This window comes from Conger conger, chromosome 18, assembly GCF_963514075.1.
Source record: "Conger conger chromosome 18, fConCon1.1, whole genome shotgun sequence".
Taxonomy (NCBI): domain Eukaryota; kingdom Metazoa; phylum Chordata; class Actinopteri; order Anguilliformes; family Congridae; genus Conger; species Conger conger.
This window is the reverse complement of record NC_083777.1, coordinates 22791034-22863122: the sequence shown is the minus strand read 5'-3', so window position 1 is coordinate 22863122 and position 72089 is coordinate 22791034. Positions and strand designations below refer to the sequence as shown.

At 44.5% G+C, this 72089-nt stretch overlaps 2 protein-coding genes across 2 annotated transcripts in view; both read right to left on the bottom strand.

The window, feature by feature from the left end:
* Window positions 1–5047, bottom strand: part of ldb3a (LIM domain binding 3a) — a 53115-nt gene extending 48068 nt beyond the window's left edge. The window contains exon 1 of the mRNA XM_061228769.1: window positions 4622–5047. Coding sequence (XP_061084753.1) covers window positions 4622–4717 — 96 coding nt within the window. The 5' untranslated portion in view covers window positions 4718–5047. The remainder of the gene's footprint in view (window positions 1–4621) is intronic.
* Window positions 5048–24994: 19947 nt separating this feature from the next.
* Window positions 24995–57009, bottom strand: opn4a (opsin 4a (melanopsin)). Its single transcript, XM_061228768.1, has 11 exons — window positions 56887–57009; window positions 43186–43328; window positions 40988–41121; window positions 38171–38374; window positions 33563–33734; window positions 32047–32205; window positions 31592–31699; window positions 30170–30359; window positions 28572–28736; window positions 26810–26878; window positions 24995–25183 (listed from the first exon to the last, which is right to left on the bottom strand). Exons 2-11 carry the CDS (start codon window positions 43320–43322, stop codon window positions 24995–24997), a joined length of 1527 nt encoding a protein of 508 aa, XP_061084752.1. The 5' UTR covers window positions 43323–43328; window positions 56887–57009.
* Between the last annotated feature and the right edge of the window lie 15080 nt (window positions 57010–72089).

Sequence of the window (72089 nt, the reverse complement as noted above, 5' to 3'; positions counted from 1 at the left end):
AGCAGAAAGCAGGGAGCTGATGCATCGGAGCAGGAGAGGCTACGCCAGCTCTAAAAAACACCCCCTCGCACGTACGCGGCGGGGGTTAGCATTAGCAGCGCGCTGCAGCGCTGTGGGCCCAGAGAGCGGATCGAACGGTTGGCACGTGTCACTGGGGAGCAGGTCAGGCCCCCTGCCGTGAATCCAATCCCATTCCGCCGAAGATAAATTCACCAGCGTGAAGTTCGCCGCTCAGCCCGAACTCCCCCAAAGGGTGGGCGAAAGCCTGCTGAGATATGAACCGTGGCCCCCTGGTGGGGCCCCCCAGGGAGAACCCTAACGCCCCCGCCCCACCCCACCCCCCCCTCCCTCGGTGGGGCCCCGCACTGGCCTGCGGAGCGCTGGCATTCTCGCCACGAGCGCGACATTACAGTAATGCACGATTCATCCCGCCGTGCCACGCGGGCGAGAAGGCGAAGAGGAACTGGCGCTCCGTCGTGCGTGAGAGCCAGACGCGCGTGCCTCACAGGGCACTCCGGAGCTGGAGCGGAGCTCAGAGAATCCACACCGCGGCCGGGCAGCCTGCGCCGAAATCAGGGCGTCGGTAAGGCCAGCCTTTGACTCATCGGATAGGTAGGCCTCCTTCCAATGGGAGATCCACATTTAACCCCCCTGGCCCTGCCCAGACCACAGGGCCTCATCATATCACGAGAATGTCTTCTACAGTTTAGAGCAGATCCCATTTTAGCAAAGCCTCAAATTTGATACTGCCATAATTCATGGGGTGTTTTTTGGGGGTGGGGGGGTGTCACATAATTTGCATGTATACTCTATGAAACATAATTAAACTTGTAATCCCTGAACAATAGCTGATTCTTGATGCCCATTTAAGTACTTAGAAATTAAACAGCCTTTAAGTCCGCCTTGGGAGTCGCACGCTGCATACACAGGGCTTGACCTGCATTGAGGCATTCACAATTCCCCCCTTAGTGGTGGAAGATTTCTCTGTTACAGCTTTGCTCTCATCTGATAAAAAAATATGCATGAACTTCAGAAGCTCTCTTCTTAAGTGCGGAGATGAAACCATGGACTAGCACAATGAAAATCTGCAACTGCACGTACAGTTCTACTACCTGTAGGATGTCATCAGGCTAACCACAGACCTACAGGACAACAATACAAAAAACATACACAATACAGGAAAAAGCCTTATATCGCCATCAGCCTCTGCTACCACCACCACGGTAGATGACTTTCTGGTTTGTATATTTCATGTGTCACCTGCTCCTGTTTTATCTTCTAGAGACTTACTTCTACAGACTTCCAAAACAGGCTCAAGTGCCTTCCTGCTCAGAGCAAATGCCTGCAGGCTCCTTTTACCCACAATCCCTCACAAAGGAGGAGAGCACTAGGCTCCAGCGTTCAAACAGATTCTGTACGAAGTAGGTAACATGACGAAACTATGAGTTCAAATCAAAGACTTTTTATGAACATCACAAGTCGCATGCAGTTCATCACAAGTCGCATGCAAAATATCAAAAGGAAAAGAAGATATGGCTTCACTTTATTGAGAAACAGCGACAGAAACTACTATCATTTATTTCCATATGTATAGTGAAAAACTGTAATGAAACCATACTCCAAATAACAGAATCAAAAGAAATGACACAAAAGCGTAATATATCTTCTTAGATTCGGGACAAATGTACAGTATGTACAGTTGAGAATGCAGATATTTGTCACAATAATCTGCATTATTCAACGGAAATTTAGAAAAAGTGGACCGAGAACTGAGGGCTCAGTCTTTTCTGCACAGTGTTTGCCTTCATCCCCTATGGTCAAGACAAAGGAGGTGAATCCCTAACAAACACTTCTTCCTATAGGCTACAGAGCTAAAGTTATTGTAGCACTAACTCCATTGTAGCCTGTAGCCCTAACCCTACTTTAGCCTGTAGTGCTAACACTACTATAACCTGTAAGCCCCATTCACATATGCATACATGCATGCGCACACACACACACACACACACACAACACACACACACGCACACACGCACACACGCACACACGCACACACACACACACACACAACACACACACACACGCACACACGCACACACGCACACACACACAACACACGCACACGCACACACGCACACACGCACACACACGCACGCACACACGCACACACACACACACGCACACACACGCACGCACACACGCACGCACGCACGCACGCACGCACGCACACACACACACTGCCATCACCCCAGGTAGCCCAGCTATCCTCTTTGGCCTCTGGCACACCTCAGGGGAAAGCTGATACCAAAGAACAACACAAGCAAAAGCCCGTATTTTGGGTATTTTTAGAAAAGAGCAGGCCGGCTCAGGGCTCCCCCAGCACAGGAGGTAAAGGTCTCACCTGTCGGGGCTCTGATTGACGAGACCCCCTGCTCTGGGGGGGGGGACAGAGGGCACAGGCACCCCTCCAACACAGACCTCCCTCTGGCCTCCGCTCACTGTACCAGAAAACTCCCTCGATCCCCCTGACCTGCGCCATTTCCGAAAACCTTAACAAGTACACAATCCGACAAGTGTCTCTGCAGGTGCTGAATCGATGATAAATCATATGAAAAAAGATCATGTCCGCAGACTGCTCGCAAAAAAAGGAAAATACATGACAAGAAACAGGACAACATTTTGATCCAGTGGGGATCTTCGTCAGGTGAAAATATGATTTTCTTTGGGGAGCATTAAGCAGTATGCAGACACTATCTTTCTCAACCAACCATGTCCTCCAAGCTTTATAGTGATATAAAACTGCACTAGAGGCTGGTGTTTGAGGTCCTATGAATGACTACATTGACACACCCTAGACCCTGAATGAGAACAGAAGGCATCTTTACTGCCTACGGATGCAAGTCCTACGTCCGATTCAGAGGGGACAGAAACCAAACATCTCATTCCCGCTTGTGGACAGGACACCTGGCATCCGGAGATTGACATCGGCGCTAGGCTAGGCGGGCAGAGTCCGGTGTCTGTCCAGGACAAGGGGAAGGCATTGTTCCTGCCCGTAAGAAATGGCAGAGTACTGGAGCATTGTTGTCTCGCTGGCCGGTGGAATGGGTCCAACGGTCACCACCGACACCTCGCATTTCTTTCCCCCTCCATTTTTAAAAAATGCCTGGAGTTCTTCCCGCGCCAGGGGGAAGGACTCTCGTCACCGTGGCTACGAATAGCCGGGGGGCCCGCTGACAGGGACACCTGTCCATCCGTGTCCGTGGAGACGCACTGGGGTGCTCCACCAAACCGGGGGGTCTGTCGCTCCGCTCCCTAGCCCTCGTTCTGCGAAACGGGGATCCCTCCCTGATCTAAATCTGCGACTGGCTTCCCACCCCATCCTCAACCTGAGTCATGCGGTCTCACAAAGCATTTTCACCACAGTAACGCATACACTTTCTTTCCTTTTGATTCATTTGTTTTGAGAAAAATTTAAAAGCCTCACTTGATAAAAAGTCTTCTCTTGACTTTGGCCAAGCCATCAGTAGAATAACTGTTTACAGGCTGTTCTCATGATCTCAGATATCAGCCCTATTAACTTTAAAAATTGAAAGTGTTTTGATAAGTATTTTCACACTACAGAGACAAGTACTTTCACAGCCTCAGTAATTGCATATTCTTCAGAAACGAATAAGTGAATGAAGCAAAAGCCCCAGGCAGCTGATAATTAATTAATTCAGTAAGGGAAGATTACTCTTTTTTACTGTGTTTCTTGCCTAAAAATCTAATTAAAATCTTTTCAGTCTTTTCAGTTTCACCCCTGCTCAATGTTGGCGACAGAGAGAAGTCAGTGAGGTACATGCCTTGAACCTTTTCAACCAATCAGAATGCCACATGCTACACAATGCAAACCATGTCCTGCATTCAGCAAAAATGAGATCTATTCTGTAATTTAAAAAAACAGCTCAGACAGCTCCCACTGTCTTACTGGCTAGAATAAAATCACCTTGCATTTAAAATGATTAGTGAGGCCATGGATCGAATCTTTTTAGTTCAAATAACACAATCCATCCAAAATAAAGGCAGAGAATTAACCCAAATATAACATTATGTGGAAATCAATCATTTTAAATATTGGAACCTATAGACCAATACATATAGCCTCGCCTGGATAATCCATAATTAATAACGTAATGCATGAGATGAGTTGAACCCTTACCAACCTTACTGTATGTTGGCCTACATTTTTACATTAAGCCATGCTGAGCAATGCAATGTCAGGCTCTAAATATAGAAACAGATACTGTAGGCATATGAATTAACACACGTATTACTTATTAAATGGGCAGGTACTGGGATTTTACACCAACAGTGTGTATCCATTCAATCCTACGCACAACAACAACACCAACTATAAAGTAAATGGCTAAGATTTCCGGGACAATGTTTTCAATGGGGAGAGGAGTTTGTGTTGGTATTCGCACAGAGTGGGGCTATTCTGCACCAGGGACCTACGTTCAGGAGGAGCTGTGAACCACAAGCCAACAACCCCGCGTTCTGACCCCGACTGTGGATCGATGGCTCAGTAGCGGACCTGTCACGGAGCAGGGGCAGGTGAGGGGGCGATCAGGTGAGCACTTACCCTGGAGATGGTGAGGGGCATGTTGAAATCCTTTCCCCCTTGCAGCCGGAAACCCCAGGGGGCAGGTCCGGCCAGGTTAATGTTGTAACTGCCCATTTTCAAAAAAAGCTCCTTAATTTCGCTTCCTTTTCACTGATTTTCCTCCCGGTCGTTGGACAAAAAAGAGGGGGGGTGGGGCAGGCAGGCAGGCACGGAGCAGCCACTGAAGAAAAAAGAGGGGGGAGGGAATCAGGTAAACACCAAAAAAAAATATCAACAGGCAAAATAAAGTTCTCAAAACGAGAGGAAAGCAACAACAGCAGCAAAAAAAAAAACTAAAAAAAGCAAACGATAAAAACCCAAAAGAGAAGCGAACGGTAAAAGAAGTTGGCCCCCACCCCTTCTCAAATGGACAGAATGAGAGACAGATGGAGAAGAAGAGAAGAAGAGCGGTCTTGCCTGCTCACAGGGGCTGGAGTGACAGCCTAAGAATAGTAGCGGTCTACAGAAAGCGATAGCGCTCAGCCACTGGGGGGGTCCTTATAAGGCCTGTAAGGGGACACCTAGAATGCCAAGCCTCCATGATTCACACAGCTGATATAGCCTCTTCTTAGGCCAACAGATTTTTCTGGGTTCCCCCAGGCTCGTTCTATCCCCATCACTGTACCCCCCAACACTGGTTTGGGGAGATGGGGGGCGGGGGGTCAAGGAAACATCTGCTCAACACAAACGATGGAGAAATGAGCCATTTTATTAACAAGACGGTTTCGGATGCATGGCTGCACAGCAGTTGGCTGGGCAGCGCAGTGCTAAATTGAACAGCCAATCAGGTTGCTTTATCTGGACTGCCTGCACTAGCGATGACAACTCAATTAAAAGAGAGGCTTGTACGAAAATGTATGCGACAACGAGCGAAATATCAACAAGGCTTTTAAATATGACGTGCACAGCCCCACACTTAAACATGGTTATGCGCGCGCACACACACACATACACACCCCATTGGCCGTTGAAAAAGCTAAACAGCAGCGAGAATTTCTAGGTTAGGCGCCTACCCAGTGAGACAAGATGAAAGAAAGGCCACTTGAGCTCCGTTTTTGCACCTTCTCCGACACTGACATCGATATTCACGCGGGGCGCTTCTTGGACAGCGTCATAAAACGCAAATTAACTGGCCACCTGACGCGACGCATCACTCCCGGGCCAAAAACAGGGTCACATGATCCCACACCGTCACGCCCACGGCCTCCTAAAACCCTGGGTGTCGCGTAGCCGGGCGTGCGTTTCACTCAAAGGGCCGAACAACGCAAGACACAGTTACGGACACAATGCGGTTCTTTGCAAGGCAATTCACCTCACAATTCAATGATGAGCAGGCCCAGACAGCATGAGCTAGCTTGCAGTGTTTCTGAGACCAAAAGCGTTTTTTTTTTTTTTTTTTTTTTGTGTATAGTTTTTTTTTTTTTTTACCAGATACATTGGTCCCGTCTACTGTCTCATCAAAACCCTTTAGAAGTTCAGGTCCCATGAGTGCCCCAGGGTTTGAAGTTAAGCAGAGACCGCCTTCGTGTGAATGTTCTAGAAATACTCGCTTGTGACCCACCTGACAGGACAGGCCCCCCCGGTGAGATAATCCAGGCCCCACCGCCACTACACCGCTATCAGGAGTCTGTGACAAAGGGCAGCACACTCTCCTCAGGGAACAAGTGGACAGCTCCAAAACTGGGAGACGCTGAACCAGGGATAGCGCGCTCTAAGTATAGCCCCTTCGGTCAGGGGAACAGCACGACGAGACCCACGGTGTGCACGGGAAGGGCGCTGTGGCCGACAGGAGCTTCAGAGGGAAATGGAAACTCAAACTTTAAGCAGAATGGAAAGGCTGCAAGTGAGTTTTTTCTTACTTGAAAAATAATAAAGGGCGCTGCCATTGAGAAAACACTGCCTGGTTATGAAGGAATGAGACGGCGTCTTTTTTTCCAACATCTGACTTCCTGACACATTGAGTGTGACAGATCAGCACAAACACAGAAAGCAGGAGTTCTCTAAAATCCTGTTCAGAATTCCCCCAGGTCACAGTGACTTGGAACATTTTTGGGCTGAGGAAAATATAGGAGAGCTAACCGGAATGAAATTTTTTTAAGGAGTTTAACAAAAACTCTACAGTAATTCCATAAAAGCCACATTGGCACAGTTACCAGTGTAAGAGTGAAGAAAGCAGCAGATGCTCAGGCATAGCTTCTTGTCCTCAACAGTGGAGTCAAGCCTAAGTTTGATGGCTCTGGCATTCAATTCAATTCAATTCAATTCAATTCAATTCAATTCAATTCAATTCAACTCAACTCAACTCAACTCAACTCAACTCAACTTTATTAGTATAGCACTTTTCACAGCAGACTGTCCCAAAGACACATTACATATTAACACAAGGGAAGAAAAAATATCAACGCTAAGTCCCCAAATAGCATTCGAGGTAAATGACTGCCTAGTGGGAGAAAAACCCTCAAACAGTGGTGATTAAAAAAACTCCCCGAAGGGAAGAAACAGTTGAGGTATTAAACTAGCAGGTAATCTAGAGAGTCTACACGGATGGATGTGGAGCGCGCAGTTCAGAGGGGAGGGGTATGAACGGAGGGATATGAATGGGGGATGTTTCGATGCGTGCGCACGAACCAGGAGAGGAGCAGGGCTGCAGCGGGCCACATACTCCAAAATGGCATTGACTGCAGGCTGATGAAAGCTGCGTGGGTGATGGAGGGTGTCCGCACGTCTCCCTGTAACCGTACACCCTGAATGGACCTCACAGGGCCACACTGCCTCCACGCTCACTGCGCTAATGGGTAATCTCAGCCACAGAGGACTGGGCCCGGCCGGGCCCCGGACCCCCCTTCACCCGTCTCGCCCATGACAGGGACGGGTGCCAAGCCGCCATTTCAAACACCTGAGACTCAACGCCCGAAGTCGAGCTCTGGCCGCACGCAATTCAGAGAATGACACGAGAGCGTCGCGTGTGTGAGGTGTTCTTTCCCCATAGCTCTAAACTCACCGAGCACTTTATTAGGAACACCTACTTATTCACGCGATTGTCTAATCGGTTAATTGTGTGGCAGCAGTGCAATGCATAAAATTATGCAGATACAGGTCAGGAGCTTCACACAATGCTCACATCAACCATGAGAATGGGAAAAAATGTGATCTAAGTGATTTTGACTATGGAATGATTATTGGCGCCAGATAGGGAGGTTTGAGTATCTCAGAAACTGCAGATCTCCTGGGAGTTTCACGCATAACAGCAGCAGAAGACCAATAGGTCTAAAAAATAAGTCAAATAAATACCTAATAAAGTGACTATTCTGACTAGCGTCCCATCAATCCCTGCACAGCGCTGCCAAAGATGACAATAAACCCGCGGCACATTTCAAAGCTCTCCTGTGTGGACACACGAGTGCGTCTGAAAAGGCCCCATCGCTCAGTCCAGGGCAGACAGACACCACCTGCTGCCCTGCGGTTCAGTCCGTTCTGAGCCCTAGTGTCCATAGATTGAAGGGGCTACAGAAAAGATGTTGCTTTGCCTAACTGTATATTGTATTCACCAATGGCAAGGCAGGCTGCTGACTGGAATCCATCAGGGCAAAATATTTGGTGTCTCGAGCTCGTGAAAATAAATGATCCCATTCCTAGCGGTACCACACTGTGTCTTCACTCTCTACATGTTGACTGTAATTTCTTCCTGCATTTGGTGCTGCTCAAGAAAATGATTTGCGGCACCGACAAACAACAAAAACACTTCAATTCCGTTCCCTCATAGACTGCATACAGAGTACTACTGTCTGTGTGTGAGGACTACCCTACAATCAAAAAATAGAAAACCAGCACTCTCAAATGTATTTTATGTTATTGGCAGCTTGCAAAATAAGTATGGATATTTGAGCTCCTGTATGCAGCCTGCATCAGGATGACTTATTTTGCATGATTTAAATTTCAAATATGCTGTATTTTAGAGGGGTGGTTTTCTATTTTTGGATTGTGTATTTCTGAACCCAGCACCAAGCAATGTTTTTGGAGTTGTGAGTTCAGCGTGCCATGTCCCAATTAACAGGACCCTAACCCTACATTCACCCCACTAAGTATTTCTCATGTAAGACTACTGATATGTTTATTCGATATGTTGGAGATGAAGGGTGTATAATCCGGTTTAATGATCTGTTATACATGCTGGCAGTCTACGAGCTAGCTAAAGTACTTGTGACCTAAACTAGTGTGCTAGCTAGTTAACAAGAATCTATCATCCCAGTTTCCACTAATGTTGACTATCGTTAGTTAGGGTGACAGCCATGCACATTTGTAGCATAGTGGTTAAGGTAGATGACTGGGACCCGTAAGTTTTGTCTCCTCCTTAGTCTAATCAACTGTACGTTGCTCTGGACAAGAGTGTCTGCCAAATGCCATTACTGTAATGTAATGTACTCTTACAGGTTTGAAAGCTTTAAAATACTGTACAAACAGCTGTCCTGAGGGGTTGACAGGTATGCTACACGTAAGGTTTTGACTAGCCCAGGCCCGAGTGTTATTATAACAAACCGGGAGAGCATTCGAAAGCCACTAATGCTACAGTAGTCCACAGACATTTCTGTCTAATCCACTTCAACAAGGCCAAAAACAAGAGTGTTTTTCAGGCAGCTCAAACGGGCGCCTGAACAAACAGAGAAATAAGCACTGACGCTCCCACTACAGCCAAGCTAGGTGTCATCGGGACAGAAATAAGCGGTACGATGTCCACTGAGGTCAGCTTTTCCAGGGAGGAGTTTTTTCCATGGGGAAACAATGGGCAAGGAAACAGTTGGTAGTCTGGTCTTCCTAAATCGTTGGAAGTAAGACTAGCATGAGGAAGACTTGTGCGAAATGTGGGCCTAAATCAACTCCAACAGGGACAAGCCACAAACCATCTGACAGAGCGCTGGTGGCTTCCCATAGCTCGACCACAAACTGAGTCTATGATGCTGAAGCAGTCAAAGTGAAAGGCTCTCCTTTGGCAGTAGATACCAGCAATGCCCATGGACCATTAATCTGGCCTACCCTGCATGAAGCTTAAAAGCCAGCGAACCTCAGAGGTTGTCTCCATATCATATGCTAATTGTGGGACTCCGGCAGCCCCGAGTGTTGGAAAAGTTGCCTGTACACCCAGATAGCAACCGTGTGATGGCCCAGTGCTGGCCCACACTCGCCATTTCAATGGGCCCGCATATCGCCATGGAATGACGGATATGAACCCCGGATCCAAACGCTGTGATAAACCTTAATTAATGGCTGTTACAGTTGGGCCACTTCTGGCCCAAAATTGAAATACCGCGCAAACCTTAGCCTACATGTGGTTGGTTGCATTTGGCCCGCAATGCACATACAGTACCATGGCCATAGCTGATGCTTAAGTGCCTAAACTCAAACATATCTTTGTATTTCATTAATGGCATATGGCAGACGCTCTTATCCAGAGTGACGTACAGTTGATTAGACTAAGCAGGAGACAATGTTCTCCTGGAGCAATGCAGGGTTAAGGGCCTTGCTCAAGGGCCCAACGGCTGTGCGGATCTTATTGTGGCTACACCGGGGATCGAACCATCAACCTTGCGTGTCCCAGTCATGTACCTTACCCTCTACACTACAGGCCACCCTTAATATCTGGCCCAGAATCATCTGCTATCTGGGTGCTACACCACCAAGCTTCTCACAGATCTCAGCTGCAACAGGTCTGAGTACGATGAACACAAAACGACACAACTCTGCTTCCACAAAGAGCAGCGATGTCTGTGATTTCCACCCAAGGAGAGACAATCAGTCACAAGGGCTAAATCACATGGCTGTAACACCTGGCCAGAGCCAATCACACAGCACCAGTCTGTCTGCGGATCCCTGTGTTTGGGATAAGTGCAATGCAATCATGGCACGTCAAATAGAGACGTGCCATAGGAGTCATTCTATTAGGACCCTGTCTGGACAGTGGGGTTCCTGCTGTGTAGCTTCCCTCAATGTCCCCCTTGATTTTTCTCCTGATACATTTTTCTTAAAATATTTGTTTTTATCCAGTTTCCTTTGCTTGCTTGCTAATTTGTTATTTTCCTCATTCTTATATATCTTATATGTATATATTATATATTTTTTCTCAATTATTATTCTAATAATTTTATAAATATGGGAAATAAAAAAATTAATTGAAAGAATTGCTCCCTTGCTGTCAGTTCTGGCATCCTTGTGTCCATGTGTTTTGAGTCACTTCAGAGTCAATCTAAAACTCACCCACTAAACAGTGCAAATTTTATCTATTTAATCTGTCCGGAGGAGCTTACCAGCATGTCCAACTATACAGCAGCAAAGTCAAATAAACACACATTGGCACACATCTGCAGTATCACTTAATAACATGAATAACTACTATCCTGATTGGCAGCCCATATTACATTTTCACATATTGGCAAAAATCAAAACAGAGGGGTAGACATATTGGCAAGCCAACATTTAATGCATGCAGATCAGGCAAGAAATTATGGAGAACGAGCAGGGATAATAATGGGGGATTGCGCACGTGCATTTTCTGCCTAAGATGAATGAAAGTGACTTTCTGCTAACCACAGGTTTGGATTTCATTCAAATATTTTAATGAAATCACAGATCGTCCAGAGCAACTAGAAACGCATAACTTTTCACATTATGAACTTCATATAATAACGTATATTTCTCGATTTAGTTTTCACCTTCTGTCTTTAGCAATTTTTTTACATTTCAATTGCAAATACAGTGCACATTAAATACTATTATAAAGCAGCAGCAATGTGAAGATTATTAATGATATTATTAGTAGCAATATTATTTAATATGTCAATCGTAATTATTTCCGATGAGTTGCATTGTGTACCTGATATAATAAACGAGCCGGTTTAATATTGTTTGTGCATTTTTCTGATGGGACAGAAACGTCCGTGTTGCTCCCTTTCCACGCACGACTCAAATACACAAACAGTGGCAGCGACTGTCCTGTTGATTTCCCGGGACTCTTTCAACTGAAAGTTGATGGTCACAGCATAGTAAAGTAAAGCACGCGAACAGCTGACCCTGCCGAAATAAGCCGCACGCGAACGTGCTCACCAAAGCAAAATGCCAACTGGTACTTTATAATATAAAAACAGGAAGTATACATTATCCGGCCGGCACATGCAGGATTATAACAGGTGTTTTCTTTTTTCTTGTTTATGGTTGCGTCGTGGGAACCGTTTGTTAACGTTGCAGAACATAAAGACCATGCAAAAGTCTGTTGCATCCATTGGCAATACCAAAGGCTAGTTGCACGGCACTACAACTACTAAAAAAGTAAAAGGCGCTCTCAATGGATTCATTCAGTGTGTTATTCAGAGCGGGCGCCGACCCGTTCTGACAGCTGTACTACCTGCTCCGGGTATTTGCAGATCTCCTCCGTCCCTCCCGTGTGGCGCGATGTCATCCAGGCGGCCTCTATCCGATCCCCTGGACCCCGGGTTACGTCAGCTCACGGACGAAGAGGGGGAGGGGGTCGGGTCGGCGGGGGATTTTCATTAAAGTGGAATTATTAAAGGGGCAGTCGTGTTTTATATTAAGATAAAAAAAAGTCCCCCGTTTTTGTATTGTCCAGGTTTGCGACAGAAATAGATTTATCAAAAAAACTACTTAAGCGCTTCAGTTGTAATCCAATTATATTGAACTGCTCAACAAGTTCGAAGTCAGTGCAATGGTATTTGCGGTTTAACAGGCTACACCAGGGGACATTGGGGCACTGGGCCTAGACTCGTTTCTTCATGTTTACAGCGGCTCAGCTTGGCGTGATGGCACCACACACAGAAACATTTTTGTTACTTCACACGGAGATATTGTGCATTTTGTAGCCACAAGTATGCCTATACCTTTCTCATTAAAATTAATGTGCTGAAGAACATATTTCTGCTTTTGGTAGTATCAGAAGCCTTGAAAATCAATAGTTTTTCACTGCACTAAAGGTGTGAGCAGCTGCACAATCCATGGAAGTAATCATTTTTATTTAATAAAACCCAAGTCAAAAAAAGAAAACCTATAACATTTATTCCTTCTGCTGTGGATATACCCGAGGCTATTGAGAGTGCTTTTAATTTTAAAGGCAAGGCCAAGAGATGGGAGAACTGCCAGGGTCATATACACTCAGTGAACACTTTATTAGGTATTTATTAGACTTTTATTTTTAGACTTATTAAGTCTTCAGCTGCTGTGGCCTATCTACTTAGAGGTTTGATGTGTTCTTAGAGGTTTGATGTGTGTTCTCTCGCAACATCTCCTGAACTGAAGGGCATTGGCTGGCTGGCTGGCATGTTAGGATGATTTCAATGGCCATGACTGACATGGGCCATAAAAAAAGCGAATTGTGCGGTACGGTTTTGGTGGCCTGGGGTGGCAGGGCCCTATGTGCCAATTTTACGCCCGAAATCCCTTGCTGCACCCAAGCTTAGGAGCAGGAGCGCGTCAAATACCAGCAGAAATAGCAGCCCTCCAGGATTTGAGTTTGAGATCCTTGCTGTGCACAGTAAAATGTACAGTGTTAATTCAGCTGTAACAGTGTTTAAATGACTCCACAATGGATCAAATGTCCTCTGTTAGAGCTGATCTAACACCAACTGTTCTTCTGTGTACCCACTCCTTATGTCTGTGTGTCTAGATCTCTCCTTGTGTCCAAAAGCCAAATGTTCTCAGTTCAATTCTGTCTGCGCGAGTTGCTCTAATGGGTTAGGAAAATTGGGTTCGGAAAATGAGGTTAAGGAACCGTAGATTCCGGCTTAGATAACTGGGCTTGAACCAATAGGTTGCAGGTTCTATTCCCAGGGGCGGCCTGTAGCGTAGTGGTTAAGGTAAATGACTGGGACACGCAAGGTCGGTGGTTCTAATCCTGGTGTAGCCACAATAAAAAAAAAAAATCTGCACAGCCGTTGGGCCCTTGAGCAAGGCCCTTAACCCTGCATTGCTCCAGGGGAGGATTGTCTCCTGCTTAGTCTAATCAACTGTATGTCGCTCTGGATAAGAGCGTCTGCCAAATGCCAATAATGTAATGTAATGTAAAGGTAAGAAGCTACTGTGGTACCCTTGAGTGAGGTATTTAACTTTCATTGCTTTAGTATACAGTATATGAATGGATATACTGTGAATGCTAAGCTATACTATATGCTATGCTAAACTATGCTATGCTATGCTATGCTATGCTATGCTATGCTATGCTAAACTATGCTATGCTATGCCATGCTATGCTATGCTATGCTATAAAAGCTGTGTAAGTTGCTCAGGATAAGTGCATCTAATAATAAAAAAAGGCCGGAAAATGATGTGTTCAGGGGTGGATTCAGTCCCTGGGATCAGACTACATTGACAAACAAAGGTTTGTGTTTGCAGTCTCAAAATAATTGTGCTTCTTAAATGACTTTTTTTAAATTTTGTATTCTGTATTGTTTGACAGAAAAGCAATCATGCTGTCCAGGAAGCTCGGCGGGATTATATATATAAAAAAGGAAAAATCAAACACAGTTAATTTGTCAATCATAAAAAAAAAAGATCAGAGAAAATATAGAAGAAAATTGGCAACAAACCCTGCTATTACTTGAGCTCTTGGAGCAATCAAAAAAATTCCCCTGTCTCTCTCTGCTCTGTATTGTTTTTGATTTTCATATACCCGCTCACAGATGGTGGAATGCCTGAGGCACAAACTAGAGATTAATGCAGCCTTTTGCACCACCACAAATACTGACACCAACTTCATCAGTCAGATCACAATCTATTATTCTACATTGGCTGACGCCTTTATTGTTTGCCACAATGTATATAATTCCGGCTCCTCCGGGCCAGACTGTAGATAGCAAGATTGGAACTCAGCTGGAGAAACAGAATCTGATTGAGCTGCCAACGTAAATCTCTTTAACTTTTTCTAAAGCATTAGAAAGAAATATGGCTGAAAGTGCTTTTATAGTGTCCTCCTTGATGCTACACCTGTTCACTAAACTGTGCATTCCTGGCTCCACCTCTGCCTGTCCACTTCTCCCAGCAAGCGTACCTCAAGGCTCAATCTTTGGGCAGTTAAACTTCTCGCTCTGCACCAGAGGACTGTGGCCACAACTCATCTGGACCCTCAACTGATCCAATTCTGACATATGATGCATGACACACGGTAACTCCCTTCCCAGAAAAACTTTAATTTAAAATGAACCAGAACATTCAGTCTGGATTAAAATATAGCGCAAAATACAGAGAAAACAAGTTCACTCAAACTCACTTTGTAGATAAATGTCCAGAATGAACCAGAACATTGCACAGGTACAACAAATCCTCTGGTGCTTCTTGAAAACAAGGGAACCAACATATACTCAAACTGTCCATATTTTAAAGTAATTACATGTTCTATGCATTAGAAAATGAGATAACCCCTCCACCTCACCCCAGAGAGACAAGCACTGTATCTGTACTTGAGCATACACAAGGGTTCATCCCACCCACTCTCCACAGTCTGCTCAGGATTTGTTCCACTCCTGCAATTCTGTGCCTGCCCCTCTCTTAATCACAGACAATATCTGAATTAGCCACACTTATATGTAACTTGGTTCAGCTCCCTTATCGCTTCCTGTAGTCTGTAGCTCATACCCAACACTTCCCCTCTAATGCTCTGACAGGTTTACCGAGATCTGCTCATATTTCACCTAGAGCCCCCTAGTGGTGGAATGAGGTATGCCCGGTCAAAGGATGATCAGTCATTACCTAATATCTGAAGACAAGATTATTTGCTTGTCAGTATCAATACTCAACAGCGAGTAAAATTATTATGAAATTGTTGTGACTCATTCAACCTCACAGCTGGAAATGGATCTAATTCAAGAGCTTAGGCACCAATCACAGAAAACAATGTGACGTGGCACAGATTTATAAATATCATTATTAATATTAAATTTTATCATGTACACAGGAAACAAGATGATTGATGAAAACACAGCCTTAGGAATATTACTTTTTGAGATATGCTGCAATTTTTTCTCCTCATCATTTTAAGAACAAGAATTGGCAGACTACTTTAAATATTCCAAAAAAAAAAAAGGATCAGGAACATAAGGAAACATTCAAATGAATACAAACAAGATTAAAGATGAAGCTACAAAAAACTAAAAATAAAAAATCACCCAGTTTGAAATGTAAGCCAATGCTCAGGAAGAGGAGGGTTTTCAGCTGACATTTAGAATGAATCTGCAGAGACAGACAGGCACATCGACAGTCTGGAAGCGTAAACACCATCGTGAGCCTCTTCTGCTCTTCTAAAGTGAACTTTGGGGCACCCAGAACTTTAGGGTCACCCAGAAGCCTCGTTTTCAGTACAGTTTGGCTCCATATATAGCTGAATTAACGCTCAGCATTAGCATTAAGAATGAACATTTGGACAGTGCAATAATTAAGCCTTCATCACCTATGAAACTAATTGAACATTTCCCTTTTTTCCTGTGGTTTATTTCCCTTATAAATAACCATGCTTACTGTTACTTTTACATTTGAATTACCATTGGGAGTGTTCTGTTGGCCTGAGTGCCGAGTGAATGCTCTAGGGCATGATGGTTTCCCAAAGAAGTGCAGGTTGGGGGGGATCAGAGGTTTTGTGTGCTGACTGGTGGCACTCTAAAACAGAAGGTGAAAATGCAGACAGAGCAGACCATCCTGTCCTTAAAATACACCCAAAATACAGGAGTGAAACCTGATAGACGCCTTAATGAGATTCTCAGGTACAGTAAAGCTAAATCAAAATAAAATGCAAATATATTGTGTTGTATTTTTTATTTTTTATTTTTATTTTATTTACTGTTTTTCTGTGCATTAACCTGTAACAATTGAGGAGATGGCAGGAGCTCGCTTCATGAATTGCATGCCCCAGGAACTATACATGAAAGCCCTTATAGGCTGGAATCTCATTTAGAATACCCGCCAGCATTCAAAAACATACGGTGTATGACCAGGGAATCTTGGTGGTCGGGTAAGTCTGACTGCCTCCAGGGCAGTTCAGGTTGCAGCCGAAAGGACCATGCACTATGTCATACCCATTTCACATTTCATAAACAATTGTTCATAAAATAATTGTCCATCTCGTCCGTGAGCATGAAATCTGTTTCACAGTCATTTCCATTTCATCCGTGCCTAGCTATGACAGATTAGACGCACATTCTCTTCCATGCGGATGTTTCCGATGACTAGGACTACAAGGTTGGTAATGGAGGAATGGGCAGCCACCTCTTAGTTTTGCTTCTGGAGATTTCTGAGGATGGATTGTAGTGCGCAAGGCCAAAACACAGGCGATGGGGACTCTCTTGCGATTCCTGTATGTGAGGTTGACTCACCATACAGTATATGCTGGAATATTCGGTCTACCTGGATCTTCCATTTCTTACCTCAGGGCAGGGTCATCCACAAATGCAACCAGCCCAAAATGGTGAGCTCACCAGGGCAGTATGAAAGGCATACAAAACTCTCTGTGCTGCTACTCAAAGAGCAACATAAGCAAGGTATTTTTGATCAAAGCCCCTTTTGTTTTGTTTTGAGTAAGTGTGGAGTGGGTTGTGCTTCCCACACTCTGAGGGTGGAACAGACGATAAGCCTCCAAACGTCACACAGATGTGTGAGCATGGCAGACCAGACCTCATACACCCACACACCAAGGCCCTCAGCATAAATCCACCTCCACTGTGACACAATCAGTGATCATCAATGCCCTGTTCCCACAGAACATAAATGTATTTTAGAACAAACGGTATATATTATGTGGTTGCATTTATTTTTCCCCGCTAAAGCTGGCTTTTAAATTTGAGAAGGTATGAGGTACAAATCTGACTGATTGTGTGTGTCGAGTGAGTGTGTGTGTCCTTCAGTGTGTGGGCTACAAATAGTTTCTGATTTGTATTGAGCTGAAAAAAAACACATTCAATCTACTGTACAGTGCTCACTCAAGAACATAGTTTTCACTATGGCACTATCCCTCCACATAAATACTCATATTCAAAGAGTTGATTGACACAGTATTATATCATAATAGTACATTATAAGCAGAGGTCATCAGGAGAAGTGTTATGTAAATTGTGGAACTGACTCTTTGTCCTCCACGTGGTGTTTAATATGTGTTGCGGTGTCTTTGCCAATATTTTGTCGTCAAACTTTATAGTCAGATTTTAGACCCGAGCTGTTTTGCTCCCTAAAATGAAGCCTGCAGCTAATAGTACATATAAAAACAAAACCAGGTTTATATGAGAGCATTGGGACTATAAAGCCGGTCTATGTTAGTAAACAGCAACCAGGGCCGGCGGGAATATGCGAGTTTATTCAGCTTACCTTTTGGCTGTGCCACGGTCAGGAGGGACGCGTTGTCCTGGGCTCTGGAGAAGGAGAGGCCCAGTGGTCTGTAAACTTGGGCCAAGTATCATTGACCCAGGCACAGGAATGACATTATAATGTCAATTTCACCCTCCATTTTGGTCTGCCTTAGAGCTGACGGCTGCATGGGGTCTTATAACCCTGACGCTACGGGCAGGGTTTGTCCTGAGTAAGGTAACTGTCATTGTCTGGAAGCAGCTTGGAACCCATACCCCATGTTCTTCTGGGTACTGTGTGGTCGCTGCTGATTGGCCTGGGTTGACTGATATCAGTCAAATTCATTAAAAGTTTAATTGATGCATACATTGTTACAGCATCTGTTAAAAGGCAGACATCCTAATTACGGTCCAAACAACAGGAGAGGAAAAAAGCTGCTCGGTAGGCAACATGTAATTAACTTCACAATGTGTTGCCATGTCATTTATCACCATCCAAATGACAAGCTTGCTTTCCACTTTGTTATTTGGATTTGCCCTGACTTCATTGCATTGAATTTCCTCTGCACATCAGCGACCTGGGACATTCTCCTGCACTTTTCTGGTAATTCACAGGAAAACGTGCCGACTTCTGCCCACTCCCAGGTATCAGGGAGCAGGTGCCAAAGAGGTGGGTTGCCTGCAAACATATTAGTGATCGCACTAAGAGCAGTGTGCAATGGGAACAGCAGAGGGCACCAGAACCAGTTCTGCTTCAGTCAGTGATCTCTTTGGGCACCTGCCACAGGCTTTGGCCACTGAATGAAAATGTCTGTCTGTATCATGGATTAAAATATAGCGCAAAATACAGAGAAAGCAAGTTCTCTCAAACTCACTCACTGTAGATAAATGTCCAGACTGAAAGCTGTAATGGGACTTCAGACAGGGTATGCAGTCAGTGCGGATGATCGAATGGCATTAGAGGAGTGCTGATGGGTGGCTCTGAGGACTCACAGGGGGGAAAAGCAGTGCATTAAATACTGCATACAATCAGCAGAAACCAGTGGGAAAGAAGTGTTTCATGGAGGGAGTTTCATGTATCAGTGATGTTCTGCGTTTCAGAGCTCCCCTTTGGCCACTTTGCATACTCACAGTTACTCACAGTTTCTTTTTGTTAAAGAAACTTCAGCCCACAGAAATACTATGTGGGATGTATTATTGTGCCACAGCGCTTCCATCTTTAAACTTAGCGTGAAACACAACTTAGCGGTAAACATAAATGCCTTCGTAGCTTATGAAGGGGGTCCTCTGGATGTCTTTGAATCTGGGTGGGGATCAGGAAAGGTTGAATACCCCTGGCATAGACAAACTACGTAGTTTCATCCAGTCCTTTACATTCCAGAAGCGTTTAAAGCAGTGGACGCCATGGCAACAACCATCTTCACTGCCCTACAGGTGACTTTAGCTCAGTCGTCTGAGAGTCATTTCAGGAGGACACAAGCCCTCAACACTCATCTCCAACAAGCTCTCACTGGAGAGGGTAAGGAAGAACACCATAACAAATATGTAGAGTAACATAACAGCATTAGCTTTATTTAGAAAAATAAATAAAAACAAGACAATTAGACATTTGTACAATGCAATAATGTACAATAAACATTGTTTTTCCTATGTTCCATACATTTATGTTTACATATACATGCTAGCTGCCTCCCCCCTAGGAGATGTTTCCTTTGCTTTAAGATTCCCATCAAACAAATTCTCTAAATATTCCATTTAAATTCCAGAACTGTACAGTACATTATAAGAGTAAGAACAGCTAGACAATTGGTTGAGCATATCAAACGAGTTTTGACATATCTGAATTCATTCAAAAACATTTCATAAACATTATTTTACCATTTTGAAAGCATAAGAAAATAGACTTGCAACAGAATGGTAAACAGATGGAATCTTGTTTAAGTTTGTTTCATGATTTAATATTAAATGTTTGTCAATAACTATTTAAACGGGTCCTCTCCTGATATTGTCTTGTGACAGAGGTAAGAAACTGACTAAAACAGATACTGTTCACGGAAGGGGGTATGGTAGAAAGTTGGGTTGACCTGATGTCACATCGTACCCCAAAGTCAATACTGAGAAGGATTCGGGAGGATGAGAGAGACACAGAAAAAAGGCCCAGGAGAACATGAACAACAGAAACAGTGCACTTGAGTTTGCTGAAGTGGTGACATTTAGGTATGGCTAGCAAAATACACACTTCCAGTTTTCCTTGATACAGTCACTCCAAACTGTTCAGAAGGTTTCAGGAGAACAAAATTTTCAAAAATGTGTTTCCAAGGGAAGAAGAGTGAAAGTTCTGCCCCCCACAGTGTAGGACAGAAAATAAATGTAGTAAACTGCTCAAACATTCTCCTGCTGCAAATGGGGCACCCGAGTTCTTTATGAATACCAAAGTGGGAGCTTTAACGTGATGTTTTCTGAAAGCCAACTTCTCTCACTTTCATGTAGTTTTGCAAGAACTGGGAGGAACTCCAGTGCAGTTTGTGGGTTAATGAAGAGAGCCACATTCAATCATCATTTTACACCGGAGTAATTACTCAGAACTCCCTTCTATCCGTAATTCCCAGGGTAAGGTAAAATAATTTTCTTACTTACAGTTAGACTGCCGTGTAGGCCTAAGGGACATTTTGGGGATTTAGAAACAGGCCTGATTCCAGGATGCATCACGCAGCAGAGCCCACTGCACCTATCCACACCACACCACAATTTATGTGGTGTGGATAGGTGCAACTAATGCCCCACAAAGTTAACACCATCATTCAAAAGCAATAAAAACCTACAAACAGGATTACAGATCCATGAACGTTTGTTCCTTTGCTTAATGCTGATCCACACAACGACTCATTGTTGTCACTCCTAAGAGATTGTCCAAAAGACTGACTTATTGCACAGAACATGGGGCCCCGGCCTCAGGAGAAATAAAAGCCCCATATACCCCCTCCCCACGCACACCACAGCCCCACCTGCCCCGCCCTGCCCTGCCCTGCCCTCCACCAGGGTACCAGCTGTACTCTTCAGCAGACATGCAGTGGTTTAAAGGATAACATACAAAACACAGGCTATGAAAGCCCCCATCGCACCATTGCGCACCATCTAAGCATGCACGTCATGTCATTTAGCATCGCCAAACCTCTCTTTTAGCCACTGGCACCTGCCAACCTGTGTGTGTGTGTGTGGGGGGGGAGCGCGGAATTCCCCCACACACATCAGCACAGTGGCTGATCAGCCCTGCCTCATTACATAAAAGTGGTCTTTGGGGCACTGCCGACTGAGTTCTTCCGTGGGGAACCCCGTGGGTTGATGGGGCCTGTTATTTCACCTTCAGTAAGTTTTCCTCGTGGCTATGATTCTTAGTTAACTCACAGGCCAGAGGGAGAGGGGGTCAGCTGTTAGCCAGAGAACTATAAACATTCTGATCTGAGAAAGCATTAAATTTAAATAATCTGAAACTCATTTGAGATGGAAAAAGCTTTGGCTCGACACTGTGTCTTTGGTATAAAATAGAAGGTATGGTCCTTTAAATGCTAGAGAAATATGTTGTCAATCAAAGGTAGACATTTATTCTCAGAGAAAAAAAGAATGGTATTCAGTCACCTTGGCACCAAGCTGTGACTGTTTCTTTTTCAATCTAGCAAGCCTGACTTAGAAAGCTCACATTCACATACACATACACCTACATGCACACACACACACACGCATGCACGCACACAAGTATCCTAAGAGAGAGAGAGAGAGAGCTATAATATCAACTCATGCGTTATGCCTCTGTGAAGACCGTCTATGGCCAGATCAGGTAATATTTTAAACCTGGCTGGGGCAAAAGCAAGGATTTTGCAGTCATCTGTCTGTGTGATGGGACTCAGAGTTGGCAGGATACTAACGAATATGTCCTGCCAGGACCAAGCACTTCTGACCAATCCTTCTGGGATACTAAAGTGTCACAACACTCCCCATCGTATGTCCTGTCAATGCTTAAGGAACACCTTGATAACAAAGGAACATTTAAATCGCTGATTGATGTTGCATGTACCTTTTTTACAGCTGTAATTTGTCGTGATAATAAAGGGAAGGTTTCAAGAAGACATTTATATAAGACTTGAGTTTGCCTTCTCAAGAGCTGGGCCAATAAAAGTCATGGAGGATTTTCCATGTAAAACGACTGATCACGCATTCAGTAAGAAATCACAATTCTATTCATAAGCCTTAATAAAAAAAAAAAAGTATTCATCATATTAAGACCCATTACTGTAAAAAGACCTATTACACACAATCTAATGTGATTCCCCTCAAAGCAGTCATATACAGGTTATCTACAAACACATGCTTTTAGTACAAACATGTTACAGAGAACATTTTGGATTCTACATTCTATATCAATGTACAATTAACAAATCACATGTCACTCACAGTAATTTAAAAAATCATATAGAAAACAGAAAACCATATGGAAAACACGATTTAGAAGACCAAAAACATACAAAAGGTGGTAAAAATTGCATTTTTAAATATCTTTATACGTTTGAAATCAGGATAATTCTACAACTTAGCTTAAACAAAACACGTCATTCATTGATGACGCCCGCTTGCATGTTAAATATTTTTTTCAACTTGAACACACAACTTATTACAAATGTGATTTATGGGTATACAAATCTACTGATACATTTAAATAACAAAAATACTGCAAATAGACACCAGGCGTAGATTGCCAACAAAGGAAAACAATCAAAATCTAAAGATATAATGTGATGAATAAAACTTTTCAGACCAAAAAACAACAAAAGAAAACAAAACAGACCAAAAAACAACTCAACAGCTAAAACGCATGTAATTATACCAATACATAACAATAGTCAAAATATCTCAAATGCTTTCATAAAGACACCATCAAGGCTGGTTCTAAGCGTAGGCCATATTGGCGTCTGCTTTGGGTGCCATCTGTAGGGGGGGTTATAAACATCTAGGGGTGGCAAAAAAAATTAAAATTACATTTTTCTTGACAAAAAATTAAAAGAAATGGGAAAATGGAATGCATTGCATAAATCCTAGACTGTGAGAACCACCCTGATCTTCAAACGCTATCCTCTCCCACGTTGAAGACAATAGCGATAATAATATTGCTCTGGAGCTAAACAGTGGGACCAGTGGGACCGCAGTTCAGTTTTTTTTTTTTATTCACTAAAAGGGAGATTGCAATAACATCTCAACAACTTTTGAATGTGAGCCCGAGAAAGTAGATCCGGGGTCAAAGGGCATGGCGTCTTGCGTCCCACAGGCTGCAGTTCAGGCCAGCGCGGCTTGCTAAGTACCCTGAGGCGGGGAGTTGAACTGAAACTGAGTATTTGGTTTGCGATTAAGGCTAATCTCGATGGCGCCGGTGCCATTCAAAACCACGGAAATTTTCAGAAGCAGTGGTGGCGTTCTGCTTGCGTCTCTGCCGAAAACAACCGCCAGCCCCGCCCCGCTTTAAACGGCCTTCATGAGGTTCAGCCTGAAACCAGTGTAAACGGAGTGAAACTGACCCAGCATCGTTGGGCAGGCTGGATGTTGTTGCTCTAGAAGTGCCTTCCAACAGGGCAGGCCATCCATCCTGCATTTAGAGCCTAGAGTTCACAGACTACAGCTTGCACTCTCAGAAATGAAGCTGTGAAAAAGTACCTGAAAAGGTACAATGCTCGTCACTGGAGTGGTACCCTATGGGGACCACTGTATCCTATTCCCTAGTCACGGGTATAATAATTTGTAAAAGGTACAATTTAGCGCGCAGAGAACATTATTGTACCTTTCAGGATACATTTGGGAAACTGAAAGTACAAAGAACAAAAATGGACCTCCACTGTACCTTTACTTCTGAGAGTGTAGTCTGTGAAAGGGCCATTACCTGACATTATATGACATTATGCTACAATAAAATCACTTAGGAGACAGTCTTGAGGGATGCAGAGAAGTGGAGAACACCAGTAACTCTCAGGAATAGACAAAATGTAGTATCACCAAAAAGGCACAGAGGCCCATAAACAAACAATGTATTTTATAATGTTAACCTAACAAACAACAACAAAAGTACCAGGAGACCTTACATAGCTATAACTACAGTATAGCATTATTTAAAAAAAAAAAAAAAATCCAAAGAAAGAGAGAGAAAAAGAAAGGTTATTGAGAGGGCAGCAGCCTAGGTGCAATATGAAGAGATACTGCAGGTCTTCAGTGTGCACTGGAATATGAGCAGGGTTTCGACTGTTCTGACTGCAGTGGGGATATGAGCAGGGTTTCAGCTGTTCTGACTGCAGTGGGGATATGAGCAGACAGGAGAATAGCACCTCTAAGCCTAAGCACAGTCTGTGCACCATAACAGCAAAGACTGGGGAATTTAAATTGATACTCATTCATTCATTCATTCATTCATTATCCTAACCCACTTATCCTGAACAGGGTTGCAGGGGGGCTGGAGCCTATCCCAGCATATATAGGGCGAAAGGCAGGAATACACCCTGGACAGGTCGCCAGTCCATCGCAGGGCACACACACCATTCACTCACACACTCATACCTACAGGCAATTTAGACTCTCCAATCAGCCTAACCTGCATATCTTTGGACTGTGGGAGGAAACCGGAGTACCCGGAGGAAACCCACGCAGACACGGGGAGAACATGCAAACTCCACACAGAGAGGCCCCGGCCAACGGGGATTTGAACTCAGGACCTCCTTGTTGTGAGGCGGCAGTGCTACCCACTGCACCATCCGTGCCGCCTTAAATTGATACTACCCCAGTGAATTGATACTACCCAACGGAGTCGTTGAGATCGTGCCCTGAAACGATTTAATTTTCTATATAATTATTACATGAATTATATATAAAAACATATTTTATTGGTTAAATTTAGAGATAAAGAAAAAGAGAAAGAGAGAAAGAAATTCAGAGGGAGAGAGAAAGAGGGATCAGATATTGCCCTGTGGCACTGTGATTTCGGGGGTAGCACTGACCCCTACTGGACAGAGTAATCTCCGGTCACAGGCCCCACCCCGAGGCCACCGTTGGCGTTTCGGGTGCGGGAGGAGCGGACGCTCGATCGGAGGAAGGGTAAGATGGCGGGGCTGGACTCCGAGGTGATGACGATGCTCGGGATCCGCCCAGCGGCCGTCCTTAGCCCCGCCCCCTCGGTGACATCAGCGGCCTGTCGAAACCAAGGTGGCAGGAAGACAGGAAATCGCAGTGAGTGCCCGCCCATAACCACCGACACACAGGGGCAGCGGAGGTTCAATGCTCGATTGCGCTCTCTGTGCTCAATGTCCATCACACTACAATTCGACAGGAAGTGTTTTCAAAGAGAAAAACTCTTCAGGTCAATGCGTGGTATGAGTGCTATCAGCACACTTTACTGCACACACTTTTCCATGACAATTCACAGCAAAATCTTCAGTGATTTAGTTATACAAGTCCACACAGATCAAAAATGCACTCCGTAAATATAAATGTACCCGGTCAGTTTGGTTTACACAGAGTAGTTTCCCGTGTATATAACAGTCAATTTCCATGACTACTGTTCATTACTCCAGACAAAATGATGATTGGCGTATGTCACAATGCAAGTCAAAAGAAAGAACATTTGGAATCTGGGGGATTTATGAAGCATGGCTTCATGAACCCTGGAATGTTCTCACACTGTTGCGGCAATGTCGTGGCAAAGTTATACAGTTGACAAAACATTCCAGTAACATTGAGAGAACATTTTGTTTGGTACGACCCAGTTAAAACCATCCGCAGCACTATGATCGACTCAGACGTGTCAGTAATGGATGAGGCCAGTCATGCAGAATGCAAGGGCAAGACACCAGCATGCATCTATTGAGTTTACTCATATAAATTAATATCAATATTATATAAATAATCGAGAAAGAGCCAGCAAAGGAAACCGCACCCAACTAGGGTAACACAAACACTTCACTGTGGAAAATGAACAGAAGAGTTCGGGAGCCGTGATGGAGACGGATGACTGGACTGGCGAGATAAGGGGGGGGGGGGCACTGGAAGCGTACGGAAGACACAGAGACCAGGATAGCGGAACATCAATTTCCAACAAGAAAGTATAAATTGCACTGCGATCGGTTCTCTGGTCTACAAAGGCCTGTCTCATTACTGCCAGTACAATACATCAGGGTCGGCGCTAAGCTGTGAACAAGAGAGATTACTTCCTGCTCCAGTCATTTTGAACTTCCTGCGTCACAAAGGAAAACTGGGACAGTCTGGCAAGAAGCCTGTCTTCAGCCATCTCAGTCGGTGCCATCTCAGTCAGTTGTTTGCCAAGCGAATTACTTAGCTTTGGTGCAACACAAAGTCGTATATTTGACTGCTTGTCAGCTATTTAATGCACTTTCCGCCACTGTCACTTGTCTTAGCTGATAATTAATGAGATCAAAGAGCTAAATAAAAGTGAAATTAAATTGCTTCTCCTGTACAATGGAGAGTTTTGTGTCCGTTGATGGCAAGTATATGTATTTAATTATTCAAATCTCTGAAAGAATATCTAAAATATTAGAAAAACAGGAAATAACCCGAGGAGAGCTCGGACCGGTTCTGGTTCTGAAAACGGACGTGCTGAGCTCTCGTTTACACGACCGGGGCCAGGTCAGTCTGTTCTGGGGATTAGCGTGTCACCCCAGATTCAGCCAGACCGGCTCAGACTGGATCAATCCGGAACACATCAGCGTTATTGCACATCGCTTAGCGTGCGAGAGGCCAGACCAACCGACACTCAATCACGGAGCCGGGCCGGATGACCCAATGAGGTTTCAGTACTTACAGACGGAGGCAAGCCGCGGTCCGATTGGCCCGCTTCAGCCATGGAGATGTCGTCTGCATCAACGGATGTCTGGATGGGGGAGAGGTAAGCAGTCACTCATATGGAGCTGTGTGATCCGTCAACCGTTTTCAGTGACAAATTATGTTTACATTGTACAGAATTCAAGGTGTTATTTTTGACTTTTTGTCTTGTCAAATGACAACCTGTTCTAAGCTCTGTTGCATTAAATACAATGAGCTAAATACCTTTTCGAACCCTTCGATGCCTGGTGTAAAATCTAGCCATGACCAGCTAGAATTAACAGCTACCAGCTGTTTCGAAACATAGCTTGAGTTGTTTTTCTTTTTTTGAGCTGCGGCAGCCAAGCTTAACCACGGAAAAATGTCTTACCACTGGTGATTAGACAGCATCTGGTCCCTACAGGACTGAAATAAACTGTGAACTTATCATTGAGAATTCAAAAGGAGGGTAAGGCATGGCATTAACTCATAACTCTTAATTACCACCCAATAACAAGTGTTTCTGCGGGCTTTTGCCCCAAAGATGCCAACAGTTAAGGATGAAGAATTACAATATCAGGAACAGCAGTGCAATGGCACGGACCTGCATTGATTCAGCGTAGTCCTCTATAGACTGGGCCTACATAATGGCCTGGAACCTATCCTCCAGCAGCTCTGTTCCATCATCACAGGGTGTGTGCCAGGTCACCATTTACAACTAATCCTCCCAGTTTATAAACCTATTCAGAATGACGAATGGATTGTGTCCGCATTGAGCTTGACTGAGACAGGAGCAAACGTCTATCGACCACCACCAGCCACTTAAGGGACACAGGATCAACCAGAGGTCAGGTCAAAACACGCTCATTTTGATAGGACAACGTCTAAGGTATGCGTCAAAATGGCCGCCTAATTAACAGTAATGCTGCCGTTCACACAGAAGGGTCAGAGAGGAATGATCATCCAACGATCGGTTTAACACAAGAAGAGTGGAGTTGTGATCCAATCTGTTTCTTTCGTTTCTGTCCATAGATTTATTATAAGAACCATGTTTTACGATGTCAATTTCTCAGGGAGAGTTTGACATCTGCTCAGGCCAGGAGAAGCAATGAATAACGGTTTGTGTTTACGGCAGGGGAGTGGCAGCTTGCTGTCAGTGATGGCGGATCATTAGAGATCACTCAAACGATAGAGCTGCTCGCTGTGGCATGGCGAGACATTCGTGGAGATTAAATCTGTCATCAGTCATCCCTGGAAAAAAACTGCACTCGGAAATGGGGCCATACATTTTCACCAGAATTAACATGAGATATTTCAGATATTTAACACAAGAACAAGATGCAATCAGGATGCAATCCTTTTCCATATAAAAATACAATGCATATAACATACAATATTTGAATGTCATACATATTACATATATACATTGAAGACATAATCTAGTCTCATGCGGTCAAATAGCTTTTTGTTTTGTTTTGAAAGAGTAATGGTTTATTAATCTCAAAATGGGTGTAAAAAAGAAAAAAAAAGAGGCTTATGTATGGATTCGTATATTATTTACTTGGCTCTAAGGGGTAGTGTTACAGTTTTTTTTCCTCCCTGGAGCTACCATATGTTATCAGATTTAAATAGTTTTTTCTTAGTTTAAGTAACTGATATCAGATGGGAGCGTCACCTAAGATTGCAGCTCGTGTGGCCGTCTCATTTCACACACGCGTGTTTTCGTGAGGCCACCCCGGGACAGGCGGAGGAGGGATTCTCACCTTCTCGAAGATGCCCGAGTCGTGGCTCCTCAGCTTGGACTTCAGAGAGCTGGTCGGCTTGAAGTCGGGCATCTCGGCCGTGTCCCTGCCGATCTCGCAGGACACCTGCCGGCTGGCGGGCCGCGAGCCCAGGCTGGAGAGGTCCGCCTCGGTGTCCGTCCAGCCCTGAGACGGGACAGGGCCACGCGGGTCACACACTGCTGCCGATACGCAGGAATACGCTCCGGTGACGGGAGCTTCACCTTACGGTACAACTAGATAGCACACTCTCAGTAATGAAGTGACAAATGTACCCTGAAAGTACAGCAATGCTCGCTTGGGATACAAATGAGTATGTTTTCCAAGCAAAAAAATTATTATATATCGCTGGCTAGAGGTACAATTTTATGCACCTATAAGGTACCGCCCCAGCAACATGTATTTGTACCTTTTTAGGCAGAACAAGCAGTAACAAGCTGGTGTGCAGGTCTACCGAATAAAGCACTACCTAACTAAAGTACATTAAAACAAATATAATAAGAGTATTAAGCAAAGGTTATGGCAGCTAATTTATCACTTTGCGATAAATCACATTTTCTTGTGAGGGATTTCAGTTCATTTACATGACTATTGCTATATCTCTCTATGCCTACCTGTATGAAACTGCACAGCTGTTTATGAATGCTTTATAAAGATGTAACAGCATGTTTATTAAGGTGTTATTCACACTCTCTGCCTAATGAGTAAAATAATGATAAAATAATGATATATTACAGTATATAAGCAAGAAGATATAAACTAATGATACGACAACATTGGCAACACTTTACAAAACGGTTCCATGAATTGGCATTAACTAATGTAGTTGTTAACTAGCTACTACTGAGAGGTTAATCTGGACAGCTCTGTTAATGTATTTGTACATCATTAATTCATGTTAACAACTACATTAGTTATTGCCAATTCATGTTTGAGTGATAAAGTCAGTTCATGTATTTGTTAATGTTTAACTTATTATAAGTTCCTCCTATGGTTTGCTAATGTATAAATACATTCCATTACATGAATGGCATTTGGCAGATGCTCTTAAATACCATTTAATGAATAGGTTAGTTGGTTCTTAACAAATGCAAAAGCATTTCATGCTTAATTAATGTATTTGTCTGTCATTACAATACCAACTACATTAGTTAACGCACTGTGACCACCAGGGGGCCCCCGAATCGTTCCAACATTATTTAGGGGGTGGGCGCCTGAATTCCATTCTGTTGGGGGCCCCGCAGAGGCGAGGACCAGCAGGGCAGACAGCAGCACACACAGAGATTTGCACTCTGACGCAGACGACGCACAATGCGTAATGTGGGCGGCCTGCAGCGTAGTGGTTATGGTAAAGGACTGGGACACGCAAGGTCAGTGGTTCTAATCCCGGTACATCCACAATAAGATCCGCACAGCCGTTGGGCCCTTGAGCAAGGCCCTTAACCCTGCATTGCTCCTGCATTGTCTCCTGCAACTGTACGTCGCTCTGGATAAGAGCGTCTGCCAAAATGCCAATAATGTGATGTAATGATGCGGGCTCAGAGAGGGACCGGGCGAGGGCGGCGGCTGGTCTCACGTACAGACTCGCTGTCGGAGGCGGAGGAGAGCCGGCACTTTCCGCCAGCGCGCGGGAAGTGGCCGCTGATGTCGGAGGTCTGGCTGGTGACGGTGGAGCGGCGGGTGGAGGTGAAGCTGCTGGAGGACTGCAGGTCCTTGGGGTGCACGCACAGCAGCACCCGCAGGCACGGGATGTACTTGGCTATCGCCAACCTGAGGGCCCCCCCGACATCACAATCACTTACTCTGCAGTGCTGTGTGTGTGTGCAGCACTGCACATGCACAACACATAATGCTACTACTGGAATGAAGAAGAAGAACATTAAGAAGAAGTAGAAGAAGAAGTATAATACGAAGAAGACCAGTAAGCAAAATATACTCTTTTTATGGGTAAAAGTGCTCTAGAAGAAGAAGAATATTTAAACACACTGTAATATCTATATATTATTAGTATAATTACTTGTGTTACCTGTAACAGAGACCAATAAGAAAAAGTCAAAGTTATGGGTAAAACTGCTCTATCAGTGTTGACTTTACACTCACGATTTTGTGGTGCGATAACAGAAAATAACATACCAGAAATAAAAATAAAACTCCACATCACATTCTCATCACTAACACCTCATCCATCCATTTTCTGCAAATCTCTTCAAGTGAGTTTAAAATGACATTGAATTCATTCTTTGGGGGCAGTCACTGACCCTATAGCACTAGAAATTACTACCGCTGCTTTGAGTCTTTACTGATGGTTTTACGTGATTAACTACAGAGATGGCAGCACATTAGTAAAATTACCATACAATTTGTCTGGGATTAGTGGCGTGGTACAGAAATAGAGAGGTTAAATAGGCCGGGGTGCGAGGCGCGACCCCCGTTCAGAAATGAGTCAGTGTTCTGGAGGGACGTCATTTTGTCAGAGAGCGACACCCACACAGCGAAATGACTCAGTGAGAACACCCCATTGTCGCAAGGTGTTTTGCAGGTAATTGTGTGCTTTCAGCCGTAGAATGTAAAGACCTAAAAGGTATTACATTCAAGAGGCTCTTGCGGTTCAGCCACGGGGAAGCAGTTGCCTCCATTTTGTGAGTGAGAGGAGCTGGGCGAACACCAGAGACTGTCACTGCGGGGTGAAACGTTGAGTGTTCAACGTTTCAGTTATCGAAACTGAAAGTTACAGACAGGCTTATTTGCTAGACGCTTTTAGCCAGTAGGACAATGAATAACAATGTACAGTACATTCCAGAGCGTACTGTACTGTATAGAAAGTGTTACATAAACATTTATCAATGTGAATGTGAATGTGAATAATCCGTAAATAGATGCAGTGCCACATTGGTATTGTGGGGGTCATGGTAATGTCACTCGCCCATTAGCACCTCATATTGGTATAACACAACATACTGTGTGCATATATTCAGTCATTGAAATAGGCATTGGTACAGTACCTGTATTTCGGGTGTGTGATGGCGTAGATGATCGGATTGTGAATAGCTGAGGCTTTGGCAATCACAGCCGGCACAGAGTTCATGTAGGGGGTGAGAAAATCAGCATATCTGAGGGAGAGAGGGAGAAAGGGAGAGGGGGGGAGAGAAAGAGAGGGGGGCAGGGAGAGAAAGAGAGTGAGGGAGGTAGAGAGAGGGGGGGAGAGGGAGGGAGGTGAAGGAGGGAGAGGATACTTATATTATATTAAATGCACATTTACTTAAAATGGTCTTCATTAGGTCAAACTCATGTACATTAAAAAGTTGGCGGGGGTCCTGTCACACACCAAGTTATAGGAAACACTGTTTTTAAGACTTTGACACAGCGGCTTATGTGGCCACTGTGGCTTATGAACAGACTGTTTTGGTGGCTTCTGGACAGGTGCCATGGGGGCATCAGGACGAACAGCGGCCCTCACCCTGCGAAGGAGGTCAGGGCCACAGCGGAGTACGGGGACCAGGAGAGCACGTAGAGGAGGATGACGATGAGCGCGATCTTCGCCATCTTCCAGTCGTTCTTTAAACGGTTGAGTCTCTTCGAGTCCCTGCTGCCGTTTCCACTGATCTTACACACAGCCCTGAAGGACACACACACACACACACATATCACACACACACACACACACACACACACATCACATCACATACACACACACACAAACACAAACAGAAGACCACACAAACAGACATGAAGACAGGCAGACAGAAAAAAAAAGACTTTGCAGAAATGCAACATAAGAAACAAAAGGACCGTCGCGCAGTTCAGGGTCAGCCACACACAGCAGCTCTGTTAGCTCAAATCAATCTGCCGTTTTGAGTGGCCCACCACGGTGCATACATACAGTACAGTACACAGTGTAATCCTCGGCCGTCAGAAAATATGTTCTGTCAAAACCATCGATTAGAAAGACAAGGACGGAACCAGCACAAAGCCTAGCCGGAGAAAATAGCTCCCATTCTTTAGCGGTTTCCGGATCGATCCCCTCTTTAATGGCATGTTTTGTGTCTGTCGTACCTCATTGTCCGCAAAGCATCCACATTTATCCCCAGAATAGAGGGATTCCAAAGCAGCAGGAGAGCGATGTAACCGGGGCTTATCTCCAAGCCCAAGGGTGGGGTTTTCAAGGGGGGGTGGAGGTTTTGGGGAGTGCCTGCTCTGTGGGGCAATTAATTCTGTGAGACAGAGCAGTCCTCCTCAATGTCCTCAACACTTCCCATTCAGTAATTCTCCAGCTGAATCTAGACAGCCAGCCAGAGGTCACGCGATTTGGGGGGAAACCGCAAGTTCCCTGGTGACTGTAAGTCACTCACAAAGCTACATTTCTCACTGGCTGCGTCTCACATGGCAAAAATGCTGGCAGGAATGCATCGAGTGCAGTCCCATTCCAGGGCCAGCAAAAAGTGATGCATAAGGTGCCTTCATTTGGTTGATATTGAAGGCAGCAAGCATGCATCCTTCTCTGTGAAGGATACCCGCACAAGTCTTTGCAATTACCTCAGGCTTCTTACTTCCATGAAAATAAGTGTTGCTGAAAACGGAGGCAGTGTTTGTATGGAAACGTATGACAGAGTGAATATGCATGCATTTAATGTGCGGCCTGTAGCGGTTTGTAGCGTAGTGGTTAGGGTAAATGACTGGGACACGCAAGGTCGGGGGTTCGAATCCCAGTGTAGCCACAATAAGATCCGCACAGCTGTTGGGCCCTTGAGCAAGGCCCTTAACCCTGCATTGCTCCAGGGGAGGATTGTTTCCTGCTTAATCTAATCAACTGTACGTCGCTCCGGATAAGACCAAATGTCAATAATATAATGTAATGTAATGTAATGTTTTTAAGCGTTAGTGAACGTCCCATTAACTAGCCAGCTATGCATATGTATGCGCACACACACACACACACACACTCACACTCACATGTCCCTCAGCGGCGGACTCACTTGTTGGTTTGGCGGATGGCGCGGAAGATGAAGAAGTAGCAGTACATGATGACGGAGAGGGGGATGAAGAAGACGAAGGTGAAGAGCAGCATGGTGTAGGCGCGCACCGAGGGGGTGAACGTCACGTAGTCCCAGGTGCAGGATGTCAGCAGGCCCTCGGGGACGTAGGCACCTGAGCAGGGATGGAACGAGACGTACGGTCAGAGGAATTACTGTTAAGATAACTGACTTAGAGTCTAAATTGCCCGTAGGTATGAGTGTGTGAGTGAATGGTGTGTGTGCCCTCCGATGGACTGGCGACCTGTCCAGGGTGTATTCCTACCTTTCGCCCAATGTATGCTGGGATAGGCTCCAGCCCCCCTGCGACCCTGTTCAGGATAAGCGGGTTCAGATAATGGATGGATGGATGGATGGATAACTGACTTACTTCTAGTACCTGTTTCTACTATCTGTTCTGGTTATACGGGGCAGCAAGGTCGGTGGTTCTAATCCCGGTATAGCCACAATGAGATCCGCACAGCTGTTGGGCTCTTGTGCAAGGCCCCTAATCCCACATTGCTCCAGGGGGATGGGTAGATGGGTAGTATTGTCCCCTGCTTAGTCTAATCAACTGTAAGTCCCTTTGGATAAAAGCATCAGCTAAATAACATGTAGTGTAGTGTAGTGTAATTTTATATGGGGTTTGGATTTTGATTCTGCTAGGGGGGTTCCGTTTCCTGTGTGGACTGTGGGGGTGTGACAGTTCAGAGTTTCTACTTCCTGTTCTGGCTGCAGTGGGTTTCCACTTCCTGCATTAGGTGGAGGTATTGCTACTTCCTATACCTGTGTAATCCAGGGGATCTGTCACTCAAACCACTTGTACGTAGGGATCACGCAGGTCCCCAGCCGAATGGCTGTCTGAATGTTCAGATCCTCCTGTGTGCTAGTCAGACAGGGCGACGGCGAGGCATTATTAGCTGCCAGGGAAATCAGATAATCAGGTTTAAAGTGTCTCAGAGGGTAAGAGCTGACTTGTAGGACTGAAGATGGGGTTTGATTTTTAATTTATTTTTAAGCAATGAAAGAGTCTGTGCCAGGTCACAGGCACTTGAAGCACAACTCTGTAGGATTGGTTTGGTCATCCTGATAGATGAGGCTGGTGTGGCTTTGAGCAGAGGCAGAGCAAACATGCCATCAAATGTAATGAATTAAACAGAGGATCTGATGCCCTCAGTGGGCTCCAGAGGTCACTCACACTGGTCATAGCCCATGCACAGTGCACCCTCTTGTTGTGAAATGGGATTTAGAGGAGAAACAGGGAAGCTATATAACAGCATAACAGCATATGCAATTCATCACCAAAGAAATCACCTGTCATGTCCTGTGCACAATAAATGGCAAATGGTTGGCATTTATATAGCGCCTTGATCCAAAGCTCTGTACAATTGATGCTTCTCATTCACCCATTCATACACACACTCACACACTGACGGCGATTGGCTGCCATGCAAGGCGCCGACCAGCTCGTCAGGAGCATTTGGGGGTTAGGTGTCTTGCTCAGGGACACTTCGACACAGCCCGGGTGGGGGATCGAACCGGCAACCCTCCGACTGCCAGACAACTGTTCTTACTGCCTGAGCAGTACGCCACGTTACGTCATACCAGTATAAATACAATACATTAATGGCATTTTGGCAGATGCTCTTATCCAGAGTGGGGTTAAGGGCCTTGCTCAAGAGCGCCACGGCTGTGTGGATCTTATTGTGGCTACACCGGGGATCGAACCACCGACCTCGCGGGCCCCAGTCATGTACCTTAACCATTTATCCATTTATATCCATTCTCATTTTGGAAGTTTACTTGACTTTCTTATGGCTTCATAATTCAGATTGTGTGCAGGGCTGGATATTTACTGAGCTAGTGCAGGTTGCTGGTCTGTGTGCGGCAGGTTTGGGGCGGAGGGGGCACCTTCACACGTTCTAGGCCCGGCCTGCACGCCCGTCTGGGGCGTGTAACTCCCGTGTTTTTGGCGGTCTCAGTACTGACTGAACAGACCTGCTGTGTGAAAGCCGGTCTGGTGCCAGTGAATCCTCTCAGCCAGTGCAGCCCCTGGTGCTCCCACAACACGTTAATTACATTCTGCCTGACAGCGGGGCAGCAGGGTCAAACGTACAACACGCATTTAAGATTTTTGAATCATTTCTTTTTGCTTTGCGTGCTGCATGAAAAATGAAATAAATAAATGAATCGTGAAAATGAAAGGACTGTATTAAATAGATCACCCGTGAATGTCATCAAAAGAGGCAGAAATAAGCCAGCGCACCAGCGTTGGCCGTGTTAATGTGCTGAACACAGCAGGCCTGCCTGCAGACTGTGTGATGTGGAGCAGCCCTGCTGGGCTCTCACACAGCCCCCTGCACGGCTCCCGGTCCCCAGAGCCTCTGTCCTTTCTCATCAGGACCACACCACTTCACTCATCCCCCTGCCTCTACCCATCCCCCCGTCTCTACCCATCTCCCTGTCTCTACCCATCCCCCTGTCTCTACCCATCTCCCTGTCTCTACCCATCCCCCTGTCTCTACTCATCCACCCATCCCCCTGCCTGTACCCATCCCCCTGCCTGTACCCATCCCCCTGCCTGTACCCATCTCCCTGTCTCTACCCATCCCCCTGTCTCTACCCATCCCCCTGTCTCTACCCATCTCCCTGTCTCCACCCATCTCCCTGTCTCTACTCATCCCCCTGTCTCTACCCACCCCCCTGTCTCTACCCTTCCCCTGTCTCCACCCATCTCCCTGTCTGTACCCATCTCCCTGTCTCTACCCATCCCCCTGTCTCTACCCATCCCCCCGTCTCTACCCTTCCCCCCGTCTCTACCCTTACCCTGTCTCCACCCATCTCCCTGTCTGTACCCATCTCCCTGTCTCTACCCATCCCCCTGTCTCTACTCATCCCCCTGTCTCTACCCATCTCCCTGTCTCTACCCATCCGCCTGTCTCCACCCATCTCCCTGTCTCTACCCATCCCCCTGTCTCTACCCATCCCCCTGTCTCTACCCATCTCCCTGTCTCCACCCATGTGTGTGCGCATGCATGTGTAGGGACTACAACTTCCACATTCCCACAGGAAAATTCTGCGACGTCCGCCACGAATGACGTCTAACTTGGTTCAGCCAATCCCGTAATGGCGGGAGCAATAAACGGTCCCGTATAAGAGCAAGACACGTTCTTGGGATCTCTCTTCTGCTTCTTCTGCCTCTTCTGCTTCTTCTCTTCGACGCACCCTTTTTGGCCATTCGCTTCAGCTCATCTGCTCCGAGACTCGGACAGAGGCTGAATGCTGCACAGCGCACTACCAGGCCTACGGACACACCCAGTTACCTCGCGGTAACTTCGTGGCCTATAGCGAGTGGAAACTGGTGTACGCGGAACGCTACATCAGTTTACTCCTGCAAAGCTCACCATCGAACAACAGCAACGAACTTTTACACCTGGAAAAGGACCAGCGGATCAGACGACAACGCGCTGCTAAGACGGGAACACCCCAGCCTGCGCATCTCTCCCGGACACCATTCACAGCACCATCGCCGCTTCTACAAGGACAGCATGTCTTTTGGATCCAGCAATGCGTATGGACTCAGTAAGAAAACAAACATTCAGGCATAGCCAGTGTTTAGTTTAGTCTTAACTGTTTTTGTGAATCTGTGTTTCAATATTTACCATCCAACCATTGTAATGTGTTTGGTTAGCTACATATATATGTACGTGAATTGATTCGCCGTCTTTTGCGCATATATAGAGTAAAACTACGCAAGTAGTCCCTTCTCACAGCTGACTCTAACTCATTACCACACCCAGAACTCTAGCTTACTCAAGCTAGCTACTCCCACCTTTCCTTTGTTCAAGCGACAAGCGCGCTTGCGCGTGCCACACACACACGCACACACATACCCAACTAAATTTCTCTACTAACTTCCCGTTAGTTTATCTGTTATGTGTTTGTATGTTTGTTTAATAAATATATTTTATTAAACCCCGGTGTCCGTTTTGGAATCGCATAGACATGAGAGCCGAGTTAAAGCAGTCTTTCGAAGAACTTCCAACCTTCAGGTTATCGGTATGTTTAATCATTAATATTGGTTGTTTTAATTATTAATTAAAATACTAAATTTGTGGTTAGATATTTCTGATAATAGTAATTTTATGAGACTGATTACTTTTTGCAGTTATACTGCTACACAACGTTTAACTGGCGCCCCGGTTTCGTAGAGAGTAAAATCCCTGCGTTATTTGGCGGCCCGTGCGAGGACCCTACATAATTTGGAGTCCCGTGCGAGGACCCCTACACATGTATGCCAAGAAGTCTGATATCTCCTGGACTGTTAAAGCTTTCTCGCTTCAATGCTTTTAATAACTTGAAAATGTTCACTTCCCAATGTATTACCTTACAAATTATTTCACAATGATTGGAAAATAATCAGCGTATAATAATAACCAGCAAAATGTTCCCTGTTAAATCAGCTGTGATAAAGTACATTGCGAGTACAGCGCTACATGAACATTAATTATGTGTATTTTTAATCAAAATTTACTGTAAATCCTAGTTGGGTCCCCCTCCCGAGACACTTACTCCAGCCGAAAAAGGGGGGTAGGCTCCAGCCCAGGGAGTAGAGCCAGGCGACCAGCAGGATGAGCAGGGCCTTCTTCCGGGACAGCACCCCGATGGAGGCCAGGGGGCGCGTGATCACGAAGTAGCGGTCGATGGCGATGACCATGAGCGTGATCATAGAGCAGATCCCGAAGAGGGCGCCGCAGAAGGCGTACAGCTCACAGCCTGGGGAGGAAACGGACGCAGACGACAGGAAGGTCAGAGTTCAGAGTTCACCGTCCCGCCGGGGAAACGTAACGTAAACTCACCGTATTCCACACAGAACACGGGGGAGTGGCCGTTTCCACCAGAAGTTAACGTCCGTTCAACGGTAGTTTTACTGCTGAGGAATGTGCTTTATGATTATGGTTGCTTACTGACTAGTAAGGCACTAAGGCACTAAAACGCTTTCATTGATGTGAATTGAACCAATATATATATATATATATATATATATATATTTTAAAGGCAAATAACTGCACAACGTTCCTGTGTTCAGAAGACCGTGTTAGCTCACGATGGTCCGATATAAGCCTGCCCGGTTCATAGTCCCTCGTTAGCAACAGCTCCCCCACCACAATGTCACTGTATGCTGAAATGGATCGCGTTTGTGACTCGTCTGAAGTTTTTATGTAAACGGAAGGAATTATATTTTAAACAGCTGATCTGGAAGTAATTATTTTATTTATTTGTCATGAAAGTTGCACTGTTCAGCACCAGTGCACAACACAATCACTGTTATGTAGCATAGCCATTCTTCTGGAAATGAGGATTTGTCTTTTTTCCTGTGAATTATTCTCAAAGTAAGTGCTGCCTTAGGGGGTTCCAAAGTGTGGTCAAGGCCCCCCCCCCCCATCAGAGAATTTGAACCGAACGCTAAATTAAACGTTAAAATCAACTGATGGAAAAATCAAAGACAGTAGCACACCATCATATGAATAATTCATACAGCTGCAGATCAGATGATCAGCAGCAGGATCTTCCAAGGCCAAGAAGAGGTGGAATATCGACTCTCCCCATCAACATCCTCACTGAGGCGAAATGATGCATATAGAGAGGCAAGAAGAGGGATGAATGCGAGGAACGTTCTGCACTGCCGAGCTCATCGTGATCACGTAACTACAGCATCGCTCTGATGACGCAAATACAGTTTTTCTTTTACATTTTTTACAACAGTATCCAAAAGTAATTAATTTAGATACACTAGGCCCATACACTATATCCCACCATACTGTAACAGTAGGCATCGCCATGTTATATAACACAGTGAGGAGAGGAGAGTACACGCATGTTAGCTCTGGTGAGCTTGGCCCTTCTCCCTCGCTTCATTTCACACTCGATATGCAGTCTGCCCGGCTAATTTAGTCACGCGGCCGCACCCCACGCTTCACCCCAGACCAGTGTCTCTGTGCAAATGATGTCTGCCATGCAGTCAGTTACAGACTGGCTCTCCTGCCAAGCAAGTCCCACTGATCCCACTGCAGAGGTGTCCTATGCATGTTAACCCTCCCGAATAAGCATATTTGCACATACGCCCACTCAGTATTTTTCCGCCAAACATCGAATCAGCCGGAAACTTCCGGTCTCTTCCCGGCTCCCGATGTATACAAAGAACTGGATTATTTCCCAAAAAAGACATTTCAGGTTGCAATCTGCTTATTCCCATTGACAAATAATCTGCAATCACTTTTACGCGTCGACATCGTGCGAGGCCGCAAGGTTTTTCATGTGACGGCGTAACGCAGGGAAATCGCTTATTTGCTCTCGCCACGGCTTGGCGAATTTGGGTCAGGCGATTTTCTGCTCGCTCGAACAGCAAGGCCAGCGCCTTTGGGGTCACATGACGAGCAGTAGGCAGAGATTAATAATCAGCCGTTATGAATCTGACAGGGAGGGCGAGGAGTTAGCGGAGAACAGGCCGGAGGGGCGGGTGAACCGGAAACACGGCCGGGCCGCTGGCACCTTTTTCAGCCCTGCTTTGGGGAAAGGCAGGGTGGCACCATGGCACAGGGTGGATGGACTTAAAAAGCTAACACAGCTACTAGTATTAATAAAGAAGCTAATGAGGTTTGCCCCAATCAAAAGGCTTTCATCTGTCAGTCAGAACTTTGTCAAAACGTATTACCAGATATCATTAAATATTACCAACCTACAGTACATGGGGCGAAAGTTACATTGCCACCAACTATAAGCTAATGAATAAGTTAATTAGTAAATAAGTAGAAGAAGAAGGGAACACTGTAATTATATAAGAAATGATTTTCAATAACCAGATGAGATAATTGGCCTTTTAGTGGAGTTGCTTTAATTGTAGTAAAGGCCTTCTGGAACATTCCAGATGGGAAATACAGATGTTCTACATTGACTGATACTGCCATGATATCGTATTGTCTAGGCTGTGTCTCTAGACAACGGCTCTCTCAATGTGTGAACATGTGTGCATGAGTGTGTGTGTGTGTGTGTGTGTGTACTAGTGTGTCTGTATGTATGTGTGCATGAGTGTGTGTGTGTGTGTACCAGTTTGTGCACCAGTGTGTGTCAAGTGTGCATGTGTGTGCGTACTAGTGCGTGTCAGTATGTATGTATGTATGTATGTATGTATGCATGTGGGTGTGTGTGTGTGTGTGTGTTTACGTGTGTACCAGTGTGTGTCAGTGTGTGTCTGTGTGTGTCTGTGTGTGTGTGCGTGTGCATGTGTGTATCTGTGTGTCTGTATGTGTCTGTGTGTGTGCGTGTGCGTGTGCGTGTCTGTGTGTCTGTGTGTGTGTGCAGACAGAATAAAAGCTGAGATGACATTACCTTTCTCTCCAAAGATCCACCTCTTGTGCATGCTGGTTGTGAAGAAGATTGGGGCTTGGGTGACGCACATGAGGAAGTCGGTGATGGCCAGGTTGATGATGAAAGTGTTTCCGGGTGTCCGCAGACTCCGGCTCCTGAAGAAGAACACACACAGACACACGTGCACGCACACACACACACACATACACACACACACACACACACGCAGCGACACACACAGACGCGGACACACAGCCTGAGCTCGGAGACCACTATAAAGATAAAAGACAACAGCACCTTTCCAGCAGCCTTGTTCGACAGACACCCAACCTCATCATGCACATAAATGCTTTCATTGTCAAGAGTTCAGACCAATAATGATAATCCCACGAGCAGACAGATGGTGTGAAATACTTTACCGTCTGGATCAGTTTACGGAGAACATATAAGCCGGAGCGATAAAAAGTCAGGGAGAGGAACCGCGGCCCGTTAAAGATCGGCTGCCGTCACCAAGTTATCGAAATGATTTTTAGTGCACACCATCAGACACACCTCAGCTCACAAGCTCACTGCAGCACACACAGACACGCACTTTAAACACTCACCGCGGTGCTCAGGCAAGGGCTAAAGAAATCCGTCATTGTCTGATTCAATCATTTACAAGATGCTAAGGCTGTACAGACGGTCCTCCAAATCCAATCATACCCACGTAACCAGCTCAAGGGCACATTCTATTCAATCAAATCTTAAGGGTTTTTAAGAAATCCAAGAACAGAAAGTGCTTCCCTGAGCTCTATACAGTGTTTATCGTAACATAAAGGACATTCAATTAAAATTACATAAAATATATTTCCTAAAACACTTATAAAATGTATTATGTAAAACATTTTTTTTTTTAATACATAAGCTTTTTGTTTTCTCATGGGTCTCAGGGGGTTAGTAAGATGACTAATACTTTGTTTCTCTGTCTCCTACTTTATAATACTCCGTTTTATTACAAACAATACGATTGTGTAATTTTAAAATACACTTTTCAAATAATTGAGTGAGGAGAAGAATATAATAATGCTCAATTCATACAACATTTTAGCAATAAGCTAGATGAATAAGCAATCTAAAGCAGAATTATTCCCTGAATATATTTTGGCATACATAATTATTTTTAATATAATATTGAAGAGGAGTAAGGGCTGGCCCATCTCATTTTTATTATTGTAAGGGCAAGTTACTTCCATGTCACTGTCTGAAATAACATGCCAGATTAAAATGGAGGTTTTCATTGAATTGTGAACTGTATGCTCTTAAAATGGCATTTGATTGAATCCAGCACTGCAATAAACTGGTTGGAAATCTGATAAGCTGTAAAACAAGATACGGAGTACATTTATCACAACTAATATATTTTATCCAAAGAGAGTGGGGAGTTTGGAGCTCAGACCAAACATCTTGGTGAATATTAAATGTGCCCTTATCTACTTCCCAGAGATTACAGCAGAAGCAACAATCTCGTAAAAACACTATGTATGAGCAGCTTCCATTTTTAAAAGTAGCACACGGGCCAGAACTCTACCCCAACACCAAACACCTGAGCTCTGACCTTACTTTCAACAAAAAGAAAATCCACACACCACGAGAACAATCATACTATGCACATACAGTACATTAGATCCCTTAGATCTCCCAGTATCAAACAAAATAACTTCAACACGAAGAATAAGGTCGAGGGGCATCTTAAGCACTTAACCCTGCTATGAACAGCCAAAAATGACATTGTTTACTTATATGAATTCCCTTCTAGTTCTGCCAAATGACCATTAATCATGCCAGTTTAATTATGGGTGGCCTTATTTATTTGGCCAATATTTACAGTAGGCTGTAGTCATGGTTTTCTAAGAATATACTGCACGAAGGTTACTTGAAGGAAGATTATTTTGTTTTAGCCTGTGGGCTTGACTGTGCGAAAACTACTCTCAGCAGTAACTGAGGGACTCTGGCCAGAATTATCCAATCCCAGCCCTATCAGGTGTAGGCCATTTGTGCTCTGCTTGAAACCAAACTATATTCCCCAACATGCACTTTGGTGTTGAACGTCTTTACCAGTTGAGCCACTAGGGAACAAACACAAACATTACCGGCAGACTTCCACAGAGAGGGCAGTAGGCACTGCGTGACGTCGTATCGGCGACGCTATAGGGAGAATGAACAGAAGCTGAGAGTACCTGCTGAAGGCGTAGATGACCAGGAAGTTTCCCACCATGCCCGTGATGCCGATCACCAGGATGACCACTCCGATGGTGTAGTGGGCGTGATCCGGGACGTCCACAGTGGGGAACGGGTGGAACGGCTGCTGCACCATGGGCGCCTGCCAGAAAACACGACGACCGCACGAGAACAACTGGTCTGAGCGATGGTCACAAAGTGTCCATGGCAACATTACATATATATATTACATTATTGGCATTTGGCAGACGCTCTTATCCAGAGCGATGTACAGTTGATTAGACTAAGCAGGAGACAATACTCCCCTGGAGCAATGCAGGGTTAAGGGCCTTGCTCAAGGGCCCAACAGCTGTGCGGATCTTATTGTGGATACACCGGGATTAGAACCACCAACTTTGCATGTCCCAGTCATTTACCTTAACCACTACGCTACAGGCCACCCTAACAGAATTACTGCACACAAGTTGCAGGCATGGCGGCACAGATGGTGCAGTGGGTAGCACTGCCGCCTCACAGCAAGGAGGTCCTGGGCTCGAATCCCCGTCGGCCGAGGCCTCTCTGTACGGAGTTTGCATGTTCTCCCCATGTTTGCGTGGGTTTCCTCTGGGTACTCCGGTTTCCTCCCACAGTCCAAAGACATGCACGTTAGGCTGATTGGAGAGTCTAAATTGCCCATAGGTATGAGTGTGTGAGTGAATGGTGTGTGTGCCCTGCGATGGACTGGCGACCTGTCCAGGGTGTATTCCTGCCTTTCGCCCAATGTATGCTGGGATAGGCTCCAGCCCCCCTGCGACCCTATTCAGGATAAGCGGGTTAAGATAATGGATGGATGGATGGATGGAGTTGCAGGCATACACATCCACGACATTTACACAACAGACGTATAGAAAGAACAAAGTTATCTTTTGTTCTGAACAATTAGGACAACAATGCCTGGCACAATTATCAAGTGGAATGGGTGTGTGAGTCTAGATCTATTCCACACTCACAGCTGCCTTCATTCAGCCAACATTTCCCATACTGCACAGACTCAGCAGGTTTGAGGGACATTAACAGGGCGTTGCTGCAAAAGAGCGTGCATGCTCAGTCAACTTACCCTGTATAAATAAAGGTTAATGAATAATACTAAAATAAATACAACGTTTTTATATGCAATTTTATCTGCAAATAATTTGCATCGCCACATTCTGTAATTTTCTTCCCGTTTTATTGAACCAGAGGAAACCAAACGTGTTTCCTGCTCTACTGTAGGTCCGACTCTTCCAGTGGTTTCGCCTTTAGCCTTGCGGTCGCCCACTCTCTTTCGCTGAAGTGTGGATTTGATGTATTATTTTAGCACCTGAAACGCGGCCTCCCGTCTCTCCACCAAAGAAAGCAATTAATGCCTTCTCCCATTCCTATTTACCCAGCCGACTGCAATTACAGAGACTGGAAGTGAAATGAAATCTGTCAGGAGGAACAGCCGGGGGGTGTTTGGCATATTCAACAGCAGATCCCTACAGGTCGCAAACCCCCCCCCCCCCCTCAAAAAAAAAAAACATATGCTCTAAATAGCCTCAGGTTCTTTTAGCCATTTTTGAACCAATTTGAACCCAAACAATGGAGTGGACTTTGAAAAGCACTGAGTTCCACTGCAGCAGCAATAACGCGGCTCAGTCTTGACATCTTGAAGATTTCTTTTTGACTTCTTTCTGAAACATTTTTGTGCGAGTCAATATTGAGCCTGTCAATTCAAAACATTCATGTAATACAGACATAAATTATCAGTGATGGTATTGTGGAGTGCCAGGGACAGTGCTCAAAGGTTTTTTTACAGCCAGATGCGTAAGCTGCTAAAGGAATGCAATACGGCTTTGACCCACAGACTCTTAATAGAAGCAGTTATGTCACCAGAAAGCTCATCACCTCAACAGTTTTTGTCATTCTCAAAGTAGTGCTGGAAAAAGTTACCGAGACCACAACTGTTCTGCCCGACAGCAACTGCCCAGTAAAATGCCTTGTGAAATCCACACTGCTTTCTCTCAAAATGTTCAAAATTGGTCTTTATAGCTGACTTTTCAACGATTAATATGGAGGAAAGAAATGAGATTACTGCCTGAGCTGCTGTCAGTTTAATTTGACATTTGAAAGTGAGCAGGACAGTAAACTGATTTAAATTTCTCGAAGCAATATCCATCTGATTTCTTCCTTGGGGCGAAAGGATTTAAGATGACAAACCAACCAAATGAAAGATGCTTTCCAGTTTGTTTTGTGTTTCACGGCTGTGAAAGTTTGTAAAAGTCTTACCTGGGTACAGACATTTTCCATAACTATCAGTATTCACAAATGTTAAGTGAAAAAGCTGACAATTAATAAAGAAATGCTGTGTTTGGTGCTCCCTAATGGTTGTATCTGTGGTCGGATAGTGGCCAGTTACAAGAATTTAAACATTGCCCTTCTTACATTGTTGTAACCTGGGCCGTTAGCTGGATAAAAAAGTAAAACCCAGAACCATCATAAAACTGGAACATGGAAGGAAGTTAAAAAAAAAGAGCCGTTCCAGGTTTCACTCAGTGCAGTTGTAAGCCTGCTTTGTGAAATACCTGAAATGTTTAATAGTGTTGTTTTTATAGAACAGCTTGAGGAACAATGTGCTGGTTTATTGCCCTCCTGTTCTTGCTGCCCTATGGCATTCTTGCTTTCGCAGGGCTTACGTAGACTGCTGGTGTACGTTTACCGTTTCATTATCCGACCCTAAAGCTCACGGCGGAGAAGGGAGCAGCAAGATCCCTGTAACAGTCAGTTGTCTCTTTGAACCAAAGCGCCAGGCTTCATAAGTGACTGTGTTAAATACCAGGTTAATAGTCGGGGATGGGCACTATGATTCAGGTGGAGATAACCCCACAGCTGGCAGCTCAAGAAAGGAATTTGTGGAATGCGATCCTTTATTGCAAAATTGTTCTCTCTCACTCTCTCACTCTCTCACTCTCTCACTCTCTCACTCTCCCACTCTCTCATCCACTCACCCACTCACCCACTCTCTCACACTCCCACTCTCTGACACTCCCACTCTCTGAAAGAGAAAGGCAGAGTGTGACATGGGAGGAAGGTAAACCTCATCCACACACCACGCATCCTGGTCTGCTGCAGTCTCTCCTCATGCGTCTGAAGGCCTCCGGGAAGCTAAGACCCACAGCAAATCAAGCGCGGAGCTGCCTTGCAGGTCAGTGTTGCGTGGCGTTCTTATGGACGCAAGGTAACCATGGAAACAGAAGCTCCTCAGGACCTCTCCCTGGGAATTGGCCTTTTCTGAATTGTGAAGACAGTGCTGTTGCTTCACTGGTTACAGAGGGAACATCCAGTACTGTTGCTTCACTGGTTACAGAGGGAACATCCAGTACTGTTGCTTCACTGGTTACAGAGGGAACATCCAGTACTGTTGCTTCACTGGTTGAGGAGAGCAAGCACACACCATTGCACTGGTAACAGTTTTTGGAGCTGCCCAGTTTCTAGCCCCTCTGACCAATCACCGCGACCATTGACCACTAGCATTCTGGCGAGTCACTGGTTTGAGGGTATGTGGAGAAGTGCCTGTTTCTCACCACCAGGGGGCGCCAACTCTGTGGCTGCCAGCATAGCCCCATTCAGCCTCTCCCAATTCCCTGAGCAAGTTAGTGTTTATAGCCATGGCTGTGTTCAGACTTTGCATGCTCTACAAATCACCAGGCAACACACACACACAATTTATTTTAAGATTCTTCCAATTGTTTTGGAATTGCAAATTGTGCCATGATCTCCAGTCACTACCATCCAAGTCTGCATGGAGTACAGCTTTCTGATGCAACAGTCATATGGCTTAACTGGTGGACCACAGAGTGGAACAAAATGGTCGCTGGCAGACAAGCTTGGAAGGAGAGGTGGTTCATCAAGCCAAAACAGAACACTGTAGCAATGAGAAGGCCCAGGAAATACAACTGGACACTCCTCAGTGGGAGAAAAGAAAAACTACTGGACATTTGTTTTTATTTTTTAATTGGTTAAAATAGGAGAGAGAAAATGGCTTACTGTGGCGTACTCAAAGTCCACACTCATCTGTTTACATGATTTTCCTGACAGTGCGATAATCTGAATAATTTGCTTAACTGCAGAGGAAAATATTGGGGCATCAGATCGGTATTTGGCTTTCCCCAAGAGGCGATTTAGCAGCGTAATTTAAGTTTAGCGTGAAATTCCCACATTTGTGTTTCTCATCTGCTCCTGGGTTATGCTTCTCCCAATGTACCCCAAATCTGTTTAATAGAGAGTCAGACTCTTTTAAATCTCTCTGGGCAGGACGGGTTCCTCCCCCCAAAGCTCAGAGCCAGCCACGTGGTGTGCCTGCACCGGCGTCCATAAGCGCATCGGCTGGAAGTAACCACGGCGACAAACCGGCCCGTACCATCCTGCCATCTATTTACATTTTAGGTTTGTTTTATTTCCCAATGATTTGCATACCAAGCATCAGCACAGCTCCGGAGAGCAGACATGCACATTAATGCCAACAGTGTAATGAGCTAGATCAGCTTTTCAAACAGTTGCCTTTTTCTGTACCACTGGCTCTGGCTTAATACGCTTTCATATAAAACTAGGATTTGCCCTCCTTCTGTTGCGCCATCTAATTTCAATGACAGTAACTTTTTATGGCTTATTGTTTGCTGCCTTTGGCACCCAAATTAAAGCCAGAGAGCGGGTTCAATGATGGGGACACTGTCCTGCCGGAGGTCGCCATCCTCTAAATTTGACATTAAAGTTCTGGTTCACCACAAGTAAAAGAGTTCTTGCAAAGTCACAGATGAATTCATGAACTGCCTGTCTCAGTCTGTCTGGCTAATTATACCCTTCCCTCTGAACTAATGGTGAGAAATAACAGCAGGCATTAAGAAGAAAGACACTACGCATAGATATCTGATAGGGATATCTACCCCCACTGTAAAGTGCATTTCAATCAGAGGACAGAAACCATGATTATCATTATTCCTTTTTGTATTCTATGTCATCTTGAGGGGAAAGGATCGAGCAGTTTCAGCTTTTTATTTTGCTTTATTGAGCCACCAAAGCCATGCCAAATATCTAATCTATCATAGCACTATAATAGTGTAGGCCAAGGCAAGCATTGCCTGGGCTTTCTGCTAAGCTGCACAACGATCAATGGAGACTCACAATGGAAATAGGCATATGGTGTGCGTTACTTGCTACACCATAGCAATTTCATCACGGATTATGACAAAGGCATTTACTCATGTTGATAAAATGGTTATTAAGGTGTTATGTACCACTTATAAAGGATTTGTATAGATTTTATAAAGAACCATACATTGAAAGTGTTACAGGACCAATAAAAAACTAAGCCTGCTTAGTAGCACACAGAGTCTTTGATTTAGGCTCATACTGTGAAGACAGGCTCATCAGGATCTCTGCTGTCTGGATGTGGAAAGCATGGGGGGAAGGTGTTAACATTGCACCTGTTGTAAAACATCCCTAAAAACGTCCGCAATTCTGGCCAGGGGAGACACGGTGTGTTATCAGCTGTGTGTGCAGGAGGAGAACACGTTCGGCAACACCAGGAAAGGGCTTTCGGATGCGGATGAGAGTGTTTTTCCATCTGAATGCAACGCCACACGTCGACGCGCTGCTTTCTCCGGTCTCGGCCTGTCTGTCGGCTGACTGCACGCTCCGCTCGACGGGGGGGGAAGCTCTCGGGCGCAGTCAGGATGACGGACGGCAAAACTGGGGGGGAACGGCCGGAAACTCCCCAGGGCACCACACTGCTCCCGTTTTAGGAGCGTTTGCTCCTGACAAGAAATTTAACAGTTTGCTAACTGTAAAAAATTCTTTAGCAGCATATCTACTAATTGGGATGCATCACTATGCTAAATATTTCAACTCCAAATGTTAGTTTAGCACCATTTTGCGAAAAATCCAGTCTCATGGGTAGCTCTAAAAATGTATCTCTGAATATTTATTTGCAGAAGCATAATTATGTTTAGACATTAAATTACTGGAGAAGAGCCACATAAGCTCAGGAGAAGGACTTGACAACCCTTAAATTGAATGGTCTTTCTGCAGGAGCCACTCAGTTTGGTGCTTAATCGGCACAACACAGACATGGTGACTCTGTAAAATTCATCAGTTTGCTACCTGCTGCTAGGCCATGTCTTTTTTGCCTCTTTCTTTGGAGTTCTGCCTGATTCAAACTGGACACAAAAAGGCAGCATTTATAGGGTTATACCCTGCCATTTTTGAAATTTATTTCATAAAGGTTTTCAACTTGGCTTACAATGTGCCCCTTGCTATCACGTCTCAGATGTTTCCCCAGTGTCCCCAATAATGTCTTTGTATGTTGTTGCCAGATAGGTCAGATAGTGATGTATATAAATAAAAACGCATATGTCCAGTATACATATTTTAAAAATCTCATGCCAGGTTAATTTTTGGGCAGTATTCTATGTGATCTAAAACATCTTGGATAACGACACATTGAGCAGAGAAACTGAAATATGCTCAAAATGGCTGAGTAATACTGTGCCCATTCACTCAGCCATTAACTTCATTCACCGTCAGATGTAAAGCAGTCAGTCTAATTACTGGGGAAATGACAGTGTAAGTGCAAGGACTGAAGAGGTTGGGTGGAGTATAATGGACAGAGTGGGTTGGCTTACTCTATGTATTGCAGCCTGTCATCTATATTAAAATGTGTGTGTGTGTGTGTGTGTGTGTGTGTGTCTGAGTGCATGTGTACTTGTGAGCTGTGTTGTCAATAAGAAACCCCTTTGAATAGGCTGGGGGTAGCCTGATAGCATTGAATGAGCGAGCCACTTTAACTCTATTGAATTTAGAGGATTTAAAAAGGCAAACAGCACACAGCCGCACTGTTGAAACCCGTCTGGCTCCTCGGTGTGTCAGTATTCTGCTCCCCGCTACGATGCCTGCCACCAAGGTGAAAATGGCGGGGAGTGGACACAGGCCTGCATCAGTGGGTCATCCGCACAGTGGGTCAGTTGCACAGTGGGTCAGTTGCACAGTGGGACAGCCGCACAGTGGGTCAGTTGCACAGTGGGTCATCCGCACAGTGGGACAGCCGCACAGTGGGTCAGTTGCACAGTGGGCGATATGCACAGTTGGACATCTGCACAGTGGGCCATACGTACAGTAGGCCATACGTATAGTGGGCCAGCCGGACAGTGGGTCAGCCGGACAGTGCGTCAGCCGGACAGTGCGTCAGCCGGACAGTGCGTCAGCCGGACAGAGGGTAATCCGCACAGTAGGCCAGCCACAGCAGGGGTGGAGCACTGAGACATCCTATACTGCCATGCCCGCCAGGGGGTGAGGGGGGTGAGGGGGGTGAGGGGGGTGAGGGGAGCACTCTTTCCTGGCCGTGCGGTGTTGTCAATGTCCCCAACCAAAATAAGTGTAACTGGAGCCCAATTTCTGTCCCATTTCTGCAGGCAAAGCACTAAAATCAAGGCAGACTGTTTTAACGTGGCGCTGGATTACAGCTCTGGGTCAGTGTCCTGCTAGGACCTAAACAAAGGCAGCAGGTATGCTCACAGCAGAGGGGGATTCTCCATATGCCGGAGCCACAGGTGACAGATGGCTCCCTGCCTGTAGGGGCCCGGCTCTGCCCGTAGGGGCCCCTGGCTCCGTGCCTGCTCGGAGCACACAACCCCGCTTCATTAATGGCTTTTACACACAGCTTCATGCTGTTCGCATTCCTGCGGGCGGCTGCCCCGAACCTTTCTCCGATCGCACCCATGCCCTGCTGTGTCAGGAGACAGACTGTTATAATGGGCTTCCCAGCGCACACAGATGGGGTTTACCTTTCCTCCAATCTGGCTTATGTGATTATGCACAGCGTGTATTTATTTACATATAAATGCATCTGCTGTATGTGCTATATGAATGTATGTATTTTTCTCTTGTATGCATGTCTGCATGCATGTATGCATGCACGCATTGCGTTTGTTCATGAATGGACGTATTTATGTGCTGTATGTATATTTATGATGCTGGGCATCTTCCCTGGTGGTGCTCTGCCAGGCCTGTACTACAGCCATCTAAAGTTCCTGTTTGTTTCTGGGGCGTTACTGGCAATAAAAGTCAGAAAGGGCCAGAGGTTTTTTCCATCAAATCTTGCCTGTCCACTTTGTCTTAAGTGGATTTTTTTTAAGAAGGTGAATAATGTTGGCAAGAATAGCAAATGGCTGTGTATGTGTAAATGTTTAGTACAGGATCTCATTCTGCTGGACCCCAACACCATCTCTGACCCCTTCACCAAAGTGTTCAATTGTCATTAAATCACCCCACTGGGCACAGCTAGGGTGGCTTAAAAATGTGCCAGGATCCTTTCATCAGTTCCTTTAAGGCCTAAATGTGAAACATCTCTCTGCTCTGAGAAATTGAGATCTCTCAACTTTTTTTTTTTTTTTTTCTTTGGTTTTGGTTTTTGGATCTTTTATTTGTTTTATAGTTGTTGTACCAGGAAGGACCTTCTGGTCACATACAGCATGTAGCCCAAAATTCACCCACTGAGGAGAGGAGACAAATCTGAGGTGTGTGTTCTGTATTATATTGGCAACAGATGCTGAGGATTATGGGCAAGCGATCGGAATCTGCAGTAATTTAATTTTGTGATAAAATGTATTTTTGCCACGGACACAGATCTTTCAAGCATTCAACGTGACCCACAGTCCCAAAAACATTCCTTTTCCCGACTCAGGCAGTGATAAATTTTGGCAAAAAGTATTCCTCAGAAATGTACGTACGCTTTCACCTCAAACCGGGATTTCAGAAAGCAACTTCCATGTGAGAGTGAAATTTCTGCTGTGAAAATTTCATAATCATGTTCCAATTTTTCCAAACAAGAAAGAACAGAAGGAAGATAATAATAAAAATTACTGTGGCCTTTCCACAATATACATCGTGGCTCTTGCTTTGGACTGCAAGATTACCGGGACAATTTCTTTACATGGATAATAACCGATCTGTGTTGCCATGGAGATGGAGGGGTACATTAATGACACGCGAACAAAGCACTCCAATGACTATTATGATACCATTATGAGATCCTGTGGCCAATCAACAGGCAAGCCACTCAGCGAGAGGTTTTATATAGAGAAAGACGTTCACAACCCCTGTGAATAATTTCTGAAGGTCAAACGGACGCTATTCAATCGATGCCTACTTTCTGGGCCGACCTGAATTAAACATGAAAGTACGGAAGTCCGTTCTTCAGCTCAGGTAAGGGTTAAAAAAACAAGTCTGTCTGAGGAAGTCATAAGGTTTTGACACACAGTGGTCTGTAATTCTGCAGTAGTCACAGTGGTCAGGTAACTTGCAGGTAACTTGCAGGTTTATCTCCAGGAGAGGCGACTGCTATGGAACAAAAAGCCCAAACACTGTAAAAGAAATCCGGGACTGTGCAGAGATTTAAAGTAGCATGGGGCCAATGAGCTACCGGCCTTGTTTTCATATAAAACAGAGAGCAGAGGTACAGGCAGCACAGAGCAGGTGGTGACCGGGTTCTATCAGCGCTAGACTCTCACCTGCAGTAGCAGAAGGCGCCCCCTGCTGTCCCAGTGGTGTCACTGCACCCCTGGAACTAACGCAGTCTCTGCAGCCCTTAAGAGGATTGTGTTATCTGTTCCTGGGTGAAATAAGCTCCATTTTAAATGAAGGAATTACAGAGGATTAATTCCTTTTTTTAATCTTAGCGAAAGCCGTTTCATGAATTGCATATCCGAGCTCCCAGCAGAGGAACATGCTGAGATTTCATTTTTCCTTTTTTATGAATTAAAAATGAATGACACTTTTGTTAATGGAGTGGTCTTGAATTATGATTTATGATTAATGGGTTTCCAGTGACGGTTCATTGATCTTATGTACGGTAGTTGAAGCACACTCTCAATAATAACTTATTATAATGTACTGCAGCTGTTTTTATGCATATTTTTGCGACACTACAAATACTGCCGCCTATTTGTAAACACAGGAAAATACACCAGCAAAGCAGAACACAACCCGACACAAGCAGCCAGACGGAAGCAGCTACACCATCTGCAGCCTTGCCCTGACGAGGGAACGTAATTACAACTGCCTCACTGTACCACCGTGCCTTTGTTCACTGAAAACACATCAAGGATGTAATAATAAAAAAGTAATAATGACGGAATTATGTTCAGTGAATGCCATGACCTGTGTGGGTGACCAACAGAAGCCACAAAATCTCAGCGAATAGATTCAGATAAATTCTACAGGAGAAATGTATTCATAGGCTACCCTGGTCTCTGTTTTCAGATTGATTTCTTTGTTTTATGAAAGTGGCGCTCACCCTGTTCATTGTGGGCGCGCTTGATACCGGGAGGAGACCGGCGGTCAAAATCAAACAACATTTCATGAAATCAATTCACTGCAAAAGAATATGCTGCACAATAACTTACATCGACTCAGTAGCCACTATATTTGACACAGCTGCTCATTAATAGCTTGGTCCTCCAAACCAGGAGGCTGCAACTTAGTATATAAAGCACAGATGTGACCTGTTGCACTGCAAAGAAGAAAAAAACAAATCAGTCTCAACCAGCATTTTAGTCATATCTAGACTTCAAATTTAATGTATAGTACTTTTTAGCTAAATAAGACAAAAATATTGCCAATTAGGTGAAATCATTTGATTAATTTCAAGATTTGCCAATCGGGGGAGAAAATTTAATGAGCAAACGGTAGCTTAAAACAAACTAATATTTTTTAATTAAGGGACAAAATATGACACATTACAAGAACAGTTAAGGCAGACTTTTTGCAGTGTGAGGTTTAGTCGTGTGATGACAGTGACTTGGTCTGACTGTGATATGAGTGTGGTTCCAGCATCATTAGACACAATGGCCTTCCTGAGATTTTCATGCATTGTCGTCTCCAGGGTGAGAGGAATAAATAGAGGTCAGAGGAAACTGGGCAGACAAATGTGCAAATAACAGCTGAATAGCAGCAGTTGATGAGGTCAGGTTCCACTGCTAGCTTCGCAAAGATGAGGCTACAGTGGGCACGTGACTGAAAACTGTAAAAAGATTGATAAAATTAATTTTGATTTCTGCCACGACATCCAGAAGGTATAGGGTCAGAGTTTTACATAAACCATGGTCCCATCCTGCCTTGTTTCCATGGTGTAGGCTGGTGGTGGTGGAGTATCAGTGTGGGGAATGTTTTCTTGGTACACGTTTTGGCCCCTTAATACCAATTGAGCATCATCAGAATGTCACAGCCTAGATAAGCATTGTTGCTGACCATGTGCATCCCTTTCTGGCTACACTTTACCCTTTTTAAAATGGATGCTTCCTGCATGAGAATGGACTATGTTACAAAGCACTCATCATCTCAGGCCAGTTCCACGAACGTGACAGTGACTTCAGTTGGCCTGCACAGTCCCCAGATCTCAGTCCAATGGAGCAGCTTTGGGATGAGGTGGAAGGCTGGAGGCCAATTGCAGGAACTGTGTGACGCTATCCGGTCAGAATGGTTCAAAATGGTTTCCTGCACCTTGTTGGATCTATGCTCCGGAGAATTCAAGCAGTTCTACAGGCAAAAGATAGGTAGGTGTACCTAATAAAGTAACTAAATAACTAAGTGTAACTAAATAACTATGCTACAGGGCCGGCCTAGAGCGTAGTAGTTAAGGTACATGACTGGGACACGCAAGGTCGGTGGTTCGATCCTCGGTGTAGCCACAATAAGATACTACCATTGGGCCCTTAACCCTGCATTGCTCCCGGGGAGGATTGTCTCCTGCTCAGTCTAATCAACTGTATGTTGCTCTGGATAAGAGCGTCTGCCAAATGCCATGTAATGTAAATGCAATGTATATTGTTCAAAAGGTTATGCCTTTCATCTTTTTGTTAGTTATTAATTTATTGTTCACTACAAGGAATAATTTCTATGTTAATAGGGCTAGATATTTAATGCAATAACAGAGCATCTCTATTAACACACTGAGTGAACAGGAGCACACTGTTCTCCATTCAGCAAACACAACAGGCAGTTTTTCCATCTTCCCTCTGCCAGGAAATTCATTCAGCATGCAGTCTGTGTGCATGAGTTTCCGCCATTCAGCGATTCACCTTTACAATGCCACATTCTGAAATGCTGTATTCGCCAAACAAAAGCTGAATGCACAGAACAAACACGTGTTCCAGAACAAACACGCTTAAAAACACACTCTTCTGCCCTTGCATCGACGGGCTTTTCTCATTTCATGATACACGTAAGTGGCGTCCTTTGAATAGCACCGTGGTGTCTAACAATGCGATTTCCCAGGACCTTGACTGGTAGAAGTTGCCGACATACACAACTATCTCACATTATCGACATTCCTTAAGACTTGTACGTTTACTTCTTCGCGCACTCTGTCCCCATGAATGCCGGCAGACAGTGACCGAGCGAGAGATCAGGTGCAAAGAGAACTCTATCAGACGACAATTTACAGAAGCGCAGAGCTGTTTCAGCCCCCAAAACCGCCCCTCAGGAGGACGGCCTTATCGTCAGCCACCAGCGCCTCAGACAGGCAGAACGAGGAGACAGACCTGGAAAAGTAATTACTGTCTGTCACTCAACAATCACAAACTAACACCAGCCTTTTCACCGTCCATGCCCTGCATGTAAATGTAGAGGCGCAATACCTTCTGAACTAGCTACACGTGCCTGGGTCTGGTTTTAGTTCATTTTAATCACCGGTGGACTCTTAATAATGAGTAACGTCACGATGGAGTGACGCTCGGTAATGCCTTGTTTCCCAAGAACAGTTAATCTCATAGCAAACAGCACAATCATGCAAGTAGACTGCATAAATCCTATGCAATGCATAGGATGCCAATGAATAGCAATGTTACTATTACTGTTAATATAATAATATGGACATAATACAATACCATGACATAGCACTGTTATTACTGTACTTTTCAACTACTATTTACACTATCGGGTCAGATACTCCCATTTCATTGTCCTAGTACTTGTCTGATGTGCAATGACAATAAAATTGATTCTGATTCTTATTCTTATTCTAAAAATGACCCTCTCAATAGGACAGAGAAGTTGTAAGAAGGCCTGTCTCGGTAGCATATCTACAACTCCCTTGAGCTACAAGAAAACACCTGGGAATAGCCCAAACCTCCAATTTTACCATTTTGAGACTTTCAGCAGTTTAATTGGCCAAAATATAAAATTAATCACTGACTCTGATCATTTAGAGTGATCATCTAAAAACACCAGAGACGAATCCACAGTACAGAACAGGGCAGACTGCCTCTCACCAATCACACTTCACACTCAACCTCGCTGGTGTCTTTCCCTACAATTGCTCAGGCTCAGATCTCAGTTCAGACAGTGCAGAGATACACATACTCACACACTCACACACTCACACACTCACACACTCTCACACTCTCACACTCTCACACACTCACACACTCACACACTCACACTCTCACACACTCACACACTCACACACTCACACTCACACTCTCACACCTCTGTGAGAGGAGTGAGAACAGCGTTATGAAAGCAGCAGGAGAGGCAGCGAGCCCACCACACACACACACACACACACACACACACACACACACCACACACACCACACACCACACACACCACACACACCACACACACCACACACACACAGGTTGGACACTCACAGAGGTGGTGGCCAGGGGCAGGTCCACCAGCTTGTAGGCTTCCACAGCAGAGTCGTTCCAGGCGGATAGGGACTCCACGATGCGGGTGCAGTTGGGGTCCTCGGAGGGGCAGGAGATGCCCTTTCTGATCGCCTGCACCGCACTCATTCTCCCCGGCACGTCGCTCGCTCACAACGATGGTGAGCAAAAAGAAAATAAAAAAAGAAAAGAAAAGAAAGGAGAATGAAGGACCAGATTCCACCAGAGCCCAGGCGTTACTTTCCCCTGCTGCAGAGCGAGAGCACGAGAGAGAGAGAGAGAGAGAGAGAGAGAGAAAAGAGAGAGAGAAAGAGAGTGACAGGAGGGTAAGCTTCCCTACTGTGCGCTGACAGAAAGTTATCTGCTCCCAGGGAGCGTGTGTGTATATGTATGTGCATGTCTGTGTGGGGGGGGGGGGGGGAGAGAGAGGGAGGGAGAGGGAGAGAGAGGGGGGAGAGAGAGAGGGAAAGGGGAAGAGAGAGTAAGAGAGGGAGAGAGGGAGAGGGGAAGGGGAGAGAGTGAGAGACAGAGGGAGAGGGGAAGAGAGAGATAGAGAGAGAGGGGAGAGAGAGGGAGAGAAAGGGAGAGGGAGAGAGAGAGAGGGAGGGAGAGAGAGAGAGATGCAAATCTAAGCCGACAGACACAATGAACTCTTCTAAGCCAATCATCTCTCATCTTGTGTTTGCATTCATATGTACACATACACATGCACAAACATGAATATTTGCAGACACATTCATGTGTGGACAAACAATAAAAAAACATTGATGAGCAAAACACAAATTAACCATTACTTGTAATGCCTGTTGCTGTTGAATAAAATTCTGGCTTTATCAAAAAATATTAATTTCACTGACAGAAATTAAGGGCTTATTCGAAAAGCACATTTCACTACTTTTCATTACACATTGTGAAACGACGATTTACACAACCAACCGTAGCTTTAAAGAAATACTAAAACTGAAAACTAAAGCATGCGTGTTGCAGGAGCCAGGTATTACATGACATTACATTTGCACCTGACTTATGCAGAGTGGCACAGCCTTTCACATTTTTACACAGAATCCATTTACCCAGCTGCATATACCTTACACAAGGGTACAGCAGCAGAGTCCTACCTGGGCATGGAACTCGCAACCTTCCGGTTACAAAGCCCTCACCGTTATACTACACTGCAGCCCTTATTCAACAGAACTAAACTGCACAGTACAGCGATCCAGCCCACTGCCAATGACTGACTCAGTGGCTGACTCCATATAATAATAAGCAAACATTCTCATTCATAAATACATATAATACTATAATATGTGTTGACTACAAACGTACCATATTAAAAATAGTTTTTCAAATTTTCAAATGGAAATTGGTAAGTGTCGAACTCTTGAAAATATATATATCAAATTCAGTTCTGTTATTTTCGACGGAACTATTTACATTTCAGACAGTAGCTACAAAATGAACTTATTTTCACAATCCAAACAAAAACCCACTCGAGAAAGAGAGAGAGAGAGAGAGAGAGAGAGAGAGAGAAAGAGAGAGAGACGTAGATGGGGAGAGAAAGAGAGAGTGAGAGAGAGAGAGAGCTAGCCATTATTGGACTCATTTTTAATGCAAACCTTGAAGGCTCTCATTTCTGGGGGGAGAAAGAGCATTCGCAGAGAGCAGGATTATTCTGCTGTGAACACACAGGGAAGTCAATGCTTTCCAAAGCGCATTGTCCAGGAAAAAGAAAAAAATACAAAAATCAATAAACATTCTAAAGACAATTCTGAAATGGCAATTGCCTGCATAGACTTTGAAGAATATTCAGATCTGTTATGTTTATCTGTAATATGATTCGCATGGTTCTCATACATACGACTGCAAGTAGGACTCAAGCATAATATGAGGTAATGGGGGAATAAAAAGGCAGTTATTGGTTAACCCTGAAAAAAATACTGTAACCTTTCATTTTTGACGTGAAAGACTGGCCTTTGATCCTGACTGCCCTGCTAAAGTTCGCTTTGCAGAATGATCAATCCTGAAATTGGCTAAATCAGGACGAAGGGCACAGGCCAATGGCACAGTTGCAATAGGAGGTGTTGGAATAGTCACACCAAGTATAGTACCAGCCCTTCAACAGTCGAGAATGTTGCATGACCTGTTGGTCACATTCATGACCAAGTATTCTTGCCCCAAACTCATTTTTGGTGGGTGCGTGGGTGTGTGGGTGGAGGGGTTGCTTTGAGGTATGACTCAAAGGATCTGAACTCTGTCAAACACGTTATCTTCCTCTCTTTCCGTGGCCCTGTGTTGTTCTTGGTAATGAGTATTGAGTGAAAACGGCGAACGTGTTCTAATTCAATCATAATTATCAGATGCTTCACTGGCTTTGAAGCCAGCCAGCACTGACTTCACTCACACTGGCGCACGCAGCTGGCAACGGTTCAGGAATCTACAGACAAGGATTAGGCCGTGAGCACAGCTCTCCATTTGGCGTCCTCTACCCAGTTGGCCCCGTCTCTTCAGGCACCCAGCAGCCAGTCTTCACTGGCCCTCACTCTTCTCTGGCCTTGCTGACTGATGGTGGAACAGCCTCCCGAAATCTGTCAGTAACGCAGATTCACTGGCTAGATTCACTGGCTGTTTTCCTCAAGACTCTCATTTCAGCCAGTTGCATCAGTGCATCTCGCTTCCATTTCAGTACACCGTGTAGAATCAGTGTCTGGTTTTCAACTTCTGGGCTTAATTGCTTAATTAGTCCTGGCTAACTTAACTATGCCATCTGTGCTCCCACTTTGGAACGCACCTTTAACAGACCTACCACTAAAATCACTGGCCCATACCACCTCCCTTGTGGTCGTAAAAAGAAAAAGTTCGTACCCACATTCGGTTATGGGATAACATTTTGGTGAGAACGTCTTAAATGTTCAGTTGCGGCAAACGGGTTCTCTCTCAGCCATCAGAATGAATTTCAGGATCATTGTAAAGGCACTCCCTGGCAACAGCGACAGTTATTGTTTACTTTTGAAGAAGCATCATGGAGAACATCTACGACACCAATACGGTTCGAGAAAGCACTCAAAGGCCGTTCCTCGGGACCTTCAAGTGACACCCAAGGAACCGGACAAATCCGAAAATGCACCTGACGACGGGACCGCTAGTCCTCCGGGATAAAGGAAAAGGAGGAGGAACGAGACCAGCACCAGGAGGAGGTGGAGGAAGGGGGAGCTCTCCCTGTCAAAGCTCAGCATCCGAGAGCAGAGATGCCAAGACCTCGCCGACAGCTTCTCCCGGCTCGGCCGCAAAGCGTCAGGCAGCCCCAGGGAGTTTCGGCCCCCCGCGCATGGATCTCACATCTGGCCCCTCCACCCCAGGCCTCCCCGGTCCCCGCACAATTTCAGCACGATTGTCAGCCAGAGCCCTCAAAATGTCACCCCTGTCCACATCACCTCCTCCTCACCCCATAGCATTCTCCGACCTATGCGCCGTGTCTCTCGTGACCGAGAAGAGCTTATCAACCAGTTAAATGCGTAGCTTTCCCCCTTTTCTCATTACTCAAGTTGTATGCATTAAGCAGTCAGAGTAACCTCATTAAGTAACCTCAGAAAAGTGATTTTAAACTATTTAAACATGGTTTTGCCTGGCAGGCAGTGCGGTTGTTTGGGTATTCTAATAATACAATAATAATAATAATAATAATAATAATAATAATAATAATAATACTACATTTTATTTGTGAAACAAAAAGTAAAAGCAGAAATGATGTTCCAGGGACAAGGAAAACAAGACATGCAGGAACACACAAGGTGTTGTTTTGTATTCAGTTGGCAATGACAATCATGTCTTTAACCATAGAGACACGTTTCAGGGGTGAATTACAATCACAGGCAGAAATACATCTGAAAAAAAATGCTAAGTAAGTACTTAGAACAAGACAACTATTTACATACAAATTGAAACAAATTACCTGTGATAATTCTCTGAGTGGAAATATGCTGCTGTACTAAACAGTATTTATATGTACATAAAGTTCTGCAATTTACCATTCTAGTCAACAGTATTCACCCTCTTTAAAGAACTGCACTTTAGACAATGTAGAAAAAGAAGAGTAGATGCAAAACTGGCCCTTTGGGATTTCCATGGTCAGATAGATTATAGTGAAATGAACCAAGAACTGAGCCAGTCCTACAAGTCCTACAGAATGGATATTCTTGTGTGAATGGTAAATTATTTTGACAAATATCTTTTGTCACCAATTTAGAGTCCCTTGTCACCTTGGAGGTACGATCAATTGATTTGAGAAACTGACCAATATAAATTGATTGAGCCAATCAATTCAAATTGGTCGGTTCCGCAAATCAATTGATTTTTTACTAGGGTTTGGTATTTTCTCAGGGTTAAAAGGTGGCTGTGGTCTTCACCGCGTATGGTTGAGCGATCCGTCTGACCCGCTGACAGGATGTGCAGACAGGTGATTGGGGAAGGGAGCAGATGGATGGGGATGGTTGAGAGGAGGGGGGGACAGGACAGCTGATGTGGAAGGAAGGGATAAGACAGCGTGGTGACACAGAGAGTTGGGCGTGGAGGGGGCAATAAGCAAACATTCTGTCTACAACCCAGCACAAGTAGCACAAGTGTCAGGCAGTGCGAGGAGGGGGTGACACTCTCTTCCCTGGTCCTGGATGACAAGTAGGACTGCATCAGCATCCCACAATGCATCTCACAGATCACATGATTTGACACATTGAAAAAAAAAAAAAAAAAAAAAAAGGTGCAACAACCAATTTAACAATGGCAACAATGATTGGTGGATACATTCCGGCGTCCTACGGATATCCGCCAGGAAGCACTATACATCAAGCACCATCAATGTTGTCCTGTTGATTGTTACCAATGTATTGCACGCTGTCATTGGTGGAGCTCCTCAGTTTTCCACCAATAAGGTGGCATCCCAACTGTCTTTCCCTTATGTTATTATATCCGCTAGGATCCAGAAACCCAGGCAGACAACATAACAGGGCTTCTGCTCAGGACTTCCGCCTGATTGGCGCTGAAACAGCCTTCCCCACCAAGAGGCCTGTGGCCTTGCAGCCCCGAAGGTGCTAGTCCATCTCTTTCACGGATATTCTGACCTAATATTCTCTCTCCACACACCTGCGTATGACCCACAAACAAAGTCATCCACTAGGAAAATAAGTCATGACACAACCAGTCCACTCTGGGGAAGAGGTCAGGCTGAGGCCAAAGAGATATTGGACAGCGAGAGAGTGTTGTGAAAAGGATATCGCATGTTGACCATGCTGTAAAATAGTGTGCAAAAATTTGGGCACCCCTCGTCAAAAAGGCTTTTACAATTTAAATCTAAGTGAGAAGCGAACCTGACTGATTTCTTAACATTTTAAAGCAAGAATACTTTTTATTAAAAAATGTTTTTCAACATTTCAAGTTTCTAAATAATCAAAAAAGAGAAAAGACCTGGTGCAAAAATGTTTGGGAACCCTGTCAGTTAAGACTTGTAACCTAAAAAAAATTGTGAATGGTCAAACCAGATAAACATATTTAATATAACTAAGAGATTATCCATCAGGGTACCAATATCAGGGCAGCGTATTTTCAAATTACTGGTGAATTTTCATGCATTTTGAATAAAGCGCAAGACCTCAGTCAACATGTTCCATGGTTCACCGGTAATATCTGCAAAACCACTGGAAAACACGAGCAACACTTGCAGATGGACCTCATCCTCAGATAATTGCCTGGCTGTTTTGTTTTCATTATGAAAGGCATAAAGGTACAGGGGCCATGCAGTAGAGATGTAGAGTCTTAAGCTGGGAAGGTGGCCAGGGTAGACCCCCACAGACCAGCCATATATTATCCAGGCGTCCTTCAAATCAGGCCGATAAGGACCAGATGTGGGTCGGGCGGGCTGGTTTCGCAGGGAGCAGCAGGAAGCTTACCTCCATTTTATCACCTTCCCAGAGCGGCTTTAGACACGGGAGATCTCTATCAGTACCTTAGACTCAACTTCCACCCCCCTGCTGCAGGGGGAGGGTGGCGGGGGACGTTACCTAAAGGAAATGGCATTTAAAAATAAATAAATCATAATTGATCAAAGATGAATTGATGCATTAACATCAACCACAAATTTTCATCCTTCCTGTACCCTGTTTGGTTCCATTGTCAAGCGAGAACAAGATAGGATGTGGATGGGAGAGACGTTTAAAATGGGAGATTGCGTTTGATTTGGTTCAAAATAGCACAAGCTAGCTTCGCACGCGGAATACAGACCTTCGCCATACTGACTTCCGGCAATACTAGAGGCTTCTCCTGTTCATACAACTAATTATTATTTTAACAGTTTGACAGTGCTGACACATTACAGTGCCAGTAATTGTCGTGTGAAGTGGCTGTCCAACAGGAGTAATACTCTTGCACCTTTTCCATGTGTGTTAACCCAGATGGCTACTGCGGTCCTTGAGCTCGGTTTCTTTCCATCAAGCTTTTACTTCACCATCTTTGTCTTCGTTTCCACAAATTCAATTAATGGAGTCAAATATGATAACCTGGGAGAGTAAAATGTATTGCATTTCAACAAGTGGAAAAATGGCCAAGGTTCCGTTTTCACCAGAGAGGTATACTTGTGAGGTAATTCAAACAGAGTTTTAGCCAAGATACTCAAGTCTGAACCCGGAGTGCATGTTGGCGTAGAGGAAACAAAAATAATTTCAAACTCAAAATACTCCGAAGTTTTGACAGCACAGCAAATACTGGATCAAAACCATAACACTGTATATTATTCAACTGCATAGTGTAAAAACAACATGTACTAGAACATATTGAACTTTAGCAACTGTGTAATAATAAATTGCTAAATAACGAACACATGTGAAATAGAGATGAGTGGGTTTACTAATTATATAATTTAGCAGTGTGATCCTTTCCATCCATTTATACTAATCCAACTCCCCCTTTTCCAAATTCAAACCCCAAACTTTCACCTGCTGCCTTATATCACACAGCAAATAGATTATAACCTTTTCTGTAACATCATAGTGCGGTTACAAATGCTCAATTTCCCAAACAGTGTAATAACATAGGAAAATCACCAAATATAAAGTGCAACTGAAAAAATTATATCATACAAGCTTCCAGGGGAAAGGACAATGCAAAGTCAGTTTAATTTCTATAGTGCTTTTTACAGAAAGACATTTAACAGAGTAAAACTATAAATTAAAATGAACGAAATGATGGTTTTAGCTATGTTTAATTTCGCGGAACAGAGGAGTCAGTGGAGCAGAATGACAGGCTGTGTAAAAGTCTATTTAATCTCCAGAAACAGAACATCACAAGCTGGATCAGAAAAGACCTCCGTAAAAGTCAGAGAATGCTGTACATAATCCCCGGCCTTCTCAGAACACCAGGTGCCTTTCATTACAAGTGTCTGATTTGAGCATCTCTTCCAGAGAGACCCGGTGGCATTTCGTGATTTCATGTCCTGGCCAGGGATTGCCTATTAGCGCTGGTTTGTGTGCGCAGCTTTAGCGCGATTGCTAACTGTTGTCTTTGTTTTAAAGATCCAGTTGCAAGGAAAACATGGCTGTAGATTTGAATTAGGAGGAGGGTTTGTTTTCTTTGGTACAGTAAGTTTGGTAGACTTAGTGCTTTTACAGTGTCGGAGCTGTGCGGTCACACGGATCTGCTATCCTGGGTGTTAGATAACGTCACTGAGACAGCTAGCTTCTGTTTCAATCAGGCATGTTTGCATTGAGTGGTAGCTGTGGCTGAACATAATGGTCTCATGACAGAACGGGGGATTTCAGATGTCTTGACACTGCCATTCAGTAAATCCTGACAAACCACACATGAAGATAAGAACACAACTCCGAGTCACCAAGCAGATTCTCAGGAGGTACAGTAAGCACAGCACATTGGGAAGAGTAATATCTCAGAGAAATTGTCTTCGCTAGTAAGACGTCACACTCCGAGCACTCTATACTCAAGTGCCTGGGCCAGCGCTTCTGTTCAACCATGTTATAACTGCACAGGAAAGTAAGGCAGTGGAAACGCATGTAGTTCAGCCGGAGGAATAGACTGGTTCCAGCAGACCATGGCACTCAGCTAATACTGTATATATAATCACTATTCACAGAGAGTAAACTGCATATTATGAAAATGCTCTTACGTAGAATATTATTTAAAGGACAAGAGCCACCCCTGAACCTTTCTGGGCCCTATGCAGCTGGGGAACACTGGACCAGGTGTGGTGAATTTCAGCCTCTCCAATCAGCCCCCCCCACCGGAGACATGGTAATCCTCCTGCTATCATCATGCCCCCCACCTGTATGCACTCCAATGCAATCCGTCAAAATGAAAGTGATTTTAAAAACATTTGCCATAAAACTTCCACAGCAAGCATATAAGAGTGTGAGAAAGTAAAAAAATTGTTAGCTGAATAATTATGTTGAGACGTTTTGTGATTGTAGCTTTCAGTAATCATCAGAAGGGCCCCTGGTAGTTCCCTTGGGCCCTGTTTGTGCCCCGGCCATGGCCCCTTGGTTGAGGACCCCTGCCCTACGGGATCCATTTTCACTCAGTTTCATTCTCAGGTTTAACCGTCTAGCCGAGTTTTAATTGAGTCTTATTTTATAATGTGACGTCTCGAAGTGGAATTTATTTGACGATAATGGGTAAAGCAAGACATGAGTCCATCGAAACCTAAAACATTGCAACTGTCAAAACACTTACATTGTAATTCAATTAGTGGTGTGAAATTGCCCAACATGAACCTGGTTTGTAACCACATTCTTTGACGTCTTTGATGACGAAAGAGCAATGGAATGGTTGATACATTTTGCTTGCAAGCAGTTACGGCATCAGAAGAGTCAGTGAAAAGTGAAAGGTATTATTGCATCACCCCAGGGTGTAATGACTGCTTTCACATCAACAAAGACTTCCAATTTCTGTTCAGCGATTTTTAGTATGGTTCTAGGTTAGCATAAGTAACATAAACCGATTAAGTGACATTTGGTGCTTCATTGATATTGTACTCTCAGGTGGCTAATTAGCATGCGAAGCAAGAGAGATTAAAACATTTATAAACTGTAATGGACATTTGTTTGGCTATAGGAATTCAATACAATTGCTTTTTCAAATTTTTTGTGGTTAACTGATTACAGCAAAATTTAACTCACCCAACTTTGTAAAACGATGCAGTTCTGCTGTAAGGTCATTTAAGAAGATTCATGAGCATGCCTTTATATGTACTTTATACTTTATAACTTAATATACAGTAGCACTTTATAATCCATTGCAATTGTTTATAAACAGTTAAAAAGAGGTTATAAAGAAATTATATGTAGACCTACTTTTGACAGCTGTTATATTTTCATGTACATATGCACACTGCTTAATTGCAAGACAAACATAGCTGATGGTACTTGCAGGCAGCTTGTGAGACCAAATGCATTTGATTTCTTGTTGGTCTGTTTGAAATTAGTTATTAACTTAAAATGATTTTTTCATATTTTAACAGGTTCCCTTTTCTGTAGTGAAATCTAGATATTAAACACCTTGAAATACTGACACTCATTTTGTCCATGTACAAATATCAAGCCATGGAAAATGATCCATATCAGAAGTTAACTTTGTACAGCATTAGCGCAAGGCAAGACGATATAACACCAGATCCCTGCAAATGTGCATGAGACCAACGCATTATGGGAATAAATCATTATTGGCAACAATGGGATTTACTTCCAAAGACACCTGGCAGAGCCGCACACGCTAAACCCTTTATAAAAAAGCAATAAGATTCTGCTGATCTCAGCCATCCCAGCTGAGCGATACGGTATAGACCGGATTTATCCAGGCCTGTGAATCACTCACAGATCAGATATTAATAAAAACTCAGGATATTCAGCAAGAACACTGTGAAATTGCAACAAGGAAGAAACCTGGAGCTACACTAATATGAAAATGATAGAGACATTGAAGGCACTCCAGACCTACTCAGTAAATGTTTGCCATGCACTGCAGTACCTACAGTCTCCCTCTGGTGTTGTAATTAGGCCCCGTTCTACATATTGTAATTACCCGCAGCAAAGTGGCCACTGTTCTGGCACACACACGCGCACAGAATACAGAATATACCCTGAGGCCACTGCCCAGCATCAAGGCCAACTGTGACATAAGCCCATTTCATCCGGATAGAGAAGTCTATCAGCTTCACAACGGGTCTGGCATTTTGTGAAACACACGTTCTTGTTTGCATTAGACTTGACAAGAAAATGCCTGCATGTCCTAACTATTATCTCGCTGGCAAGGTAAACAAGAATGGGACTTTGGAAGCTACGTAAAAGAGCATAATTAGTTTTGACACAATATAACTTGCATGTTCCCCAAATTCTACTCCAGGTTCTGTTGACAAGAGGAAACATATCGTATTCTTTCCAGAACCACTGCAGAAATCGGTTTAGTCTATTCACATCCACCCAATCTTTTCATATCTGTAAAAAACTCCCTCAGGAAAGATACCTTGGCTTGATGCATATTTGCTTGATTACTTTACTGGCGAACATGTGTAACCCAGTTGAGTTTGTCTATGCATATGTCTACCAAACTAAGGAAATTAAGCCAGCACTCAAGCATTAGTAGAGCAACGCTGATTTTGGATAATGGATCAAAAGCAGCTGTCCCAAACAGACAACCAGGCCCTGACCATGCCCTCATCAGTGGGGTGGAAAGGGATACTAGGCCGAAGGCATAAGGTCATGATGTCACAGTTAGTTCATCACCACCAGGTCTTTCTACTTTGACCATGTCATGGAGGGTCAACACAGTTATATCTGCGCATTCAGAGCCAATATGCAATGCAAGGAACCAAATCAGGATGAAAATATTGGGGACCATCATATTATTTATTTATTAATTCATTCATTCATTCATTCATTCATTCATTCATTCATTCATTCACTCATTAATTCATTCATTATCCTAACCCACTTATCCTGATCAGGGTTGCAGGGGGGCTGGAGCCCATCCCAGCATACATTGGGCAAAAGGCAAGAATACACCCTGGACAGGTCACCAGTCCATCGCAGGGCACACACACCATTCACTCACACACTCATACCTACAGGCAATTTAGACTCTCCAATCAGCCTAACCTGCATGTCTTTGGACTGTGGGAGGAAACTGGAGTACCCGGAGGAAATCCACGCAAACATGGGGAGAACATGCACACAGAGAGGCCCCAGCCGACCGGGATTCGAACCCAGGACCTCCTTGCTGTGAAGCGGCAGTGCTACCCACTGCACCATCCGTGCCGCCCTGGTTCCTACGCCTGTCCTGATAACCAATGACTTCATTTTAAAACCCATGTCTCTAAATTGCAACACAAGCTTCAGAGGCTGCAGCATGCTTGGGAAAGTGTTGATAATTTTGTTTATGCTACATGCCGCAGTACACCCTGTAACAGTAGCTGTCTGAGGTATTTTTTCCTGTTCAAACAAAACAATGAAATGTGCAGCCAGAGCTCATAACCAAACATATTTGTCCAGAAATCAAAAGTGTTTCTTTACTTTGTTTCAACAAGGGTTTGTATTGCATTTTTTTTCATCCAATAAACTTGCAACATACATTATCTGTAAACAAGTCATGACTTCTATTTTGATGAGTTATTTATAAATATGGGTTAATCCTTAATAACCTTCTGTGACCCTGTACAGCCATGTCCTGTCTGGCTATTCTCTGGAAAGTATTGACTAACTACTGTTAAAAACAATCACTCAAAATCAATCATCAGTCAAAGCTTTATTATAATCAACTCTATTATAATCTCAAATGCATTGCAGACAAAATTGACATAGCCTTTCCTTCAAAAGTCCAATGATTTTTGTATATTGCCTTCCATTTGCAGCCGGAAATACAGTCCATCACGAGAATGAACCGCTTATGCGAAAGTCACGGGGTCAGCCACTTCCGTCATGAACCATCAATTAGTCAAATTGACAACAGAGTTGTTGATAATCCATACGCTCCATTTTTCTAAAATTAAACACTGACGCACCGCTCAGAGCATACGCCACGTGTCCCTTAGTCTATTTTAGGAAGGTCAAACCCGCTTATTTTTGCTCTACATTTTGATGACAGCGATCTGAAGAGGGCACCGAGTGCGGTTCCGCTTTCTCAGTGCCCATGTCCACACATCCGTCTCCGTCACCGGCCACTGCTCCGACGCGGACGGTCTGGCGCGAGGGAAGAGCTAGCGGACGCTGACGCTCTCTGTGGCGGACGGTCTCTGAAACCTGCCAGCGCGGTACAGTTTGCTGAAGTCACCCTAACACCTGACAAAGGACAGCGGTGTATAAATATTACATAATAAAAATGAGCCAGTAAGACATGCCTTCGGCTCAGGTTGAATGAAGATGTGTGATTGGAGGACCTGAAGCCTCTCCCCTTCACATTTTATATTAACAGAATGTGTACAGACAGGGCAGCACTGTTGCATATTGCTGAAATTAAAGTTGCTTATACAGTACATCCCAAACACAAACACGGGCAGAGAGAGCCAATATTACCCTGACATCTACTGTTTGATGTCCTCCTTCTCTCTGGGATGAGTATACCGCAACACAACTGTTTGTCTATAGCTACAAATCAACATGAATTTATTCTGTAGCTACAAATCAACATTAACTTATTCTGTAGCTACAAATCAACGTTTCGACTCTCCAATCAGCCTAACCCGCATGTGTTTGGACTGTGGGGAGTAGCCGGAGGAAACCCACAGGGACATGGGAAGAACATACAAACGCCACGCAGGAATAATTTTAAGATCCTAAAGCTTTAGCGCAAGTGCCCACTCTGCGAGGACGGAAAAAGATATCGACACTACGGCGGAACGAGTTGTACTTTCTGTGTAATTACTTTCTGCTGATCTTTCACGAATGTCTACCCCCCCCCGGCAGCCTTCCCCGGCCTGGGTTTCATGCCATTATTATCTATATTTTGGATGGAGATTAATTCTGTTTAATTCTATTAGGTTTTGCAACACAGGCAGCTGTACTGTACTGTGCATAAAGCCTATCTCTGCCTGCTCTGACCAGAGGGACAGGGAGTGAGGCATGTAGACTAAACATTAACCTTTCTTCCCCCCTGAAAAATGTATATTTCCCAGTGTTTTACCATTCATTCCAAATTCATTAAATTAATTTGTTAATTTGTGCCCCATTTGCCATCCATATTTTCAAATGTCCTTTGAATTGTACTTGTAAATTATTCTGGTAGCAATCATTGTAAGGGAAACTCCGCATTGAAAAGTAAACGAGTTTGTTATGTCAAGCTACACTTGAACTGAATGGAATTGAATGCAGAAAAGGAAAGAAAGAGAGAGGCAGAGAGAGAAGGGGAGAGAGAGCGAGCGAGCGAGCGAGCGAGGCTTCGGCTGCATTGTCAGACATGAACTCTGAACTCGATGATGTAGAGATGACATTGCTATGGCTACAGGCTTGGGGGGGTAGTGATAATATACAGCATAAGAGGGCAACTCTGAGAAAATGCATTTGAAACCATTTTCCTCTCAACGCCAGTCTGAATGCACATGCAGCATGTAGGTTAACCATCCGGAGCAAGATTTCATAACAGAACTGAAACGGTAAGCGGGCCGCACAACGATCATCCGTCTTAAGAGAGAGCCACCTTCTGAATGATACAAATACAAATGTGAGGGCTGTCATCACATTATTTTCTGCTTGAACAGAGTGAAAGCCTGAGGTCGTTTCTGTCAGCGCAGTTCTCCTCGGATCAGAGGATTTTATACAGAAAATGACGGGCCCCATCCATCCTGAACGCAACTGCTCAACCAGCATAAGGCGATAAACACGGCAGCTGTTTGTGTTTGGGGAAGGTGTGCGCCATTACTCCTTCACAATAACTCACAATAACATAAATCACAATACTGAGGAACTGAAATTAACGGCTTTTTATCTCCTCTTTTCAGAAGCGCTCTACTGAAATGAAAGAGTAATATGATGTGGATGAATATGAATATTCATTCATTCATTATCCTAACCCAGTTATCCTGAGCAGGGTCGCAGGGGGGCTGGAGCCTATCCCAGCATACATTGGGCGAAAGGCGGGAATACACCCTGGACAGGACGCCAGTCCATCGCAGGACACACACACCATTCACTCACACACTCATACCCACGGGCAATTTAGACTCTCCAATCAGCCTAACCTGCATGTCTTTGGACTGTGGGAGGAAACCGGAGTACCCGGAGGAAACCCACGCAGACACGGGGAGAACATGCAAACTGAAATATTAAAGTGATTATTTTCCACTGCTTACATGGTTCAGCATCACAGCATGAGGCTTGGAGGGGGCCAGTTCAATTGTAGCAGGACTCCCCCCGCCCCCCCCCAAAGTTAATGTCACCACACCGGCACTGATGTACTATTGCACTTAAAACCTCACTATCTGCGAGTTTGTTTTCAATTTAAAAAATGTGCGCGAGACATCCTTAATCCACATCCTGTCAGAGCTAAGTAGGGCAGACAACTCGTTCCGCTCTCCAGGTTTTCACCAGGAGGGATTACACAAATGGGACAATTCGGTCAAAGCCGCCGACGTTAAAAGGACCGAAAAGGAACATATTGAAACGCGCATTTTCAATTACCATCTGCTGCATGCGGCCGTCCACACATTCGTATTCTAAATTAACAGACTGTTACAGGGCTATTTTGGTAAATAGTCATTTGGTAAATATACACTCAGTGACCAGTTTATTAGGTAGACCTGTACACCAGCTTGTTAATGCAAACATGTAATCAGCCAATCACGTGGCAACAATTAAATGCATAAAATCACTCAGACGTGGTCAAGAAGTTTAGCTGCTTTTCAGACCAAATGGGGAAGAAATGTGATCTATGTGACTTTGACCGTGGAATGATTGTTGGTGGCAGACAAGGCATTCGTACACAATACATAGGCCAAAGTCAATGTCAAATTCAATGTCTCACGGAATAATAAAAATGACTTCCAATGAAACATTTTGTGAGCATAATGTCAAAAGACCCTAGCAAATAACCAAAGCGTTTATGGCTTGCAGTTTTCTCGAGACCACTTTTGGTTTTGTGGCGTTTGCGTTAAAAATACATTATTGCATGATTCTTTTCATAAGGGTTTGTGTGAATGAATGTGC

Excerpts from the sequence above, each read along its gene's own strand:
- opn4a (XM_061228768.1), bottom strand. The coding sequence starts at position 43,322 with ATGGTGCAGCAGCCGTTCCACCCGTTCCCCACTGTGGACGTCCCGGAT. Across the intron at positions 32,206-33,562 it reads GCCATCCGCCAAACCAACAA|GGCTGTGTGTAAGATCAGTG; the intron begins GTGAGTCCGCCG and ends TGTGTCCTTCAG. Across the intron at positions 30,360-31,591 it reads ATCACACACCCGAAATACAG|GTTGGCGATAGCCAAGTACA; the intron begins GTACTGTACCAA and ends GGGGGCCCTCAG.